General features: G+C 41.5%; 1 protein-coding gene across 2 annotated transcripts; it reads right to left on the reverse strand.

Annotated features, from left to right (window-relative positions):
• Nucleotides 1-14933: 14933 nt before the first annotated feature.
• On the reverse strand, nt 14934-46585 carry PLPPR3 (phospholipid phosphatase related 3). Of its 2 annotated transcripts, none has more exons than XM_073594051.1 (9): nt 46451-46585; nt 37789-37912; nt 24823-25008; nt 24612-24741; nt 24345-24540; nt 23809-23866; nt 21715-21888; nt 20378-20557; nt 14934-17030 (listed from the first exon to the last, which is right to left on the reverse strand). In XM_073594051.1, the coding sequence occupies exons 1-9, from the start codon at nt 46462-46464 to the stop codon at nt 15924-15926; spliced, it is 2169 nt and encodes a 722-aa protein (XP_073450152.1). In that variant the 5' UTR covers nt 46465-46585; the 3' UTR covers nt 14934-15923. The 2 variants fall into 2 exon arrangements, with proteins under 2 accessions (XP_073450152.1, XP_073450153.1); XM_073594052.1 differs by lacking the exon at nt 46451-46585 and adding an exon at nt 45638-46034 and having other exon boundaries at nt 14935-17030.
• Between the last annotated feature and the right edge of the window lie 25504 nt (nt 46586-72089).

Genomic DNA, 72089 nt, shown 5'->3' on the forward strand with positions numbered 1-72089 from the left:
GCTATACATTTTTTGTCGGATGTGAACTCAACGTCTGATTTTCGGATGGTCAGTACAAAAATCGTCACACAAAAGTCGAAAGTACAAACACGCATGCTCGGAATCAAGGAACGGCTGGGAAGAGTTTGGTCTTGTGAACTACTGTTCATAATCTAGAGTTAACATTCGTGACGCGGCAGTTGATGAAGTGTGGAAATGCAGAGCACATTCTCATCTTCTTTAATGGGATAATAATGAAGCTGCTTTGCTGGTGATACTGATGTAGTTATGCCAAACGTATTTTAACCACTTGCTTACTGGGCACTTAAACCCCCCTCCTGTCCAGACCAATTTTCAGCTTTCAGTGCTGATGCACTTTGAATGACAATTGTGCGGTCATACAACACTGTACCCAAATCAAATTTTTATATTTTTTTTCCCACAAATATAGCTTTCTTTTGGTGGTATTTGATCACCTCTGCGGTTTTTATTTTTTGTTAAAAAATTTTAAAAAGACCTAATTTTTTTAAAAAAATTTTTTAGATTTTTTTATATTTTGTTATTTTGCAAACAGGTAATTTTTCTCCTTCATTGATGTACGCTGATGAGGCGGCACTGATGGGCACCGATAGGTGGCAGTGATGGGCACTAATGGGTGGCAGTAATGGGCACTGATCAGCACTGGTTGGTTACACTGATAGGCAGCACTGCTAGGTGGCACTGATTGGCACCACTGGTGGGCATTGATAGGTGGCATTTGTGGGCATTAATAGTTGGCACTGGCAGGTGGCAATAGCAGGGGGTACTGGTGGGCACAGATGAGGCAGAATTGCCTCTTCCTCTTCGGGACTGATGTACCTTGCACATAAGACGGTGATCGGCTTTTTTTTCTCTTCACACTGTCAGCGTGCCCTGCAGAGCACGCGTGGGAAGCGTGCAAATAGGAAGCCGTCATATGACGGCCTCCCGGAAGTTCAGGTCCATGCTGTGGCCGTCATTCGGCTATAGCGCGGACGCCAAGTGGTTAAAAGGCATTTGTTTTGTACGATCTGAAAATCGCGAATCAACGCTCATCAAATTTCTACTAACACGAAATTAGCAGAAGGGGCCCAAAGGGTGGCGCTTGAGAAATGAACTTCCTCTTTATACTCTCATAGTACGTCACTACGTTCGTGTTTGTCAAATGACAATTTGCGGATAGTTAGTATGCTAGACAAAATCCCACACACGTGCTTTTGACAAAAATCAGACGCTCGGTCGTCCAACAATCGAACCGTGTGTACGAGGCCTTAGATGGTACTAACACTATGACTAACTTCTGTTTAGCGTGAAATGCATTAGAAAGATCGGTATTCCTGTTTTCCCTGTACTAATTTGAGATACCACAATATTCACAATTTTACATTGAACTATTGTAATCCATTTTTCGTTCTGTGGAAAATTTTGAGTTGACAGGCAGCTGATGATTTATAAAGGTGGAATGTGAGCCAACCTAAAGGAGCACTACTACATTCAGTACTGGACAAGAGGTCCATAAAATCGCTTCATTGTTTTGTTAAAAAATGCATATTTTCGCTGTTCCAACTTCTGTAAAGTAAAATCTACTACTGCACTTTGCAAAGGTCTACGAAAAATCCTATAATAACACCCTGTTTCCTGATACTTAGACCTGGCCCATATAGATGGGAACAAGGACAAGGCTCTTTTAAAGCCTCGTACACATGATCGGATTTTCCGCAAACAAAGCCTCAGACTTTTGTCCGAAGGACGTTGGCAAAAAACTTGTTTTGTCTTGTATACAAACAGCACACAATTGTCGGCCAACAAACACGGACGTAGTGACGTACTAGATGTACTACGAGACGATAAAGAGGAAGTTCAATTGTCATGCGCCACCCTTTGGGCTCCTTCTGCTAATTTCATTTTAGTAGAAGTTTGGTGGGTGTTGATTCGCACTTATTTTTCATGCTTTTCAGTTTGTTTCTGAACAGGCGTTCGTCAACCAGCCATGTTTCGGAATCGGAGGAGATAACGTGTTATTTATTATTGGCCTTGGAGTTATTGCTTTGACCCAAGTCCAGTCCAGGAACAGGAGCAGGAGGATTTCTTGGACCAAAAATTGGTTGCTTTATTAATCGTGACCAATTATGTCATATGACTTTGCTGCAGGAGCTCCAGGAGAATAATCCGGATGACTTTCGGAATTATCTCCAGATGACGGACCCCTGCTTTTACCAACTTTTACCAACTACCAATAATGATTTGATTTGGTATATTTTCAGCTCAGCGAAGCTGGCCCCCCTACAATCAGCACAAATAAAAACTCAAGTGTGTTTCTTTAGTGCTACGTTTGTGCTGTTTTGTGCCATAAAAATTTACATTTGTGCTGCTTTTATTTTTAAGATATTAGCAAATGTTTTTTCCAGACTATGACATCACCTACCCCACCTACAACGCCCAAATGACACAAAACTTGTCTCGGTTAGTGCTACGTTTGTGCTGTTTTGTGCTGCTGAAAATTCCGTTCTATCTTTTATCGTTTTTGCGTTATTATTGATTTATTAAAGGTCACCAAAGGTCACTCAGCCCCCCTACAACGTCCAAATGATACAAAACTGGTCTTGTTGGTTAGTGCTACATTTGTGCTGTTTTGTGCTGCTAACATTTCCGTTCTATCTTTTATCATTTTTGCGTTATTAATGATTTATTAAAGGTCACCAAAGGTCACTCAGCCCCCCTACAATGCCCAAATGACACGAAACTGGTCTCGTTGGTTAGTGCTACTTTTGTGCTGGTTTGTGCTGCTAAAATTTTTATTTGTGCTGTTATGGTTTTTAAATTATAAGAGTTTTTTTTTTCAAACCCCACTCACTTTGCCCACCCTACAATCAGCACAAATAAAAACTCAAGTGTGTTTCTTTAGTGCTACATTTGTGCTGTTTTGTGCTGCTAACATTTCCGTTCTATCTCTTATCGTTTTTGCGTTATAAATGATTTATTAAAGGTCACCAAAGGTCACTCAGCCCCCTTACAATGCACAAATGACACAAAACTGGTCTAGTTGGTTTGTGCTGCGTTTGTGCTAGTTTGTGCCGCAAAAATATACTTTTGTGCCGCTTTAGTTTCGGAGATATTGTGCGTTATATATTGCCAAAGCACACTGACTTTACACCTCTTTATTAAATCTTACATACAGAACTTACAGAACCTATACTCAGCTTGGGTTTCCTTAATGTAATGCTCCTCCCACTGTAACGGGCACTGCACTTCATACTGTAGCCTGGAAAAGGCATGACCATTGTAAAACAGATGTTCCATCCTTAGCCAATAACTGCCAGACCAACCCCATACTCCATCCCACCCGTACCATTAAATACCATTAATGGAGACCACACCATGAATGGAGTAAAAAATTGGCTGTAGGAGCCTCTTTATTAACAAATAAACTTAAATGAACATAAACCGTAAAAAACATTTATTAAACCAAAAACCCATCAGTCACTAATCGCGTTGGTCTTTGCAGGAACTCCAAACTATCGTATGTTCAAGAATGCACTGCGGTACCTTTTACTATACTAGGCCTCCAGCCGACATACTGGCTCAGAGATAACCCACTAACCGCAGTGCACCCATTAACCTATTCCAGCTAAACCACATTACCTGGAATACACCAGAGGGACCTATACCACCGATGGGTCCCGAATCCTTCATTATCCGAGGTTTCTTCATTCGCCAGCAAAGACCAACCTCTGCCACAGCGCATAAGTGGAAGACCTTACCCTTGTGTGCCCCTCCACACCCTCAAAGCTCTCTGAATACCATCCTGCAACCCCAGGGCCCACAGATCAATTACCACCACATTGAGGTGTACCCCGTCACCCCAAAGGTATCCCCAAGTATCCGTTTCCAGTTCCAAATGCCAGAAACCAGGCCCCCATTACTATAAATCTGCCTACCTCGCTGTTGACCTTCCTGCGGGCCTTATTGAGCGGCTCCACCGACCTAGCCAAATGCCAAGTCGTCTGAGCAATGATGTCGGACCACACGACGAGCATATCTGGGAAGGGAAGGCCATACGGTGCCGCAGGAAATCAAACTTGACATCACAAATGATGTCCAACATGGACCTCAGTCCTAAATCATTGCCGCCGACGCGTAGCACCAGAACGTTCGGCGTCTATTCAGTAGTGCAAAGCGATGCACTTCTGGCACCATTCTGCTCCACAGCATGCCTGGTACCCCCAACCAGCGGACACAAGCTTCCTGCCTAGAAATGCCTAGTTGCCTACCATTGGGCCTAACGTCTGCTCGCCTGGACCCCCAAAACACATAGGTGTGGCCCAGTATCCAGACAAGGCCCATCACACCACCTGAAAGAGAAGAAACAACACCACAAATAACACCAAACAAGCACGCAAACACAGGCTTACCAACACAGAACACTCACAAAATGACCTACCCCCCCCCCAATCAGACAACAGATAAGGATGAACATATAGCTGGAACCTTTTCGATTCCCACCTACCAATATGCTTGGCTGCTTCGTCATCCAACCCACACCCGGGCCGCCCCAATTCGGAATGAGTGCAAGATGAATTCTTTCTCCTCCAAACCAAATGCCCTTAAACATTTACAGAAAATGGATATGAATTGAAATCTGGACAAGGGAGACCCATCTGCATGTAACAAAAAGGACCCAGCCAATTTCGGGCACATTGTGAGAAACTCTCTGACAGCACCCACCGGACATAAGGGCAAAGCTGGCACAGCAAAAATCTGAACCCTTCTGCCCCTGCCAGCCTGATCCGTTTTGGACCATCGCAAAAGCAGGGATACCCTGTCCTCCCCACAGATGACCTCCTGATCCAACATACCCCCATGGACCCTCTTGGAAGGGCTGACTAGTTTGCTAATCCGAAAAGCTACAAAAAAAGCCAGAGAGAAGGCCGTTTTAAACAAAGAGACCTCGTAGGCTGAGGAACACAGGGAAACCAACTGGGCTAAAACATTTTGCAGAATATCAAAAGAAACAGGGTGCCTGGAATCCCTGCGCTTCTGAGACCTACGATACCCCTTTAGAGCCTGTCAGACCCAAAAATCTTTTGTGAAATCATGACAGCCCTGCAATTTGAAGAAAAAAGCTAATCCTGCCAATTTGCACTCCACGACTGACACCAACACCCCCTCCTCAAGGTTCCGTGAGACAAAGTAAAGGACCAGCAACCATACATTCGGGCCCTCTTGCTCCACCACAGCCTGCTGCAGCAAAGACAACCACTCTTGCCATAATTTATTATAGGCTGCCCACGTCATGTCACGCACTGACCGTCTGATCCATCCGGGGATGACCCCAAGGCAATCGTCCACAGCCATTCGGGACATGGGACCCTGCGTTGCTCCACTGTCGGTGCCAACTCCTAGGAAACCTGCCCCACTGAAAGCGAGACAATGCGTCAGCTAAGCCGTTCTCAACTCCTGGGAGGTGAACAGCATAAAGAAAAACATTTAACTGTAGACAACGTAACACTAGGTGCTGAAGCAGTCGGACCACGGGTGGCGATGAGGTTGTGACATGGTTGATGACCTGTACCACCCCAAGATTGTCACCATGAAAACGCACTTTAAGGTCCTTCTTAGGCACGACCCCCAGGGGTGAGATCACCAAATCCGCTAAAGGCTGCGAGGGGAAAGGGCCACCCATGCGGCCCAATGCAAGTTCCTTCTGCCATTTCTCAGAAACCACTGCAGGATGTTGCAAGGCCGAACGCAAGTCCCGGGACACTGGTGGAACAGAGGCCAGGGAACAAGGTATGCGAAAGCCTTCGGAGAAACCCACCCCTAACAACCAAGCAGCCTCCCGATCCAGATATCTATCGAGGAAAGGCTGCATCTATTCCACCCTCACTAACGTCATCCCTTTTGTTAGCAGACTCGCAGGCACGGCCCTTCCCCTGTTTGAAGCAGCGGGACAAGGGATGCAAACCTCCGCAGCCAGAGCACTCGTGCTGGTAATGGCAAGCCCCCCCAAACTTTCAGGAGCCCTCATTATACTGCCAGCAGACACCCCTTTCCTTTGCGGCCGGTTGTCCAGGGGTAGATGTGCCACCGGCCCCCCCTGGAAAAAACTGATTAGGGGCCCGCTCCGAGGTCATGAGTCACATCTGCAAACTAATGTCCTTGTGGTCCCACCTCAAGGAGGGGCGGATAGATCTCTGCTGCCAGAACTGCTCGTCATACCTCAACCATGCGGATTCCCCGTAGACCCTGTAGGCCTCCCTGATGACGTCAAGATAACAGAAGAGCGCCGAACAGTGTTCCGGATTCTTCTCCCCAATTACACTTGCCATAATGGCAAAAGCCTGCAGCCAATTAGGGAAAGTCCATGGGATAAGCCTGTACAGCTGTTTTTCTTCATCCTCCTTTTTGCTATCCTCTGGCTTGACCCTATCCAGATAAAAGTTTTCCAGGGGTAGCAGAGAGAATATCCCCACATACTCACCCTTCCAAATTTTTTTCGCGGAATTCCGGCTTCAGGTGCGCACCCAAAGGCCCCTCAAAACAAACGTAAACCTCACATTTCGCAGAGTCGGCCAATCTGACTGAATCCTGTTTGGTAACGGCCTCCCGCGACGACTCAGCCTTGTCCCTCAACGCCAACTTGTGCCCTGCCGCAGACTGCCCTGGCTCCACGATTGCCACTGTGGCGGGCACCACCGCCGCAGGGGGATCAACCCTGGACACAGAAGCCTGCCTCATTGCCTCTGACCCACCCACCGGCAGGATCCACGCCGACGACGGCACTCGTTTCTGGTTCAAATAGCTGGACCAGCTCCCTCAAACCCAAAAGGAACCCCTGCAACCCCTCATCTGACCTAGATGTGGCGTGACCACGGCCCGCACTAGAAGGTGCAGAAAGCGTGGGCAAATCAGACCGCAGAGCTGCCAACTCCGTGCGGGAGAGGGCCCTCCCCCTAGACACACATTATCATCAACAGCAGAAAACACAGACATGTTAGAAGAAGTAGTAGACTTATCAGGCTGCCTAGGAAGGATTCCACCAGCCGCAGGTCCCGACTCCATTGATTCAGGGCGTCCATGCGACTCCTCCCCCTCTGAAGCGGACAACTTGCCCTCCGATCTCTCATTATCTCGACGTCTCCTCTCTCTGCCAGCACCCTGAATGGCCCTGAATGACGAGGATCCATGCGGCTGCTGGCCCCGCCTACTTGCACGGCTCCATCCACCGATTTATGGGTCACCTTACTGGAGTGCCCAGGGCCCTGGGCGCTCACCGCTGGTCTCACACCGCTGCTCCTCCGCACCTCCTACATCACCTGGTGCTGGCTGGTCCTGGGAGAGCCACTGCCATGGAGGTAAAAGACCTGGGGGCCGTAGCAGCACGATTCCCCTGCTGAGGCTCTGCCCCTGCTGACTCATCACCAGGGGAGGAGCCCGCCTGTTCCTGATCCTGATGCCGGGCAGGCCAGGGAGGGACACAGACACCCCCGGAAGCCCTGCCCCCTGACGAAGGGGATTCCTTCCAGGAGCACCACCGCTTTGCAGGTAGTCTTGAAGGGGCCCGCATGGGACTCCCAATGTGGCACAGAGCTCTGGGGGAGGAGACCAGAAAGAAGCGCCCCAGGGGCCGAGACCTCCGAGCTCGTACGGACTCCTGCCCCCCTGTCCCTGACCCAGAGACTCGATCTCGCAGGACAAATGAGAGCTGCTCCTGCAGCCACTCCGCTCCTCTGGATGCCGCCCCAGCCCTGAGCTGGGAAAGCAGCCTGTCCATGTCTGGCATCTCGTCCAGCAACCGCAGGGGATATAAGTTGCTACCCGCGCTGTGAGATCCTCTGGACGCGGGGTTTCAGCAACTATAACGCACAATATCTCAGAAACCAAAGCGGCACAAAAGTTTATTTTTGCAGCACAAACCAGCAGATACGTGGCACAAACGAATGGCGTGTTTGTTTTTAAAATTCAGCAACATGGGGTGCAAAGTGGGCAGGGTTTCAACAAATATAACGCACAATATCTCCGAAACCAAATCGGCACAAACGCTCATTTTTGCGGCACAAATCGGCACAAACGTGGCACAAACAAATATATTTTTATTCAGGTTTTACAAACATGGAGTGCCAACTTCACACAGCTAGTGCCAGCTCATCTGCCACCAGCCGGTTCTGCTGCCACATCCACCTGCTGACTGCTGCCACCATGCAGTCTACTGGACTGATCACAGGCACTCATACCTCGCTGTGCTCCCATAGCTGCTTTCTAACCAGGAGCTCGCTAACCAGGTACGTGACAGGAGGGGGGGTGATGTTATCGTCTGGAAAAAAACAAATTGCTATCCTCTTAAAAATAAAAGCAGCACAAATTTTTATTTTTATGACACAAAAAAAGCACAAAGGTAGCACTAACAAATAGTATGTTTGTTTTTAAGATTTAATAACATGGGGTGCAAAGTGGGTGGGGTGTTATCAAATATAAACAAGCTGTTATAACTAAAAAACAGCACAAATACAAATTTTAGCAGCACAAATGAGGCACTAACCAACCAGCCCAATTTTGTGTCTTTTGGGTGTTGTAGGGGGGCTCAGTGACCTTTGTGACCTTTAGGAAAATTATTAATAACGCAAAAACAATAAAAGATAGAATGAAAATTTAAACAGCACAAATGTAGCACACTTGAGTTTTCATTTGTGCTGATTGTAGGGGCGGGGCAAAATGGGTGGGGTTTAAAAAAAACAGTCAAACTTAAAAACCATAACAGCACAAATAAAAATTTTAGCAGCACAAACCAGCACAAACGTAGCACTAACCAACGAGACCAGTTTCGTGTCATTTGGGCGTTGTAGGGGGGCTGACTGACCTTTGGTGACCTTTAATAAATCATTAATAACGCAAAAATGATAAAAGATAGAATGGAATTTTTAGCAGCACAAAACAGCACAAACGTAGCACTAACCAACGAGACCAGTTTTGTGTCATTTGGGCGTTGTAGGGGGGCTAGGTGATGTCATAGTCTGAAAAAAACAATTGCTAATATCTTAAAAATAAAAGCAGCACAAATGTAAATTTTTACGGCACAAAACAGCACAAACGTAGCACTAAAGCAGCACACTTGAGTTTTTATTTGTGTTGATTGTAGGGGGGCCAGCTTCGCTGAGCTTATATTTTCTATATTTATGGATGCATAGAATGCACTTTTTGGTTGAGTTCTATTGGCAGATAGCATGTCTAATTTTATTTGTTTTCTTTTTTTAATACACAATAAAAAAATTGTGGAGAATAATACTTGGCTATGTGTTTTACTTCAAATGACAGTTTGAGAGTAGGCAGTCACATTTAAAAAAATATGTAAAATTAACAAGGGACACCAACATAGTTGTATCTTTGATGTTAATTCTCCATTATGAACGCTAGTTTACAAGACCGACTGCTTCTGGCTCATCCTTGCTTCCGAGCATGCGTGTTTGTACTTTGTACTTTTGTCTGACGGACTTGTGTACACATGCTCGGAAAATCCGACAACAGACTGTTGTCCGCGGAAAATCCGACAACAATTGTCCGATGGAGCGTACAAACGGTTGTATTTTTCACCAACAGCCTGTCATCACACATTTTACCGCTTAAAATATTTGTACATTTTATATTATTTAACTTAGGGTTTTCTTCTTCCAGATGCCTTATCTCAGGCAAAGATAGTATCTGGCACAGGACTTTCATTATATCTCCAGTTGACCTGTGCAGTGTCTGTTTGGGTTAACATAGTACAAACAGCCAGATGCAGGGAAGGGAGTGCAGTGGATTGAAGGTGTATAGGGAGGTGGATTCTTTATAATGATTGACTGCTAAGCGTTGCTGACTAAAAAAAGGCAAAACAAAGATGCTTGTCCATCTCCGGATTCTAAGTGCTCGTTATCATAGATAACAAACCACGTCTTGCTGATTTTGCTCATCTCCTGGCACTTGTACATGTATTCCTGCATGGATGACAGCGTTGAATTTAATTTTTGGATGAAAAGGGCTATCATTAACACAGTACAGGTAAGCACGATAGCAAACCTCACATGGAATCATTTCTGCTATGCTGTACTGTGACTGTGAGCTTTGAGGCCCATTAGAATTCTCTGTGTGAATGACAGTGCCATTGCATTGACATTAACTAGAGGAAACAGAGAAAAAAAAAGACTTTTAGAAATTGTGGTACATGGGTACAAGTGCAGGGGGATGGGGTAAATATGCAAAGTGGAACTCTGTGCATGTCCTTAGGGCTTGTTCACACCATACGTGCACGAAAACTGATGGGAAAACTGCACAGATTTCACTTGCAGAGAAATAAGTTTACATCAATTTAACATCGGTTTTCATGAGCGCTTCAGTGAGTTTTTATGCACAATGACATCAGTTTTCATGCGCCTCAGTTATGTGCCCTGTTCACACCACAGTGTTGATGTCATGTCAGTTTTTTTTCACACAGAAAACTGCATACATGTTGCAGATTCCTGCGCAGAAAAAATCTGCACGTGATAGCAGTGTTGTAGTGTGAAAATAGCACAAAGAGTACATTTGTTTTTTTTGTTTTTCTTTGTGCCCATGTAGAAAGCGTGCAGAAAAACTGATATCTCTGCACATGATGTGAACGAGGCCTAAAAGTATAGTACTATGTACAACATAATGTACTAATGTTTTCTATCTCTTTTTGAAAACCAATAAAAACTATTGAAAGAGAAAAGTATAGTACTAATGAAGACTAAGGTGTATATGGATAAAAAGTTCTAAAATTAATTTCTTGTGGTTCATAGAAACCAATTAGCTTCCAACTGTCATTTCTACAGCAAAGTATTAAAATGGAACTGAACCCATTGATTTAACTGTTTCCCAAAACAGCTACAGTCAGGTCCATAAATATTGGGACATCGACACAATTCTAATCTTTTTGGCTCTATACACCACCACAATGGATTTGAAATGAAACGAACATGTGCTTTAACTGCAGACTTTCAGCTTTAATTTGAGGGTATCTACATCCAAATCAGGTGAACGGTGTAGGAATTACAACAGTTTGTATATGTGCCTCCCACTTTTTAAGGGACCAAAAGTAATGGGGCAGATTAACAATCATCCATCCAACTTTCACTTTTTAATACTTGGTTGCAAATCCTTTGCAGTCAATTACAGCCTGAAGTCTGGAATGCATAGACATCACCAGATGCTGGGTTTCATCCCTGGTGATGCTCTGCCAGGCCTCTACTGCAACTGTCTTCAGTTCCTGCTTGTTCTTGGGGCATTTTCCCTTCAGTTTTGTCTTCAGCAAGTGAAATGCATGCTCAATCGGATTCAGGTCAGGTGATTGACTTGGCCATTGCATAACATTCCACTTCTTTCCCTTAAACTCTTTGGTTGCTTTCGCAGTATGCTTTGGGTCATTGTCCATCTGCACTTCAGAATTCATCCTGCTGCTTTTGTCAGCAGTCACATCATCAATAAATACAAGAGAACCAGTTCCATTGGCAGCCATACATGCCCACACCATGAAACTACCACCACCATGCTTCACTGATGAGGTGGGGTATGCTTTGGATCATGAGCAGTTCCTTTCCTTCTCCATACTCTTCTCTTCCCATCACTCTGGTACAAGTTGATCTTGGTCTCATCTGTCCATAGGATGTTGTTCCAGAACTGTGAAGGCTTTTTTAGATGTTGTTTGGCCAACTCTAATCTGGCCTTCCTGTTTTTGAGGCTCACCAATGGTTTACATCTTGTGGTGAACCCTCTGTATTCACTCTGGTGAAGTCTTCTCTTAATTGTTGACTTTGACACACACATACCTACCTCCTGGAGAGTGTTCTTGATCTGGCCAACTGTTGTGAAGGGTGTTTTCTTCACCAGGAAAAGAATTCTTCGGTCATCCACCACAGTTGTTTTACGTGGTCTTCCACTAGACTCTGAACTCTGGACCTTTTATCTGTTCCTTGTAAATGGGATAATGAGGGAATAACACACACCTGGCCATGGAACAGCTGAGCAGCCAATTGTCCCATTACTTTTGGTCTCTTAAAAAGTGGGAGGCACATATACAAACTGTTGTAATTCCTACACCGTTCACCTGATTTGGATGTAAATACCCTCAAATTAAAGCTGAAAGTCTGCAGTTAAAGCACATCTTGTTCGTTTCATTTCAAATTCATTGTGGTGGTGTATAGAGCCAAAAATATTAGAATTGTGTACATTCAAGCCATGCTGTGTAATAATTGATCACATGTGCAACCCATAGCACCTGCAGATCACACAGAGGCTAAGATGGCAGCTTCCTTGGCTGTAAAGTATAGGAAGGTTTGCTTTCACTTTATACATCAATAACTGATTACTGCAAACAGCAAGGAATGAACTTGTTACCATATTTTTCATACATTAGCCTATGAGGATTGTGCTTCCGAGGACTAGTGAGGTGGTTATATACATCTCAGGACTGGCGGGATGATTATTTATCTTTAAATTACTTTTTTATTTTTGCATAGTATTTACTATTTTGTATAGACATATAATTTAGCAACCTGTAAACACTGCATAGTTATTCCTTTAAATAACTGCAATTAGATTAAGCAAAAACTGAAGTACATTTGGATCTGGATCCACTAGGGGGCACTGAACACATAAATGTGTGATTTCACACGACAGTTTGCAAAAGTAATGTTCTTAAAACTGATCCCTTTGATTTACAGACATTATATTACAGTAGATTTAATTGGTATCTTGTACTAATTATACATCTGAAAGGGAAATGGAACAATCTAGTTACAGAAATCTTCCAGTACTCTGTGGATCGCTGTGGATGCTTTGTTATATTTAAACGCCCTACACTGCCAATTAAAAGTATAAGTAAACCCAAAGAACAAACTCTTTTTTTTCCCCCTTTTGGTCTTTTAAATATATCATTGAAATTGTTGTGTTCTTTCTGTTAGATAAATGCAAAAAATATACCTTTTGAGCATGACAAAATCTTGTGAGTTGATAACTTCTTAGCTGCACAGTTAACAGTAATGCCCCGTACACATGGGCGGAATGTCGGGGCAGCATTGGCCAGTTCAATAGAAACCAGCCCGTGTGTACTGCGGCTGGTCCCCCATGTCAGAACACAATAGCACAGTAGGGAAGATCTCAGTACTAACATCTGATTGTTAGTACAGTGGCTCCAACCTGAGCTGTCAGTGTTTTTTTCGTTCAGCCTGCTGGGTTAAACAAAAAAAAAAAAAAAAAACAGCTGTGTGTACTAGGCTTTATGCAGGCCATAGACAGTATGTTTTGTTCTTGTTTTCTTTTTCGTTTATCCAGATTACTGGCTCAACAGATTCTTCCATCCTCCAAATCTTCTTCCCCTCAGACATTGTATTCTGAGAGTGGGACTGTGGCTGTCACTGTCAGAATACACTGATCATACAATCAACTTCTGTCATGCAGGCCCGGACTGGCCATAGGGCAGACCGGGCATTTGCCCGGTGGGCTGGGACCTCCAGCTCCATAGCCTGTTGATGATCAGGCCGCACAGCGGGAGGTAAGCGGCGCCCGCGGCCTGGACAGGGTTAACACAGGCCACGGCCGCCGCTCACCCACCGCTATGCGGCCGTGCCTGTGTCATCTCTGGGCTCCGGTGCAACTACAATAGCAGCTGATTGGTTGAGCGGCTAAGCTGTGTGTCTCTCTCACACACAGCTCAGCCAACGTTGACAGTTTCACTGCTCCTCCTCTTCCCGCCCCTCTACTCTATCTGCTCCGCCCATACCCCCTGTGTCTGCCCCGCCCACACCCCCTGCGTCTGCCCCGCCCACACATCCCTGGTGGTGAATTAAGGAAGATTTAAAAGCTTCAGGCAGCCCACTCCGGAGCCTCATCCTGGGGTGAGTAAGCTCACCCTCTCTCCTGCCTTCCAATGTGTATATAAAACTAATTTAAGGGGTGTTCTGTGGACTCTGATACAAGAGGGGGACTTTGGTGAGCAGAGACCCCCTTAATCCAGTGTTCCCCTTTACATTAGAGTCCACAGAGCTCCCCCTTACAGTAAGTGGGGGCTCAGTGCGGACTCTGATGTAAGACACCTCTGTGCGGACTCTGATGTAAGGGGGCTCTGTGCGGACTCTGATGTAAGGGGGCTCTGTGCGGACTCTGTTGTAAGGGGGCTCTGTGCGGACTCTGATGTAAGGGGGCTCTGTGCGGACTCTGATGTAAGGGGGCTCTGTGCGGACTCTGATGTAAGGGGGCTCTGTGCGGACTCTGATGTAAAGGGGCTCAGTGCGGACTCTGATGTAAGGGGGCTCAGTGCGGAATCTGATGTAAGGGGGCTGAGTGCGGACTCTGATGTAAGGGGGGTCTGTGCAGACTCTGATGTAAGGGGGGTCTGTGCGGACTCTGATGTAAGGGACCTCTGTGCGGACTCTGATGTAAGGGGGGTAATCATTACAGTGCAGTCCCCTTCATATTTATATCAGTGTTCCTGCACATTACAGCGTGGAGGACCGATACACCCCCCCCCCCCCCCCGGTCCATAGAAAAATTGGCTGCTCAGTCTAAAATGCCCGGGCCTATTTTTTGTCCCAGTCCGGGCCTGCTGTCATGCATGGATGGCTACACACTGACTGAAATTCAGCTGGTGCAGAAGGGGATTTTGATCAGAATACAGAAAGCAAAAAAAAACCTTACAGATGTTCTTATACTTCTCTACACTACTTACATGATGCTTTTAGTGTTGTGTGTGTCTCTATTACAGAGATATATTTCAGAATTAACCAGGGAAATTGACAGCAGTAGTTTTACCTAGCATAAATAACAACTGGTTACAAGAGCTTTCATTATGTAATAAGTTCACCTCCATTGGAATGATATGTACTGCTATTTGGACCATGATTTACAAAAAACCGGAGAAAACCAAATTTTTTTCAATGACTTGAGCCTGTAAACAACACAAAATTGAGACAGTTTAATTGGACAAAAGGCTGGTGGAAACTGAATACAAATTCTTCAAACAGTGGTTTAGGATGCACCCCTGTCATGCCGTATGGAGTGCAGCCTGTGGGTCAGGTCCCAATTTGAATCCAATATTACAAGTTTTTTTATATGATCAAATATGGACTTCTACTGGAATATGTAGGACACACATTTTTGTTGCCAGAAAAATGTTAGTGGTGTAATAACAGCTTTTCCTCCAACATGAAAAAGACTGAGCACCTTTGAGAACCACAGTATATATTCTCCTTCAGAGGGGAGGCCTGTGTAAAACACACTTTCCACACCAAATGTTTTTTTAGGTCTTCTGAGTTTATATAATTATGGATTACTGCAGTTCTCAACTACTGAATAAAGTAACCTTACTCATACCACCTTATACCTTACATTTATCACTCTCCTTATCCACAAATCGTTACAAAATTTACATTTGTTTTAACCATGACTTTTGTTGGAAATATTTTGTTTACAAAACTGCAATCTTTTTATCTCTGAATTAAAATCATGCAGTGCATTATTTCTTCCTGAGCAAGTTTGAGCAGAGGGAAACTAATTTTGGGCTGAGCCGCAGAGACCTGTGGATTCCCATTTGGTCAAGGAAAGAAAATTTTGTCATGTATACTTATAAATGTTACAAAAATCATCTTTACGGAACTGTCTTTCATAAGCAAAACAGGAGCATTCATGATTAGTTGCTTTGTTCTGTACAAATTAGGAAGGCAACTTAAGTCATCACTGTATGAAAACGTATGTCATACTTATGTTCTTACACAGAGTTCAAAATGTCATTTCAGTAGTTTCCATGGAGATTTGACATCACTTTCTGTACAAGAGAAATTCTTCCATGCTAATTGGGCAGTGATTTGCTTCTGTTTTGTGTAGTGTCATTTCCCCATGTCCAACATGCCAACATATTTACATTTTTCCTCTTCTATATTTCAGTCCTTAAATCGCTGATTCTGAATCTTCTTGTAAAATGGCTCTTCCCCTTCTTCACTACCCTCCCTTTCGCTTGTATGGGGTTTCCTTCTCAGACTAGCTTCCCGGCTAGCAAGGCCAATAGCTTCAGCTATTAGAGGTGTTGGCACACCTCCAGCAACATTGACAGTTGGTCCACAACGTGGTTCAGAGTCAGGCTCTATGTCACTAATGGAGGAACCAGGAGACACACCAGCACCTTTTGGTGGCCTGTAGCCACGAAAATCTTTGCTCATGTCATAACTTCCTGGTTCTTGGGCATCCCCAACTTTTTGTCCTGCCTTCCACTCCCATGGGCCATTGCCTGAGGAGAGATGAACAACAGGGTGATGAGGTGCATGAGCGTCAATAGTGACAATGCTGGAACTATCTCTTTCTGAGGGTGAGCGATACTGTGAAGAGTCAGAACTGCTGGTTGTTGAAGAGGAAGATGTTTCAGAATGTTTTGGAGTACCCGCGCCTAGCACTGTTGCCTGCTGCTGTTGCTGTTGCTTTGACATGGCAATCACTTGCATTAATCTAGGAGGATTTGAAGTTGCTCTTGGTGCCCCACCTTTTTCAGCCATCATCATCCACTTGGCTCTAATTGCTGAACTGCTTTTTGGGGAACCAAGTTGATTTTCTTCAGGGATGTGAAGAAGTGGTGGAGCTGCAGGGCGTGGCTGAATAAGTACCCGAGGAGCTCCTGGCCGAGCCTGAACCGTGGGATAAAGTGATGGAGGAACTCTGTCAGGGTCTGGCTCATCAAGTAAAATACCTGAAGTTTCAGAGGCTGCTCTTCGATGGGCTTGTGCCAATGCTACCTCCTCCCCAAGTGTCAGACTACGCCCTTCTATAGGCTTTGGCTTCCATTCAGGACCTGCTGTCCTCTGACGAGAGCCTTCAGTGGGCATGTGCATAGTCATGTGCCGACGGCCAGTTTCGTCCATGGATGGGGTACTCACCCGGGGCAAAGTGTTGCTAAAAGTCACCATGTTCTCCTTTCCCATGGGACTTCTAGGGGCTAATAAGTCAACATCAACGCTGGCACGTTTTAGGCTGCCGAGAGAATTTTTCTCACGCTGAACCTATAAAGAAACATCATCAGTCAATGAAATCACTAAAAACAAAGCAATTCTTTTTCAATAGATGTATTTATAGAATAGATGCTGCCCTTAATCTCCTGACATATGCTACAATCTGATTGTAGTCTCTACCAACAACTGTGTAGAACAGGGGCCTGCTTGATTTCATACAAATTAATTGGATACTTTAGGTAAGTCCTCATATTACATCGTTTTAGTAAAGAGAGTGCACAAAGATTGTATGGTCAGACTGTAATATGTATGGTAAGTTTAAGGATGAGTATGCTTAAAATGTATGCTGGCTTAAGCTCATTTGAAAAAGGAAGCCATAAGAAAGTTGCATCACAAGACAATTTTAGTGAATTCATTATTTTATTTTTTTCAAGTACTTAATATGATAAATATCGTGCGTTTTGTGGACCACCTGTGTCATTGGTAGAATACACATGCACCCCCCCTTCCCATCCAAAAAGAAATGGGTCTAATGATTTCTTAATATTTGCCCTGCAAAGTGGTCTAAGTTACACTATATGACACTCCAAGGATTTGAGACAAAAAACAGATCACAAGCCATGAAGCAAGAGAGTAAGTCAAAACATTGTTGGGGCAGACTTTGTTCAGGTTACAAAAAGATGACCTGCATGGGCGGCTGGCAGGCAGAAAGAAGAACAGGAATTGGTAGATGGGCTAGAGTAGTTATTAGAAGGAGCAATCGGGGTTCCTGGAGCACCTATTGAAGCTGAGTTTGTACTTGCCATTTACCATGTCTGCATTTAAAAAACCTACTTTGATCCAATATGCTCACCCTTCTATATCAAAGGCCAGTTATACATTGCTATGAGCACTGAGACCCTGGGGTTCCTGGCTGGGGTGCTCCTGGGGTCTTTTTCTACTTTCCACTTTTCTTCGCCCCTCTGTCTCCTCTCCTCTTATCTAGTTAGGCTCTTCCGTAGGGATGGTCTCTACTTACGCATTCCTTTGTTTCTTGTATAGTGAACTCAATATATAAGCATCTCATCCATCAGCGCCTACTTCCCTGGTATAGGTGCACGGATTCTATTTGCTTTTATCTACATTGCTCTCTGTTATGGTATAAATAATGTGCTCTTTGACATGCTAGATGTGTTGTAATTTTGCTATAATTTATCTGCTTGATGTACGACTGCTACTGACTAAGTCACCATTATTATTTTTCTGTCTGTATATCTGATCGCAGTTACACATTGTATTTCTTAAAACTTTAAAATAAAAATTTATTGGAAGAGAAAAACCCTACTTTAAACAACAGATTGCATTGCGCACTTGGTACCAATGCGCATAACCAGGGTATAAAAAGTTGGCATGAGAGGCAGTCATGGTTATGGAGGACTGGTGGCTGGTCACAGTTTGTGAAAGAGAATGACAGTAGAAGACTTCTTGGTAAAATAAGTCTTTTACCAAAGGACAATAATGAACAAAGAAACGTCATGCCCAAACTAATTAATGGTTTAGGAGAAATATATAATTAATAGAATTTATTTTCATTATTTTAATATATGCTAATATTTCATATTCTCTCACCAGATGAGTTAGTCATCTGGATTATAGTAATGAAATCTCTGTCAGTAGAATTTCTAGGATTCTTTATAAGTACTGTAAATGTACACTTGATTGCTCTAGCCAAGCTTACAGTATCATTCATTGCACTTAAAGGAAATGTATAGTGTTTTTTTTTTATAATTTTCATAATGTATTAACTTCAGGAAATAAAAAATGCATTTACAATAAATAGTTTTGATTATTTATAGTCTAGTAAATACGCTGTATACAGCAACATCTCAGATTGATTTCAAATGCAAGTGAAAAGGGCTACCTCCTGGCATACCTGCCCTCATTTTATTCATTGTTATACGTACAATATATGGAAGCTTTCATAGATTAGAGTGAAGACTACACAGAAGCGCCTTGATGAGGCAGTGTGGCTTCCACATATATATAGTTGCAAATGTGCAACTAAAACCACTGTTTTTAATGCAAATTAATAATGTAATATCTTTTTCTTTTTTTTCTTTTTTTTTGCTGGCTACCTGGTAAGTTTGGTGGGAAAAGTTTGTTCTGTGCAAAGCCCTTCCACGTGCACCTTACTTTAAAAGCTAGTCATAAATTGATTGGAGTGGTTGCCTTTTTGTATTTAAAATGCACCTGAAAACACACTACATTTGCCCTTTGACAAGCTCAAAGCCCATAGTCACAGACCATAATGCTGCAGAGAGAGCTCCATAATTTGAGAAAGATCCAGTTATATGACCTAGCTCTCCTCCTCCTGACACATTTTCCCCCATTGTTATTACTGGTGTTCTGCCTGTGTCAGAGTCATAAAGCCAGTGCTGTCCTTTATAAATAAGGCAGCGAAGTCCTAAGGCTAGGTTCACATTAGAGATGACAGGAGACTGTGACCAGCTCTCAATGGAGCCGGTTCACATATCTGGCAGCTGCGGAGCAAATTGCACAAGAATCCTGTGCATTTTTGGCTCTGTTTCAGGTCCGAATTCAGGCAAAAATTCAGACCTGTTTTGTCCCTGAAACGGAGAACAGGGACACAATGGACCCCTGCTGTCAGCCACATTATTTTTTAGTGTGAACCCAGCCTAAGAGATGAAAGCAAACTGTTGTGCTTTCATTTTAGAAAACCCATTATGCTCAGTGACACCAGTGTGATGGGTGTACCCTGCATACATTTTCAAACCATTAGGGCCTGTTCACACATGAGGTATGGTAAGGTGGTGAGCTGGCCTCACATTCAATTTGAATGTCAACCCAATACACCTCTGCAACACATCTGCACTTCCACAACCCATTGCAGTGCACCCCACGGCACGCACAAAAAAAACGCAGCCACGAACCTTCTTCTAGATTTTCACTTGGAATAAATAAATAGATATCAGATTGTGATCCTTAGGTGTCAGTAGAAATAGAATGTGGCCTGAATGAGCTAGGGAAATAGTAAGACCTTTCCAAAATCCTAACAGCACACGAGTCATTTATAACCTGATAAGAACAAGTGCATGCTGGAGCAGTCAGTTATAAAGTATGCACTGTACTACACCTTTAGCATGTTACATCAGGTTTTACATTGTCATAGTGGCCATTGTGCAGGAAATTGTTTTTTTTTTTTTTCTGATAACTGTGCCAGGAATTTTTTTGTGGGTTTAGGGTATTGGTTTGGTGAGTTTTTAGGCTACTTTTATATAATACAATAAGTCCAGTCAGTGAGTATGCCTAGAATATGTATTGTATACATATTTAACTTAACATTATGTTTTAGGCTTAATTTTTTTAGAACAAACCATGAATATTTGTATCTCACTAACCTGGCGCTGGGTAGCCTGGCCACCTGGACGGGGAGATAGTTCATCATTGCTTGAGGATTTGTTCTGGTGATATACAGATTCATGTCCACGTTGTGTCAAAGCACGTAAACCGTCTTTACTTGGGGGAACTGGCAAAGAGTCCTCAGAAGATGCCCGAAAATTACCCACAGCATGATAAGCCTAACATTGATTGATATCAAGCAAGGCAATTAGTTCCATAAAGCATGAATAGTTAACGCATATTGAAAGCTCATTATATGACATCTGCACAGTGATGTAATAATACATTTTTACATAGTTGGTAGGGTTGAATAAAGACACCAGTCCATCCAGTTTAACCTTTGTTGGTGTGTTTATGTCAAAACCTTTTCCCATATCCCAGTATGTTGTGTTTGTTAAGATGCCCTAATGCCATGTACACACGACCAGACTGGTCCGACAGAACTAATCCGTCGGACAATCCGACCGTGTGTGGGCTTCATCGGACCTTCAGCGGACTTTAGATTTGGAACATGTTTCACATTTTTCCGACGGACGGACACTTAAATTATCAACCCTTCTGATTGTGGAAGGAAGTTCCACATCCTTACTGCTCTGACAGTAACATTTTCCCTTGATAGCGTGCATGCGCTTGAAATGCGTCAGAGGGGCCTACATGCTGATGTCATCGCCGCCGTGTCCTCATGCTAGGAGTGGCAGCCATTTCTGTAGATTTGAACAATCTGTTTTTTCTTGCTGCAGCATTGCATTTGCTTTTATTGAAATTTTAAATGAAATACTACACTATATTAGTACTCTTTGGGCTCTCGGTGATGAGATTTTTTTATACAGTTTAAAGAGCTTTCTGGATCCCTCCATACAATTGACAAGAAAGGTTGGGAGAATCCCCCACTCCATAGGAGCAGTTAAAGGCATATCTTTTGCCTTATTTCTGGTGAGTGCATATATTGGTGGAGGCTCACTGATGGTGATTCAGTGTTCACAATACTGGGTGGAGTGTAATGGCAGTTTAAGGCTGTATTTTCACTTGTTTCTGGTGAGTTCATAGATGTACTAACCACTGGATGATCCTTACAGCACATGGTGGATACCCAAGTCACTTTGCGGACAGTTTTTGCGACATTATTATCATACTTTGGACTTTTACACATATCTTTTTTATACTATTTGATATCAATATTGAGTACTGGATACCATTGGCATCTTTTGTTACTTTAGGAAGTTGTTTGATAACTCTTTTGTGCTAGCTGCTGTAGTCCACATAGCACTCACTTTCTATTTTTTGCATTTATAAAAATATTACAGTATTTAAAAAAAAAACACAAATGATCACTCACCAAATAAGCAGCAATGCCTGCTCCAATAAGGAATCCTGCATACACATCTACTGGATGACTGCGGTACTGTGTGATCTGGGTTAGTCCACACACTCCAGCGGCAATGGTAAATGAGAAAACTAGCAATGGCTTCAGAAGTTTTGTACTATCTGTTATGATGGAGTTAAAATACATCTGAAAAATAAAACAGTGTTATAAGTCTTTATTGTGACCAAGTAGGTTACCATTAGCTGTCTTGATTGCCATCACTCTAGCATATAGACACACACCCGGCCCCTAATCTACATGCAGGGCGCCGGACACATGGATTTCTATGGGTTTTTTTTTTTTGAAGCACGTGATTAGAGCCTAAGGCTCTAATTGGCTTCAAAAAAGTGTGGTGGGATCGGTTTGACCGATCAACCAAACGAATGAACGGGGGGGGGGGGGGTCGGGTGGTTTCTTTGCGCCCCCCCCAAAAAAAAAGTTAGAGCGCCAGCCACCACTGATACTATAATATACACTGTATACTATGAATTACATAGTTAGGTTGAAAAAAGTCCATCCAGTTCAAACAAAAAAAACATACAATCCCATATACACAATCCTTTACCCACAGTTGATCCAGAGGAAGGCAAAAACCCCAGCAAGCATGCTCCAATTTGCTACAGGAGGGGAAAAAATTGCTTCCTGATCCCCTGAGAGGCAATCTGATTTTACCTGGATCAACTTTATAAATGCCAGTACCCAGTTATATTATGTATGATAAGGAAAGAATCCAAGCCTTTTTTAAAGCAATCTACTGAGCTGGCCAGAACCACCTCTGGAGTCTATCCCACATTTTTATAGCTGCTTTCACACCAAGGCGTCCGCGGTAAAGCGCTGCTACTGTCGTTTTAGCGGCGATATTCGGCCGCTAGCGGGCACTTTTAACCCCCGCTAGTGGCTGAAAAAGGGTTAAAACTGCCCGCAAAGCACCGCTGCATCGGCGCTTTGCCGGCGGTTCAGCGGCACTGCCCCATTGATTTCAATGGGCAGAGGTGCTGTGGGAGCTGTGTTTACGCCACTCCTACAATATGCAGGCACTATTTTTAGCGCTGTAGCGCCTGTAAAGCAGTCTTATTGTGAAGAAACATTTCCATATTTCCGCACCTTTTCTAATTTAAAAATTGGGATAACAGCCTAGGCAGCTGCTATAAAAACAGAAAGTGAGCCAATACTTATCAGTGCAGTGCCAGTAACTTGCAAAACAGCCCCGTTGCTATAGATGATTTTATATCGTTTTCCTTGTAGAATGTTCATGCAGGTTTGCTCTACTCTAAACAGGCCAGTGTTATCAATTAGGCCAAGTTGTGATGCTATAAAGTTTTCAAGGAAGCCTGTAATAAAGGGTTATGTAGGCTGCCATCATGGACCACTCCTTGCTTATATTCAGATATTTGCATGGGCAAAGTGGCAGTTTCTCTTTTACCAGTTTCTCTTTTAATCAGCTGTCATTGTGTCTAGCAGAGAGAGAGAGAGGCATTTTGACAGCAGTGGCCTATAGGCTGCAGCTGTTAACACGATATATAGACTGCAAAGGTGACTGATATAAAGACTGAGTTATATCTGAGCCAAAAAGTTTAAATTGCATTTTTTTTTAAATTGTAAAATTTACAGCTTAAAAAAAGGATACACAGATATTTATAGGTTTAGAATTATAGTCAATTTAACTGATGCGTGCAGACAGCTGAAGTAGCATCCAAGCATCAATGACCTTGTCTTAAAAAAGGTTAATGCTGACTTTGTCCTTTTTTGTTTGCATATAACATCCTTTTAGACCCTGCTGTGTACAGACCTATCCTTCAAACAGATAACGTGGAAGAAGCCTTGTTTGAAGGAAATCCTTTGCATCCTTGACCTCAGTTTCTTATTTTCCTGTTTTCTAAATAAGACATTTACTTTTTTTTTTTGTCTTTTTGCATTCCATTTATAGAATTTCTACTTGTCTATACCCAATGAAGAAGGTATGAGAATAATGACATGTTTCACTTCTCTTGTGCAATACTGTGTCCTGTGGCAACACTACCTATTGGAATGACACTAATGAGCACTTTCAGGCCAGCGGATACTCACAGATACGTAGACAGCTGCAAAAGCCGAAAGTGTGGCATGTTGAGAAGGGAACGTCTTCCTGGAAACATAATTTTATGATATGCATAGGTAAAAATAGTGTACAGATGCATATTGCAGGAATAGAACGCAACTTATAGCAGATACATAACAAAAGTGCTTTTTAATAAAGAATGTTCTTCATAAAGACATCCCTGTCTTTGGTCTGCTGATGGAGAATTCAATGTGTCATCATTCTTTTACAATACTCCTTTGACATGCTATATTTACCTCGCACATTATTTTCTGGAAACTTGCTGTAGGTGTGCATATTCACGGTGACATAAATTGCCCCATTTTTGCTGTTTTGCAACTGCAGTTCACTGTTGCTAGGAAGCAAACAGGGTTGCTTAGCTACCTTTCCTTTGATGCACCTGCCCTCGCTATGTGAACGCTTTCTTGAGTCTGTGCTTTACATGGTCTTGGTGTATCTTACCAGTTATCTAATATGCAGTTAAATTTACTATTTAGATTTTTTTTTTTTTTACAGTTGTGCTTACCTGGCAGACAAAATAGCATGCTGGTCATTTCCAGTGCATATGTCCTGTGTGATATAGGGGTTTGTAGCACATGAAGTGCCAAGCCTTGTGTAGTTAGGCTTACAGACTGTCAGGAAGAATGGAGCATGATATCCAGTAGCTAGCTGAATGACATCAGTGACCAATGCAGTTGCACACAGGCCAAAAACATGAACACCTAAAGAGAAGAGACCAGTGTAAAACAAGTGAAATGAAATCAGGGAGAAAATCATTTGAAATCCCGCTTACCTACAAATCGAACTGTCCTGCGCAAAAAAGAATTGAAATTGCAGCCCCCTGCATTGATACTTCCTTCGGAGCTACCACGACCCTTCAGTTTGGACTGGATACAGTAAAGGATTCCCTCTCCAAGCATGATCTGAAGGAGCACAGAAGAGTAATATATTAGCATAATGAACTTCTGCCTTCAAAGCAGTATCAGGAAAAAAGAGGTACTCACAGAGGCTGCAGGGGCAGCAAAGGCAAGACTGAGCAGCATGAGTAGTGGGATGAGCTCTTCATTGCTCTCAACATATGGCATGGAGAGTGATCGATCGTGACACTGAAATCCACCCTGCGCGGGCCGGAAAACGTCGGTTAGCTCCAGAAAGTACAGAGATACTATGGAGGAGGCCACAATGGGAAGCTTAAGGAAAAGAAAGAGAGTAAGGTAGAAGACAGCAACATACATTTGGGTCAATTTTCCGATTTGTATTGCATATGTATATGAATTAAAAACAATTAAAAAAAAAAATATATATATATATATATTCACAGCCTGCTACCTACTGCGCATGCACAAAGTGCGCTGCACTTTCTAATTGGCTTGGTGGCCTGAATGAAACTCCACTTTAAAGCTTAAAGAGGAGCTCCAGTGATATTTCCTAAAGAGGAGGGGAAGGGGGAGCTCTGCTTTAAAGTGCTTGTAAAGGCTCAAGGATTTGTACCTTCATACATGCTATGCATGAAGGTATAAAAAAAATTTCTGTGCAGCATCCCCTGCCCCCTTAATACTATATATTGTCTCCTGCTGCTGTCAATCACAGCCAGGGAGCCAATGAGGAGAGAGAGAGAGCGAGGCCATGCTGTGGCTCTGTGTGTAAATGGACACGCAGAGCAGTGGCTTGAGAGCACGCCTGCTCGGGTGCCCCCACAGCAAGCTGCTTACTCTGGGGGCACTCAGCAGGAGAGAGCGGTCTGGAGCGCCGCCGGGGGACCCAAGTAAAGGAGGATCCGGGCTGCTCTGTGCAAAACCACCGCACAGAGCAGGTAAGTATAACAGGTTTGTTATTTTTATTTTTAAAAACAACAAGCCTCTACTATCACTTTAACCATTTGCCGACTGCTGCACGCCGATATATGTCAGCACAATGGCAGCAGTGGACCTGTACTTCCCCTTTAATTGGCGGGGCTAGTGGGTACGCGCCCACCAAGTACAGCGTGCCTGCGGGTCCCGCGGACTCTGTCCGCCGGTGTCCCGTGATCGTGGCACAGAGAGGCAGAATGGGGAGATGCCTATGTAAACAAGGCATTTCCCTGTTCAGCCTAGTGACATTACAGGGATCTACTGCTCCCTATCATAGGGAGCAGTGATCGCTGTCATGTTAGTGGTAGCCCCTCCTCCCCAGTTAGAATCACTCCCTTGGACACACTTAACCCCTTGATCGCCCCCTAGTGTTTAACCTCTTCCCTGCCAGTGTCATTTACACAGTAATCATTTTTATAGCACTGATCGCTGTATAAATGTCAATGGTCACAAAATAGTGTCAGAAGTGTCCAATGTGTCCGCCATAATGTCTCAGTCACGATAACAATCGCAGATCGCCGCCATCACTAATTTAAAAGAATTATTAATAAAAATGCCATAAATCTATCCCCTATTTTGTAGGCACTATAACTTTTGCGCAAACCAGTCAATATACACTTATTGTGATTTTTTTTACCAAAAATATGTAGAAGAATACATATGGGTTTAGGCTGAGGAAAATTTTTTTTTAATATATTTTTTGGGGATATTTATTATAGTAAAAAGTAAAGAATATTGCTTTTTTTTTCAAAATTGTCGCTATTTTTTGTTTTATAGCACAAAAAATAAAAACCGCAGAGGTGATCAATGAGACCAAAAGAAAGCTCTATTTGTGGTAAAAAAAGGATGTCAATTTTGTTTTGGTGTAATGTCGCACGGCCGTGCAATTGTCAGTTAAAGCGACGCAGTGCCGAATCGCAAAAAGTGCTCTGGTCAGGAAGGGGGTAAAATCTCTGGGGCTGAAGCGGTTAATGTGTTGTAGAAACTGACAGTGGGGCACAGCTCACCCTGAGTGCTGAGATTACATCACTGAAACTTTGGTTTCTACAGTTAAACTTTTACTTCACTTTACTAGAAATATCCCACAGGTGCTTCCTGTCTACTGGATGTTTTTGTTGATCTGCAAGTGCACCCTACTTGTGTGTGTGTGTGTGTGTGTGTATATATATATATATATATATATATATAGTGCCTTGAAAAAGTATTCACACCCCTTTTCCACATATTGTCATGTTGCAACCAAAAACATAAATACTGTATATTTTATTGGGATTTTATGTGATAGACCAACACAAAGTGGCACATCATTGTGAAGTGGAAGGAAAGTGATAAATGGTTTTCAACATTTTTTACAAATAAATATCTGAAAAGTGTGGAGTGCATTTGTATTCAGCCCCCCTGAGTCAATACTTTGTAGAACCACCTTTCACTGCAATTACAGCTGCAAGTCTTTTTTGGGGGTGTCTCTACCAGCTTTGCACATCTAGAGAGTGACATTTTTGTCCATTCTTCTTTGCAAAATAGCTCAAGCTCTGTCAGATTGGATGGAGAGCATCTGTGAACAGCTATTTTCAAGATTTGCGACAGATTCTCAATTGGATTTAGGACTGGACTTTGACTGGGCCATTGTAACACATAAATATGCTTTGATCTAAACCATTCCATTGTAGCTCTGGCTGTATGTTTAGGGTCGTTGTCCTGCTGGAAGGTGACCCTCTGCCCAAATCTCAAGTCTTTTGCAGATTCTAACAGGTTTTCTTCTAAAATTGTCCTGTATTTGGCTCCATCTATCTTCCCATCAATTCTGACCAGCTTCCCTGTCCCTGCTGAAGAAAAGCATCCCCACAACATGATGCTGCCACCACCATGTTTCACGGTGGGGATAATGTTTTCAGGGTGATGTGCAGTGTTAGTTTTCCACCACACAGAGCATTTTGCTTTTAGGCCAAAAAGTAAAATTTTGGTATCATCTGACCAAAGCATCTTCTTCCCTTCCATGTTTGCTGTGTCCCCCACATGGCTTCTCGCAAACTGCAAACTGGACTTTTTATGGCTTTCTTTAAACAATGGCTTTCTTCTTGCCACTTTTTCATAAAGGCCAGATTTGTGGAGTGCATGACTAATAGTTCTTCTGTGGACAGATTCTCCCACCTGAGCTGTGGATCTCTGCAGCTCCTCCAGAGGTTACCATGAGCCTCTTGGCTGCTTCTCTGAATAATGCTCTCCTTGCCCGGCCTGTCAGTTTAGGTGTGCCGCCATGTCTTGGTAGGTTTGCAGTTGTGCCATACTCTTTCCATTTTCGGATGATGGATTGAATAGTGCTTTGTGATATGTTCAAAGCTTGGGATATTTTTTTATAACCTAACCCTGCTTTAAACTTCTCCACAACTTTATCCCTGACCTGTCTGGTGTGTTCCTTGGCCTTTACAATGCTGTTTGTTCACTAAGGTTCTCTAACAAACCTCTGAGGGGTTCACAGAACAGCTGTATTTATACTGAGATTAACCACTTCAATACCAGGCACTTTCGCCCCCACCTGCCCAAGCCAATTTTCAGCTTTCAGCGCTGGCTGTCGCACTTTGAATGACAATTGCACAGTCATGCTACACTGTACCCAAACAATGTTTTTATCATTTTGTTCCCACAAATAGAGCTTTCTTTTGGTGGTATATGATCACTACTGGGGATCAGCAACCAGCAGTGCTGCGCAACAAATTAAAAAAAGACCGAAAATTTTGGAAAAAAAAAAATTTGGTTTCTGTTATAAAATTTTGTAAATAAGTATGTTTTCTCCTTCACTGATGGGCACTGATGAGGCTGCACTGACGGGCACTGATGAGGCTGCACTGACGGGCACTGATAAGGCGGCACTAATGGGCACTAATAAAGTGGCACCAATGAGGTGGCACTGATGGGCACTGAGTGGCACTGATAGGCGGCACTGATGGGCACCGATAGATGGCACTGGTATGTAGCACTGATGGGCATTTATAGATGGCACTGATAGGCGGCACTGATGGGCACTGAAAGGCTGCACTGATGGGTACTTATGGGTGGCACTGATGAGCACTGATAGGTGGCACTGATGGACACCGATAGATGGCACTGATAGGGAGACATCTGGCAAGCATTGGTAATAGGCACTGACTGGCACCATTTGTGGGCACTGATTGGCATATTTTGGGCACTGACTGTCATCCCTGGTGGCCATGGGTAACATACCTGGTCAACCATCCGTGGTGTCCATCCCTGGTGGTCCTGGTGGTATCCCTGGTGGTCCAGTGTGGGCATTCGCGGGAGGGGGCTGATAATCAATCAGCACAGATCCCCCTGTCAGGAGAGCCGCCAATCGGCTCTCCTCTACTCGCATCTACTCGCCCTGTTTACACTGTGCTCAGCCGTGATTGGACATGGCTGATCACGTCAGAGGCTCTTTACCGAGATTGGTGTAGCGCTTTGTGTCAGACTGACCCACGGGCGCATGCCGGCAGGATAACTGAAAAAATGCCCGGTCGTCATTTTGCTATAGGCCAGGCGAGAAGTGGTTAAAATACAGACTCTATTTACTAATTAGGTGACTTCTGAAGGCAATTGGTTCAACTAGATTTTAGTTAGGGGTATCGGAGTAAAGGGGGCTGAATACAAATGCACGCCACACTTTTCAGATATTTATTTGTAAAAAAAATTGAAAACCATTTATCATTTTCCTTTCACTTCACAATTATGTGCCACTTTGTGTTGGTCTATCACATAAAATCCCAATAAAATACGTTTACGTTTTTGGTTATACCATGACAAAATGTGAAAAAAGGGGTATATATATATATATATATATATATATATATATATATATATATATATATATATATATATATATATACAGTATATATTCATGTAAAAATGTAATTTGTTTCCAGTAAAGCATATCAAACAATGCATTATTTCAGGAAATGTATTGATTGCATGTTTAGAGATATGAGCCCGGAAAAAGATAAAAATAACCACCACTGTAATCATGCTTTGGTATACATAGATATATAAAGATATCTGAAAATACAATAATAACAACATTAATTATTAAAGCATCAAACAATTAATAACAAGCTTAATGTGCATCTACAGGCATAAGTGGTTAAAATTAGGGGGATACCACTAATTTCCAAAGATTGCTGTTAAAAGTTGATGAAATGAAATGCCTTTCTACAGCACTAATAGCACAACATTCTGTGAACAGAGGGGACAAAAGATTGATCTTTGCTACATGTGCACAGTATAATGTGTTTAGAAAATAAAAAGGCTGCATACCAACACAAAAAACTAATGTATGATGTTATATCTTTTCTTTATGGCCTTGGGATCTGGATGTTAAATCATCAACACAGTGGTTCAAATATCAAAAATTCTATTTTCAGAATGGCCACTTCAGGGTCTAGATATCAATAGCATTGAAGTACACTGGCATGACCTGCAGTGGGTTGTTTAACCACCTCAATACAGGGCACTTTCACCCCCTTCCTGCCCAAGCCATTTTTCAGTTTTCAGCGCTGTCGCATTTTGAATGACAATTGCGCGGTCATGTTACGCTGCACCCTAATGACATTTTTATCATTTTTTCCCCACAAATAGAGCTTTCTTTTGGTGGTATTTGATCACCTCTGCAGTTTTTATTTATTGCGCTATAAACAAAAGAAGAGTGACAATTTTGAAAAAACACAATATTTTTTACTTTTTGCTATAATAAATATCCAATTTTTTTTTTTAACAAATTTTTTCCTCAGTTTAGGCCGATACGTATTCTTCTACATATTTTTGGTAAAAAAATGGCGATAAGCGTATATTGATTGGTTTGCGCAAAAGTTATAGCGTCTACAAAATAGGGGATAGATTTATAGCATTTTTATTTATTTATTTATTTTTTACTAGTAATGGCGGCGATCTGCGATTTTTATTGTGACTGCGATATTGCGGCAGACATATCGGACACTTTTGACACATTTTTGGGGCCATTCACATTTATACAGCGATCCATGCTATAAAATTGCATTGATTACTGTGTAAATGTGACTGGCAGGGAAGGGGTTAACCACTAGGGGGCGATCGAGGGGTTAATGTATGACTTAGGGAGGTGATTCTAACTGTGGGGGGAGGGGACTGACTGGGGGAAGTGACCGATCGGTGTCCCTATGTACAAGGGACACGCCATCGGTCTCCTCTCCTGTCTGACAGGACGTGGATCTGTGTTTACATGCACAGATCCACGGTCCTGCTCTGTTACCAGGCAATCGCGGGTGCCCGGCGGACATCGCGGCCGCCGGGCACGCGCACCGGGTCCTGAGCGACGCAGCGGGCACGCGCCCCCTAGTGGCTCAGGAGGGCGATCACGTCATATGACGTCCGCCCAGAACAAGAGAAGCCTCGTCCCGCCGTCATATGACGGTGGGCAGTGGCTTAGTGGTTAAAGCAAACTATGCCAAAATATACATGAACCAAAACAATTTTCTGGGATAGACCAATATACCTCCTCACAGAGGTGTGATCAGCAGCTGCAGAAAACATTTGCTTGAGGTTATTGCACAGCACTAGTTTTTAAATATAAGGGTTTATATATAGTGCCTTGCAAAAGTATTCACACCCCTTGAAATTTTACAACCAAAAATTTTATTGCATTTTATTGGGATTTTATGTCATAGACCAACATAAAGTGGCACACAATTGTAAAGTGGAAGGAAAATGATAAATGCTTTTCCAAACTTTTTGCAAATAAATATCTGAAAAGTGGGGCGTGTATTTGTATTCAGCCCCCTTTACTCTGATGCCCCTAACTAAAATCTAGTGGAACCAATTGCCTTCAGAAGTCCCCTAATTCGTAAATAGAGTCCACCTATGTGTAATTTAATCTCAGTATGTTCTATGAAGCCCTCAGAGGTTTGTTAGAAAACCTTGGTAAACAAACAGCATAATTAAGGCCAAGGAACACACCAGACAGGTCAGGAATAAAGTTGTGGAGAAGTTTAAAGTAGGGTTAGGTTATAAAAATATCCCAAGCTTTGAACATCTCACGGAGCACTGTTCAATCCATCATCCAAAAGTGGAAAGAGTATGGCACAACTGCAAACCTACCAAGACATGGCAGTCAACCTAAACTGACAGGCCGGGCAAGGAGAGCATTAATCAGAGAAGCAGCCAGGAGGCCCATGGTTACTCTGGAGGAGCTGCAAAGATCCACAGCTCAGGTGGGAGAATCTGTCCACAGGACAACTATTAGTGGTGCACTCCACAAATCTGGCCTTTATGGAAGAGTGGCAAGAAGAAAGACATTGTTGAAAGAAAGCCATAAGAAGTCCAGTTTGCAGTTTGCGAGAAGCCATGTGGGGGACACAGCAAACATGTGGAAGAACTGGACTTCTTATGGCTTTCTTTCAACAATAAAAGCAAAATGCTATGTGTGGCAGAAAATGAGCACTGCACATCACCCTGAACATACCATCCCCATGTGAAACATGGTGGTGGCAGCATCATGTCATGGGGATGCTTTTCTTCAGCAGGGACAGGGAAGCTGATCAGAGTTGATGGGAAGATGAATGGAGCCAAATACAGGGGAAGCTTAGAAGAAACCCTGTTAGAGTCTGCAAAAGACTTGAGACTGGGGTGGAGGTTCACCTTCCAGCAGGACAACAAACCTAAACATACAGCCAGAGCTCCAATGGAATGGTTTAGATAGTATATTTATGTGTTAGAATGGCCCAGTCAAAGTCCAGACCTAAATCCAATTAAGAATCTGTGGCAAGACATTAAAATTGCTGTTCACAGACTCTGCTCTCCATCCAATCTGACAGAGCTTGGGCTATTTTACAAAGAAACATGGGCAAAAATGTCACTCTCTAGATGTGCAAAGCTGGTGGAGACATACCCAAAAAGACTTGCAGCTGTAATTGCAGTGAAAGGTGGTTCTACAAAGTATTGACTCAGGGGGGCTGAATACAAATGCACACCACACTTTTCACATATTTATTTGTAAAAAATTTGGAAAACCATTTATCATTTTCCTTCAACTTCACAATTGTGTGCCACTTTGTGTTGCTCTATCACATAAAATCCCAATAAAATATATTTATGTTTTTGGTTGTAACATGACAAAATGTGGAACATTTCAAGGGGTGTGAATACTTTTTCAAGGCACTGTACATCAATAGCTTTGATTGCTTACACTAATTATAGTAAATCCTCACCTTAAACAACCCATTCAGTTTAAAAAAGAAATGAAAGGCAATACATTTGTGTATAGGTATAAAAAAACATTAGAGGGGTGTGTCAGGAAAGTCTGATTATTGGAGGAGAATAGGCTGAGTTCCCAGCATAGCTAGAGAACTGATCACGGTGTGTTCTCCTGCCTAGTGTGGTCACTTTTTAATAGGAAAACAGAGGGACTGGCAGAAACATCTGGAATTTCACACAAAAGAAGCAATTCAAAGAGACCAGGATACTTTTTCATACAAGTACATGGTACAGTAGGCACATACCAGGAATATGAAATGTTGGGTTTACATATTCTTTAATATTAGATGAAAAAAAAGTCAGGTTATTGAACGCCGTGTGCTCTTTCCTTGACATGTTTCATAGTAATAACTTTGTCTGAGGGTGGTAAATGTTGATTTCATAGGGACTGAAAAAAGGAGCGGGATTCATATATAGAAGATACAGCTGTTGTTTGAGAATTGTCTTTTCAGCAGAGTACGATCCTATCGACCTTATTGAACTGCATATTTTATGCTGATTCCCTTAATCATCAGCACTGTATTGAGTTACAGTTTATTATTATTATTATTATACAGGATTTATATAGCGCCAACAGTTTACGCAGTGCTTTACAATATAAAAGGGAGACAATACAGTTATAATACAATAAAATACAAGAGGATTAAGAGGACCCTGCTCAGAAGAGCTTACAATCTAATAAGTTTATATCAACAAGTTGTTGATTTATGAGCGCTGTTTGATTGTATTACATTTATGTTTGTTTAGATCTTATCTTGAACATTTGTTAGCAGCAGACTACAGACTGGATTTTTTTGTTGATTTTATTAATTAGCCTGATTTTAATTTTATCTAATTCACTGTGCCCTTAAGTGCTTGGTGTGTAGCCCCCTTTTGGACGTTTCATTCAAGGTTATTAGATTACAAATTTATTATTATTAGCTTATTGAACACAAGATAGCATTTTAAGTGTCATTCTTGCAATAATCCAGAAAACTACTGTTTACAAACTTTGACACACTACTAGTTTTTTTTGCTCAACCCAGCAGGATTGAATGAAAAAAAAAAAAAAACCTGACAGCTCAGGTGGAGTTGCTGTACTAGCTATCCAATTTTAGTACAGCGATCTCCCCTGCTGTGCTGTACAGGGGAATGCCCCCCGCTAGAACACTGCTGTCAGTGCTCTCAGCCATTGGCTGAGAGCGCTAATCGGGAGCCAATTGGCAGACCTCTTTCAGTCGTGCCCCTTCAACAGAAGTTGACCGAACGGCCGACTTCTGTCGAATGGCTTCAGTACACACGGGCCAAATGTCGGCTGGTTTCTTTGGAACTAACCAATGCCACCCTACATTCAGCCTGTGTGTACTAAGCTTAAGGGTTTTGTTGTTGCTAAGATGGAAGTTGTGGATGGGATATGCTATAGTGAGAAGCCCATCAGTTAAAAAAAAAAAAAAAAAATATATATCTGGGTCACTGATGCAGAAGTATAAAAGCCAGGACAGGTGTAATGTAATCTGGATACAACAGAAGCAAATTCTCCAGGGTACCAGATTTATATTTTTAAAGCATATTTTCCTCATTAGAGCCCAATAGAACCATTATGGATTAATAGAAATATGCAGTCAGAATTTGTAAAAAGTAAATAAAATGTAATTTATGTTGTGTTTTATTGTGCTGGTGCTTTATTATTATATGCAGCTGTTCTGCAACATGCTATAGACCCAGGCCACTGCTCTTATACAGTTACCAGCAGCCTTACAGGCATTAGAATATGCACCCCAAAGCTCAAAAACAGAGCAACAGAGGCAGTGTCTAGGGGTGTGCACATGTCATGGCTGCGATGCCATGCTTTGCAGCCATTGCAGAAATTATGGAAGCACATGTGAATGAGTCCTTAATATCTGTTTTCTTTATTTTTAAGAATTTTATTTGGTTTTTATTTTTTTATTTCTATTTTATTTATTTACATTTTTAGCTGCCCTGTTGGGGGTCTTTGGTGATTTATCAGGGGTCTAAACAGAGAAATGGACAGAGGACATAAATCAGTCCCTTTCCCTGCAGCCTCAGCTGCACAGATGAATGAATAGGAAGCACTCACAGGCTTCCTGTTAATTTACAGACTGAAGCATAATAAACATAGTTTACTATGCTTCAGCGGTGATTGGACAGAGGAGCAATCAGTACTGATCACTCACTGTGTTCATCCAGAAAAGGACATATCTACTGTCCCCATCTCCTACTCTCCATACTGAAACATCCCCCTGTGTGTCCGCAGCAGCTGCCATCGAGAGGAGAGCAGCCGGAAGCGATGCAGGGGGGGGCGCACAGCAAGTTGAAGGGGGAGCAGATACTAGAACTGATCCCCCTGCAGTGCAGGTGGATTGTGAGAGAGGAGGAAAGAGGAGGAGAATCCAGCAGTTATGCAGGGGAAGGAACAAAAGGATTGGCGTCTGCAGTAAGGCAGTACAGCTGGTCCTCCTGCTCGGCAGGTGCATGGGCCCCCATTTTTGAACTGATAGGGCCCAGGCCGCTGTACAGGAGGGCCAGCTGTATTGCCTTATCAGGGCCCTGGCACACTGGGGGATAAGGGTGTGCCCAGTCAAATCCGGCACACCCACTGCTTACAGGTCATCTGCACAGTGCTCTAATCAGCTATGCCCATTCTCCCTGACTAGTAAAGCACTAACCCATTAAAAAATATTTTAAAAATCACATATTCTTTCCTTTTTATGCAGACTTACTGCATACTTTTTTTTTTAATATGCAGGTTTAATTGGGTTTAATATATATATATATATATATATATATATATATATATATATATATATATATATATATATATATATATATATGTGCCTGTCTGTAGAGAAAATGTGCTTGAAAATGCAGCACTGTGACTTTATTCTTAAAACATGCAAAACAAATGTGCCTGCTTATTATGTGGGCCAATGTCTTGGAGCCATTTCTAAAAACACAAAGCAATCAGATTCATTATTTGCACTGGAATAGTTTCCTTTGTCTCCATAGTAATTATGCTTGAATCACACACTCTTCTGATGCTTGCTTTGTTGGATTTTAAGGATTATGTAAAAGTCGTGATATGAAGTAGATGTTAGACATTAGTCATATGAGGTGCAGCAAAAACATTTGTATGACTGAAGTAAGAACCATAGGGATTAGGAAAAAATGTAACAAAGTAACTGTGAAAACTAAACTCTTCACATTGTAAACATTTGTATCCAGTTTGTTACAGATTCTTCTCTCAAGACCATTAGACCACAGAACCGCGATCTGCCTATGTAAACAAGGCAGATCACCTAAGCAGAAACATGGATCTCTGTCTTCCCACAGTAAATGCATCCTCCACACAGTAACCAAGCACTCCCTAGGAACACATTTAACTCTTTGATCGCCCCTGATGTTAACCCCTTACCTGCCAGTGTCATTAGTACAGTGACATGCATTTATTTTAGCACTGATCACTACATTAGTGTTACTGGTCCCCAAAAAGGGTCAAAAGTGTCAGTTAGTTGTCCGATTTATCCGCCGCAATATCGCAGTCCCACTATATGTCGCTAATCGGTGCCATTACTAGAAAAAAATAAATAAAAATTCCATAAATCTATCCCATCGTTTGTAGACACTAACTTTTGCGCAAACCAATCAATATACGCTTATTGGGATTTTTTTTTACCAAAAATATGTAGCAGAATACATATTGGCCTAAATTGATGAAGAGATTAGATTTTTAAATTTTTTTACTGGATATGTTTTATAGCAGAGAGTAAAAAATATTGTTTTTTTTTTTCAAAATTGTCTGCCTTTTTTTGTTTGTAGCGCAAAAAAATAAAAATCGCAGAGGTGATCAAATACCACAAAAATAAAGCACTATTTGTGGGAAAAAAAGGACATCAATGTTATTTGGGTACATCATCGCACAACTGCGCAATTGTCAGTTAAATGAATGCAGTGCCGTATCGCAAAAAATGGCCTGGTCATTCCGGAGCTGATTCGGTTAATGGTAATTAGATACGAGACAAGAGACACGGTGATATTTTAAAAATGTTTTGGAAGTGATTATACTGTTATGCCGCATACACACGAGCGGAATTTCTGACAGAAAGAGTCTGATGGGAGCTTTTCATCGTATATTCCGATCGTGTGTATGCCCCATCGGACTTTTTATGTCAAAAATTCAGACGGACTTAGGTAGAGAACATGTTCTATATTTTTCCGATGGAAAAAACGATCGTCTGTATGCTTTTCTGACGCACCAAAAACGACGCATGCTCTGAAGCAAGTACGAGACGAAAGCTATTGGCTACTGGCTATTGAACTTCCGTTTTCTAGTCCCGTCGTACGTTTTGTACGTCACCATGTTCTGGACGGTCAGAATTTGCTGTGACCGTGTGTATGCAAGACAGCTTGAGCGGAACTCCGTTGGAGAAACCTTAAGAGTTTATTCCGATGGCAAAACCGGTCGTATGTACAGGGCATGATTCATATATTCCAACCATTGATGTAAACAGATGTGTGGCTCGGAGACTATAAACAGGAGATCGTCTATATATAGACAATAAAATGCAGTATCTTTTCAATGGGGACTATCAGGTCCAAAAATGTGGGACCTCTCCCACCGTCTGAAATCCGTCCTAAAAACCTTCAGAGTTTATTCCAACGGCAAAACTGGTCGTGTGTACAGGGCATTATAGGTAGAAGTGGTATAATGTACATTATTAGCTTTTGCCTTATTCTCAACTACACATACAGGTACTTACAGCCCTAGGAGTTGTAATATTTAATGTTAATTTACACTACTGTGTCCTGTTTATTACATCTGTCAGTTCTATACAGTAAAAGACTCACCTCCACAAAATAGAAGCATGGTAAGAGAGTCATGCTGTCCTTTGGAGGCCGAGGTTTGGTCTTCTCTTTAGTGGATATCATGGCACCCAGTGGGTGACTATTGAGATGTGGGACCAGTGGATTCCTAAAGACATAAAGTACAAATATAATTGTTAGATTGCTTATATTTTTATGTAATTATTACTTCAGCTATTACACCTGTATACCCCCTTAAAGACCAAAGGTATTTTCCCTAATCATCTTTCAGGAAGCACTACTAAACAAAACTTTTAAAAGGAGGCTCCTCCCCCACAGAACTGTATTGTAGGTGCACTCTTTCAGGCTTGTCCTGATAGTGTGGTTCTCTTACCTTGTTCAGGAGTCCCAAGAGGGTAACCAGAGCTATTTTGGCAAATGTGGAGAATTTTCATCTCATGATGCAAGATGAATAATTGTAAAGCTTCGGTTCTGGAATTTTTGCAGGATGGAGCTGAGAGGAGAATAGCCATTAGCATGCTAAAGGTGCAGATAGCAGCTTTGAGTGTTTTTTTTTTAAATCTTTTGCTAAGGAACCTTTGGGTACCAAATTTTTTACACACTAGCTAGATGGTGCCTCTTAGAGGATTTCCTAAGCGGGACCTCTCTGTGGTTCTACAGGTTTTGACCAAGGAACTTTTCGATTCTGGAAGCTTAAAGGTCCTCATACTCAGGACTATTCTTCTGGTGGCATTGACTTTGGCTCCCCAGATGGAGTTGCAAACTTTGTATTTAAGGGAGCTTTTTCTGCCAGTCTTCCTAGACTGAACTGTATTAAAGACAGATCCAGAGTTTTTGCTTATCATCGCTCTTCTACCATCTTTTTCAGGGCATTTTTCTTACTACAGTCTGTCTAATGCCCCATACACATGATCGTAAAGTCCGTGTGTATGCTCCATCGGACTTTTGCTGGCGGAATTTCCACCAGCAAAAGATTGAGAGCAGATCCTCTATTTTTCAGACGGAAAAAGTTCCTATCGGAAATTCCGATCATCTGTAGCAAATCCGACGCGCAAAATTGCTACGCATGCTCGGAAACAATTTGACGCATGCTTGGAAGCATTGAACTTCATTTTCTCGGCTCGTCGTAGTGTTGTACGTCACCACGTTCTTGGCGGTCGAAAGTTCAGAGAACTTTTGTGTGACCGTGTGTATGCAAGGCAAGCCTGAGCGGAATTCCGTCGGAAAAACCATCCAAGGTTTTTCTGACGGAAATTCCGATCGTGTGTATGGGGCATTAATCGAGTTTGCAATAAAGAAAAAAAAATCACGTGTTACATCACCTGGAGGTAACTGGAAATTTTAGGAAAACATATTCTCTCTATGTGTTGCTCACTGGTGTCAAAAAGATCCAAAGCTCTTCAAAGAATTCTATACCAGATGGTTAAGGACAGCTATTAGAGAATCATATAACCGTATGAATCTGGATCCCCAAGTGAGGGTTCATAAACATTCCCCTAGAGCTTTGGCATCTACCTGGGCTTTAAGGGCTGGTGCCACCCCAGAACAGATTTTGCAAGGCAGCAATGTGAAGCTTTACAGCCTTCTGCTGCCACTACAGGTTGGACCTCTTGTCAGCTAGTGACCAGTCTTTTGGCAGGAAGGTCTTGCAGGCTGTGATCCCCCTAAATGGTAAGTTCTTGTTTAATCTTTTGGATGCTGTCCTGGAAGATGATTTTGGAAAAGTCAAGTTAGGTTTACAAGTAACTTGGTTTCCAGTAAGTCTTTCAGGACAGCAGCTACTACCTACCCTATTCAAATGTAGTGTTGTTCTTGTGTTTTTCAGCTTTACTGGAGGTACTGTTCTACAACTGAGGATCTGTAGGAAGGAGCTTCCCTTGAAAAGATTGATGTAGCAGTGTTTCCTGGAATATTGGAGAGGAGATATCGATTGTATTGATTCTTGAGTAAAACTTGGGCAGAAGTTGTGTGAATATTGTGTAAACACATTTATAAGTAGAAAAAAGGTACTAATTGTATTCTATAATTTAGTTTAGAATAACATTTAAGCTTCTGCTGAAAACACAGTGAAGTTATTTACAAATGTCGTTTTTTTTTTGTTTTTTTTTTTTAATGGTTTAACACGTCACCACAAAAAAACATTGATAAAATTAGTACAATTCATCAGAAAAGCTATAGCTAAGGGACGAAAGGGAGGAAGATGTAAATTAGGAGTGATTATAGTTAAATTTGAACTCCAGGTACCTTCAAAGTCAATGCCCACCCTGATCTCCAGACCATACTAGACCTACTAAACGACTGGCGTACAATGCATTCCTAAGACCCAGTATTTTCAGTTGGTCTTGCTAGATTTCTGGATAGACAATTCACCATTATGGAGAATAGAACCGGTGACATCTTCAATAGTGAGGCATTTATAATCATCAAAGTTTACACAGTGATTTTGCCTTATAATCTGTAATCCAAATTGTTTGTTATTTTTACTTGTTTTTTCTTATTTTGTTTTTGTTTTGTTTTTTTATCTTCTCCTCCATACTCTGTGTTTATGTGTTTGATGTAAAACTGCATGACATGCTGCAAATGGAAATTTATCCTATTTTGCTATTGTACTCTGTATGGTCTTTAAAACCTACAATAAAATCTTTATGTTAAAAAAAAAAGTTTGAACTCCAGGAAAGATAAAAATCCGCTTTTGCAGTGGGGCTGTGCTGCATGAGTTAACTGCTAATGTCTGTCTAAAGCAGTGGTTCTCAACTCCTGTCTTTAGGACCCACTAACAGGCCATATTTCAAGTATTACCTTGGAGAGATGCAGACTAGAATACTGCAATCACTGAGCAGCAAATTATATCACCTGCAATGTATTTCAGTTATCTTGCAAACCTGGCCTGTGTTAGTGGGTCCTGAGGACTGGAGTTGAGAACCACTGGTCTAAAGGATGTAGAAAAGCAGTTTTACTAACCCGATCCTCCGCTCCTGCAGGCTTCTCTGTGCTGCTATTCAGCAGCCTCTTTTCTACCATGCTCCCGCAGCTTAGGGTCACCAAGACCGATACAGGGTCCATAGCCCTGCATTGGACGTGAGAACGTTGAGGGACAGGCCAACCCTCTCATTCATAGGGTAATGCACCGCCTGCGGAGTGGAGCTTTTACTTAGTCCCCCTAGACAAAACAAACAGTTAACCATTGCAGTGCAGGCACAGCCCCAATACAAGGAAGCGTTTTTGTGATTCCTGGTGTTTGACTTTAAATGAAGGGTTAAATAGGTACACTTTAAAATTTAAGAAAACCTGATTTTTTCACTTGACAGGTTGCTCTAACCCACAAAAATTGTTTACAGACTTTGTTTTACCACAGAATCCATTTTAAGCACCCCTGCAGCACAAACCAGGACTTGGCTGTTAAAATGACAGCCAATATTGGCAATTTCCAACAGCTTCAGAGCAGATGGGAAGACCAGGGTGAACCAGGTACATCAAAGGTACTTTATTGCTGTTTTTGTGGAAGGTCCATAATTGGTTAAGGATCTTTCTACAAAGTTTAAATTCCTTTTAGTCTATTTTGAAACAGATTTTTTGACGGATTTTAGTCTACAAGACCGAAAGCATCTCTTTTCTTGTTATGTGCTACCTCAGCAGTTTGCTGAATGGAAACTTGTGCTGACAGAAATATGTGGTTACAGTTGCTAACCTTCAAAATTGATAGCGGCCCTACTGCTCATTTGATGCCTTCCATACTTTTTAGGCCACTGATCCAGAACAAAAATGCAGCAAGGGAAGTCAGAACTTCTGATTGTCTTACTTGCTCTAGGTCAGTAACTTAGTAAGCACCAACGATATTGAGTTAGCAAGACAGCCAGGTATCTAGCATTTTCAGAAGAAGAGATCGGCAATAGCAGCTTACATATTTCTCTATTTCCAGGTTTCCTTTAAGATGATCACAGAAAAAAAAGGATTGTTCTGGGTTTGGTTTGTCTGCCTCTCCAATACATTACATACATATCTATATATATACCCAACCCCATACATACAGTACATACCCCCACCTCTCCATACATACCTACATACATACTTCACCCCATACATATTTACCCCGCCTTTCATTACATTATATACATACATACCTCACCACTCTATACATTACATACATAACCCACCCACCTCTCCATACATTGCCTTCTCTGGGGAATAACTGATTAGTTGGTTTAGATTTTTTCAGGCTGAGATAAGCAGATACCATAGATGCCTCCCTCTCCCTCACTACCATGGGCACAAACATGCAAGCCTAGATGATCCAGTAATTAATGTTTATAAAGGTCTTTTGTCTAATCATGTTTGCATGGCCGATACAATCTGATTCACAGTGAGATGAGGTAAGTAAAAGTTGCTGTATAAGATGAGTTGACAGTGGTGCCTATATATGCACATGGTAATGCTTGGTCCCATATACTAGGTCTGCTTCATATGTCTGCTCTCTTGTCATCAAAACAGAAGTAATGGTGCTTAAGAATAGCACATAATGAGAACCTTTGTCCAAATCTGTCAATTTTGCTTTGGTTAACCTTTCCATCTTCTGAAGATTCAGTTCATTGTACTCATTCCTAAATTATCTCCCTCTTGCCTATTTTTAATCTGCCCATCAGAATTTGTAGGCTGGTACTGGACTCTTTCTTGAGGGTTTGGCAAGTAACTGAAACACGACCAGTCCAAAATAAGGATCGCTGAATCCTGGAATGGCCAGTCGGGATACTGGCTCTTCAGCAAACGTGAATTTCTCGTGGGTAAGGTGTGCCTTTTTAAAAGAGTCATCAAACTTTGTGGTAAAAATCCAAACTTTTTTTATTATTAACACTTTACTGAAAGTATTGTACTGTCTTTCAGTGTAAATAAACGTTTGGTGTCTCATGACCCTTTGAAAAAGGCATTCCTCACCCACCACACAAGTCAGAAATTAGTGAGCATTCACCAAATCCCATGCTTCTTGCTGATTGGAGAGCTCTGGGTCTGACTCAGCAGGGAGTGTGTCTGACCTCTAAAGAGGGACCACTGCTTCCACCAAGAGAGCAAGGGTTCTTCTCCACAGCATGCTGGCAGGAGACAGACTTTTTAAATCTGTGGCTACTTTTAGACTTTGCACACCTTTTGTTTTAATGCACATCTGAGGTGTTCAGCTGATTTAAACTAAAGGTTCAGTTGGGCTTTAAAGGAAATCTGTCACAGGAGTCAGTGACTCAAATAGTATTAAAGCCATCAGGGCCAACATTTCAACCATGGAACTTCTGTGTTCAGAAAGAGAAATCAACAGCAGTAGCCCCCATTTTCCTTTAATTCACAACCGTTCCCCTGGATGTAGAATGCAATTGGATTTTGTTGGAATTTGGATTTTATTGGAATTTCATCACACGAAGCAGTGTTTAATGTTGTTTTTACCATGTATTACTGTTGTTACTCTGTACAAGTCAATGTGAATGCATGGTAAATGCATCCCAATTGGCAACCATTCTTTCCAGAAAGCATGTTAAAATTGGACTCAGAGTTTGCTGGTAATGTAGTCGTATTTTACATCATTTAAATTATGCATAAAGCATCAGAGAATTTTTTTACCAATATAATTATAAGTTAATCATAGTTAGAGAAGTGTAGGGCTGCATAGTAACCAGTTTTTTAAGACCGAGTATGAGTACCGATACAATTTCTCAAGTACTCGCTGATACCAATTACCGATGCTTAATTTTAGTGTCATGTGACAGCTTTTTTTAGGGGTTGTTCATACCATGCATGCATTAAAATTGATGGAAAAACAGCACAGAGTTCACTTGCAGAGACATGAGTTTCACATCAGTTTTCATGTGTGTTTCACTGAGTTTTTACAGCCTGATTTGAAAAAGAGTCCTGTGCGATTTCAGTCCGGTTTAGGTGCCATTTCTAATCTCATACACTACAATTAGCATTGGAATCACCTGAATGGCTGAACGAAATCGCACTGGACCAGGCTGGGCTTTGAAGTTGCACTGCAAACCAGCCCGCACATATGTGAACCGAGTCTGAAGTTATTGGTTCCAGTTTCGGAGCAACTCTAATTCTGGGTATTTTGTACATAGTTACATTGGACCAGCTTGTACCAATGTAACTGTGCATATACCATATCTGTGGGATTCCTCTAGAAGCTGGAAATCACTGAAGTTGACACAGCTACTCCAGTGATCTCCCACTTGCTGCTGAGTCTTGTGCTGAGCGGCTGCCCTGCTGCATTGTAAACACAGGAGGTTGGCCAGTCAGAGATCTCTTTGCATTTTCTCAATAAATGCAAAGCATTCACTGATTGGATGAGGTGGAGAGCATGATATCATCGCCCCTCCCCCCACATCATCAAATCAGAGAATACTTTGCTTTTGTTGGGAGAAAATGCAAAGCATTCTCTGAATGGTGCCCATGCCAAGCTACAGACCTCCTGTGTTTAGTAAACATCAGGGCAGCTAGTGGAGATCACTGAAGTAGTGGTGCCTAGTAAAGTGATTTCCGGTTTCCACAGGGATCCTGCAAGTATGGTATAAGCATAGTTACATTGGTCCAATGTAGTTAGGTATAAAATATCCATACCTGGAATTCATCTTCAAACTATAAATGTGTCTGGCAAGTCGTTAATGGTATTGGTCACTGGAGAAGCCATGAACTCAACAGTTGGTCTCCATGCTTTAGGTGCACCATGCTCTCGCTAGATTTCAAAGTAACTTCTATATCACTTCCCCAAACTGATATAGTAATTACTGTATAACTGCAATAGAGTATGTTTAAAGTGATTGTTGTAGAATTCTATTAGTGAATCTAGTCATTTTTTTCCCATTTATTTTGACAGTATGTAATATTTTATAAGACATATTTGGTTCTAAAATTCTTCTCAGTTCCTGCTTCCTAAGGCATGTATAATCTTAATTAAGCTCATACCGGCAAACGCAAACCTTCTCTAGGGCCAGTTTGGTAGGATGCCAGTGAATGTATCAGTATGTATTTGGGTTGGGGGAGGAAACAATCAGAATAAACCTACTCAAACACAGGGAAAGCATACCAACTCCATGCAGATAGCGTTCCTAGCTGGACAGGTAAAACCTCATTTTCTGTAGTCCGTGGAATGATAGCTATAGTACAATGCAATTGAGCAAATATTGTCCTACATGCTTGAAGAGTACATGATTGACACCCTGACCACTGCCTTGACCCTTTAATACGCTAGTATACAGCCAAACATTAAAAATGTTTAAAATTAAATAAAAAATCAGCTAAAAATTATGAAAATGGGTAGAAAATTGCAACAAGAATGACAACACTTTAGATATCAGATACTTAGAAACATAAGGACGCATGTGGTTTTACACGTGATATTAATACTGTTTAGTAGTTACAAAGCCAGCCCTGCACTCAAGCAAGTAAGAATGTGCAAAAATATTGTAAAATCAACTGGTATCTTTTTTATTTTTATTTAAATGCCATAAATACTGCAGCCATAATATTTGTCAGCGTGGTATAACTTGTCAAAAGATGTAATTACTGCCAGGGATACATTTCAGCACACTTAATGATATGGACTGATTGCAGCTGCATATTACTAAGGAATATAGCATTTCACGGTAATCAATAGAGCCTCACCATAAATTGCAAATGGAGAAATGACATAAGGATAACGCAATCAGTGTTATAGCTGAGAATTATAATAGATGAAGATGCTTTTACATGAACACATAGCCAACTGCTGTATGCATATTCTAATTCAATGAGTATTCCGGTAAATCATTAGCCCAGCCCTGAATATATACTCCATGCAATCAAACCAGCAAGATCCACAAGCAACATCTTGAGAGCTAGCTAAAAATATATTTACCTGTCAAGGGAGGGAGATGCAGGGTAGAGAAGGAAACATCAAACCGACTTTAAGGGGGAGACCAGGAACAAAGAGAGGTAGAGCAGGATGCTGAGCTACAGTAGTAAGGAGCCCAAAGGATGCCTGTGAATGAATACAGAGCACATGGGGGAGGGTCTGCAAATCTCTGTATCCCGCTGTAACAAAAGAGCAATTCTGGACACCTTACAGAAGGACTCTCCTACAAAGGTACCCTAGTCACCTTTGTATTCCTCCCATTAACAATAGGATAGATGCCCTACTGGAAGACTCTAACTCTGGTGTGGTTGGTACCCAGGACAAGACAAGGGAGAAGAGGAAGGAGGGATGCTGTCCAGGAGTGATGGAGGGAAGGAACCCAGAGAAGGGACAGACAGAGGAGGAGACAAATAAAGAGGCAGAGTCTGCACTTCACACAAAAGCCATCAGGGTGATAAAGTGTGTGCTGCATGTGCACTCTAGCGTGTCTGCCTGCATTTTATCTAATAATCAGGACACATTTATTTGAGGTGTGTCCCTGCCTGCTTGTCATTTATTAGGGATACTGAAGAGATGGATGTGAGGAAATCAGTATTTCAAGATATTGAAGCATTTTGATTCTCAAGAATAAGACTGCATGTGCTTATATACATGAGGGTGCATCCCATGAATGCAGTGGTAGTAATACACATATGACAGATTGGCAATATTACCGTATTATAAAAGACACAGGTTAATGCATCTCTTTTTTGATTGAAGCAGAACTAAAGTCTAAAATGAAAATGCAATGCCTCTTTTGCCACAAATTAAACTTACCTGCCCACTCGCATTCTTCTTTAAAATGTACAGTGAGCTGTGCATGCACAGTACCTGTGTGCCGAGATGACTGAACTCCTGCGCATGCACGGGAGAGACATCATCCTGCACTGACCAATCAAGATGGCTGAAGACCAGCACCGGAAAAAAGCTGGGGATAAAATGCAAGCACCGACAAGGGACCTTGTGGGCGTCTGACTGTTGAAGCAGCAGTAAGTATTGCAGACTTTAGTTACACTTGAATACATTCCTAATTTTTTTTTTTTTTACATGCAAACCTGAATTTGACCTGGTATAAACCTCTTGCTGTTACTGTACAGCAGAGCTCAGACTGGGGGAGGGAGAAGCAGCACAAATAACCAATTAGTTGTGCTGCAGTATAGGTAGCATGCGGATAGAATGAGAGGGCAATCTGCTGCTCTCACTTCACTGTTCAGTCACAGGTGGGGGACAAGGACGTTACCTTATTGCAGAAGAGAAAAATCAGGCCTCCCTTTGCCAGACCTGGCAGGGTCCAACTCTTGAGGACTGTGTTTTCTTACAAATTTGTTTGAGTTGTAACTCCGGATGTGTGCCTTTATTTGCATTTCTGTGTTCACCTGTTTATAAAAGTTCCTAAAATAAATATTGTGAAAAAAAATCAGGTCTCCTGCCGTGCCAAATGGGGTTATAGTTTGAGTAAACCTAGGCTCACACTGGAGTGATTTGGCATGCGGTTTCACATGTCAAATCGCATGCCAAATCGTCAGCTACTGCCGTCAATGGCACTGTCCGAATCAGTGCGGTGCTGACTTAGCGGCGCGGCACCGATTCCCTGTACTACTTTTTGTGACTTCAGGGGCAGATTTGTATAGACATCTATGCAGGAACCCGCACAGATGTCTGTCAAATCACCCCTAAAGTCGGACTGCATTGCCAGGTTGAAATTGGGCGAGTTCAGCTAAACTCGTCCAATTTATAGCCCGCAGCAATGTGAACCTGGGCTTAATCTCAGGACTCAAAAATGCAAACCTTTGGCAGGTAAAACTGCTCTCTGATAGGTATTTATAGGTATTTCATCTCTGTATTTAGCTGTTTTGCCACAGATCAGCTTTAACACTATGGTGTTCACTTACCAAAGGCAAAAAAGCTGTTCACTTTGCACTTTGCAGGGATTTTAACTTAGCTTAGCGATTGTGGTGAAAAAATCACTTTGCAAAGAGTCCCAAATCACCAGCAAAAAATAAATATATGAAAAATAAATAAAAAAAACAGCATTTTTGCTTTCACGTGATTGGATGCTAGAAGTCAGCAGCGCTTTTCACTAAGCTAAGAGAACATTCCCTTTGCAAAATGAACAGCCTATTTACCTTTAGTAAATCAACCCCCATATATATCAATGTTTCTACATGTATCATGTTTTTGTCTGATGTTGAGCTGGATTTACTAGAGCACAAAAGCCTATAGCAACCAAACAGGTGTTTGCTTTTATTTTCTTACACGTGCTGTAAGAATATGGATATTTTATTGGTTGCTATCACTCATATCTTCCATTTCCAGTTTCACTGGACAACTCAGACCTTCCATTTCCATTTTTTTTTGGAAATCCGCCCAACTGGGTGCGGAAAAATGCAGAGGAAGCCCAGCATGCAGCCCTATACATTGCTTGAGCCACTGCCTGTGCATATGTAGTCTATCCGTACACGTGATCAGTTGCTACCATCGTTACCATGGAGAATTCACAGAACTTCACGGGAACAAAAGAAAAATGGAGGAGGATGGGTTTGTGTTTGTGGAGGACATGAGGGGCTCTTGGAACTCAATGACAGGCTTTTATAATGTTGCCATTTATTAGGCTGTAGAAAAGGGTAAGCACAACGGCATATATATGCTGGTAGATGTGTTCTGCTCAAGAAAATCATTCGGTACAGACTGTGTGTGCCAGTTACCTAGCAACAAGAAGATGTGGCTGCTGCCTCTTGAGTACCTGCCTTCCTGCCCCCACACACCTCCCTGGGGCATCCTCATTGATTGCAGGTTACAGTTTGCATTCTCAGGGATTTTACACGCTATGGTGTAAATAAAGGGTTAACTTCGCAAGCAGTTGTTAACTATTCATGTGTTATATATAAAGAAAGGTTATATACCTAGGGGAGGCGGTAGGTCAAACTGTGAGATTCATTTTTATTCTCTTATATTGGCCATGCACGTTAATATTTCATTTTAATTTGGATATAATCGAGCTGCTTGATTAGATTTTTAGATTTTTTTTTGATCACCAATTCATGTGTTTCTGATTTTTTTTTTAAATTTTAGATCTAAAATATGGGAAAACATCAACTGATGGAATTTCTATTTTAATACCAATTCATTGACTTTGGATTCAAGCAGTAATTAGATAGAATGGTCATTTAATGATACGTCAAAAAAAGGAAGTGATCAAATAGGCATGCTCAAAGGATTGGATCAAAAAATACACTATATGCTTTTAAATCTCAAAATGACCGAAAATATTTTCACCTTCTTTTTAATTTTAACCTGACCATAAAGAGATCAAAAAGGAATTTTATACTCTCAAGTTTTGCTTAGATTCGATCAAAATATAAACGTTTTGTCACTTTGAACAAGCAGATTAAAGTATAGGTGGACACCATTATTTTGGTATATTGAAATACACCGATCAGCCATAACATTATGACCACTGACAGGTAAATGGAATAGCTCATTACAATTGCATCTGAAAATTGGTAGGATATCTTAGGCAGCAAGTGAGCATGTTGTCCATGAAGATGATGTGGTGCTACCATTCATGTGGATGGTACTTTGGTGTCCATGACTCAATGGGTCAGGACTGTTTTAGCAAAAGTGGGCCATACTCAGTATTAGCTGGGTGGTCATAATGTTATGGCTGATCGGTGTATGTGAGAAGATGCAAAGCCTTATGATTTGCCCTTAGTTGCCCTTGTTGCAGAAAAATGCACTTTTATTAACATTTGGTGCTTAACTAAATTACCCATAAAAACAGGTAACAGGTCAATACCAAGCGTGCATTCACACATGTGTTCGCAAAGCCCGGAGACTGACAGATTGACGAAACCGGAAGTGACGTGGGAACCGCGGCCCCGCTGTTTTAAATACAAGCTGATACTATTGCTGCATCTTGTAAGTGTACTTTAAATAAATAAACACCTTTGTTTAAGCTTACTGCACTATGGGGATCCCCTTTGTTGTCTGAGTCCATTGCAGGACATGCACACAATCTTTTAAAAGGCCAGACGCCCATCTATTTGTGACCATTCCAAGAGTGACAAAAACAGGAAAACTAGAAGCACCATAACAGAACAGGATTTAAGGCAGTCCCTGCCCAAAGGGGAAGTCGCATTAGACCTCATAGCGGGTCCATCCTTTGAGGTGAGAGCATTGGGGAATAGTGGCGGGAATCATGGCTCTCAAAAAAAAAACCTTAAAAAATATCTTACCACTGGATGTGCACATAAATATCTTCCACAAAGACTTTAACTTCATAGTAACGAGACTTTTAAGTATCATTTTTTTTGCCCCGTGGAAATGTACATAGGTCAGGTCCATAAATATTGGGACATCTATACAATTCTGATCTTTTTGGCTCTATACACCACCACAATGGATTTGAAATGAAACGAACAAGATGTGCTTTAACTGCAGACTTTCAGCTTTAATTTGAGGGTATTTACATTCAAATCAGGTGAACATTGTAGGAATTACAACAGTTTGTATATGTGCCTCCCACTTTTTAAGGGACCAAAAGTAATAGGACAATTGACTGCTCAGCTGTTCCATGGCCAGGTGTGTGTTATTCCCTCATTATCCCATTTACAAGGAGCAGATAAAAGGTCCAGAGTTCATTTCGAGTGTGCTGTTTGCATTTGGAATCTGTTGCTGTCAGCTCTCAATATGAGATCCAAAGAGCTGTCACTATCAGTGAAGCAAGCCATCATTAGGCTGAAAAAACATTAGGTGTGCCAAATTAACTGTTTGGAACATCCTTAAAAAGAAAGAATGCACCGGTGAGCTCAGCAACACCAAAAGACCCGGAAGACCACGGAAAACAACTGTGGTGGTTGACCAAAGAATTCTTTCCCTGGTGAAGAAAACACCCTTCACAACAGTTGGCCAGATCAAGAACACTCTCCAGGAGGTAGGTGTATGTGTGTCAAAGTCAACAATAAAGAGAAGTCTTCACCAGAGTGAATACAGAGGGTTCACCACAAGATGTAAACCATTGGTGAGCCTCAAAAACAGGAAGGCCAGATTAGAGTTTACCAAACAACATCTAAAAAAGCCTTCACAGTTCTGGAACAACATCCTATGGACAGATGAGACCAAGATCAACTTGTACCAGAGTGATGGGATGAGAAGAGTATGGAGAAGGAAAGGAACTGCTCATGATCCAAAGCATGCCACCTCATCAGTGAAGCATGGTGGTGGTAGTGTCATGGTGTGGGCATGTATGGCTGCCAATGGAACTGGTTCTCTTGTATTTATTGATGATGTGACTGCTGACAAAAGCAGCAGGATGAATTCTGAAGTGTTTCGGCAATATTATCTTTTTTATCTTTTTTATCTTCTATTCAGCAAAATGCTTCAGAACTCACTGGACGGCACTTCACAGTGCAGATGGACAAAAAACGAAGCATACTACGAAAGCAACCAAAGACTTTTTTTAAGGGAAAGAAGTGGAATGTTATGCAATGGCCAAGTCAATCAACTGACCTGAATACGATTGAGCATACATTTCACTTGCTGAAGACAAAACTGAAGGGAAAATGCCCCAAGTGTTCTGTCCACCAGATGTCTTGCTGATTATTTTTACCTTATTTGTACCTGTGCTGTTAAATTTACATGCAAAATGTGTAATTTACTTAAGACAATCATATGTGGTGTGCAGGCTCCATCTAGTGTTCCTTTTTGGTATTGCTGCAGTTCTGTTTATTGTTTTATTGTATGTGTAATGAAGGAAGTTGTCAGCAAGCAGGGAATTCTTGGTAGAATCTTAACAGGAATTGAACCAGCCACCATTCTTTTCAACACATTGCAGGAAGCAAGACATGTCTTTCTCAATCTATCGTCATCACCCCTTAGAGAACTTAAAAAGTACATTTTTATTATCTCATCTTGTACTGTATATCGTTGTTTCTGCAATGTATTCTGTATTTAATGTGATATTGTACTTATTGAAGTCTATTTCTGTTATTTTGTAGTTTTACCTGGCTTGTTCTAATAAAACTGAGATCAAAGAAATATGATATCTGAAGTTATTAGGATAAGAAGGTTTAGCTATCTGTCCCAGAGACAGAACAGTGAAATTTTTAAGCTGACCTCTGAAGGGAAGATAAACCGACTTCAGAAGTCTGTACAGCCCGGGGCTACGCAGTATCCATACAGTCAGAAGCCTTAAAGACAAAGGCCTGCGGCAGGCGAAGCAAGCAGCCACGCTACACAGACGCGCTCTGTCAAGCAGCATCGACACTAGAACGGTCTCATACAGCAAGACAGCTTCTTCCCCGCAACCATGTCTCACAGTGGGATATCTTTTTACAAAACACGTTCACGAGCAATCTCAATCTCTAAGTCATCTGTCGCAAATGCAGCAGCTATCGCCCGTTCAAAAGCCGAAGCAGCAAAAGCCAGGGCCGCATTTGCAGACCAAGAGTTGCAGATGAAAAAAGAAATGGCCCGTCTTGATGTAGAAAAGGTGAGACGGGAGCAAGAGAGAGAGAAGGAAAGAGTACGCTTGGACCATGAAAGAGTAGGCATGGAACAAGAGAGAGAGATGGAAAGAATAAGCCTGGAAGAAGAGCTAGCCCAGCAGGAAGCATCTCTGAAATTGCAGCAAGCTATCTTAGAAGCTAACACGGAGAAGCTGGCAGTAGGAAGAGACGCTGCCGCCGCCATTGCAGAAGCAGAAGTTTTAGAAGCAGCCGTCTACGATGAACCAAGACTAGGCAGCAGCATACCTGGTCTAGAAGAGGACCAACAAGATTCTTCGCAATGCACGTCAGATTATGTCTACCAGCACTGTGACCCAAGCAGCATCCCACAACAAGAACTTAAACATGATGTCAGTGAGTCACATCAAATAAAGCAGCAACAAGATGACCTGGGACCCCAGTGCTACAAGCAAGAAATATCTGACAGCGTTCCAGACTTTCCAGTTCCAACCAAACCTTCTACTTCACAAGGTACCCAGCCTTCATACAAACATCAAACACCAGTCTTCACTCCAAAGGTGTATGCAACGAGCCGGTACAAACTGCCAACCTTATGCAAGTTTGAACCCAGGGCGCCTAAAGAAGAGACTTTTACCAGGTATGCCTTTACACCGCACCACAATACACCAGCAGCCTACCCCAATGCCAATCAGGCTACTGTAGACTTTGCCAAGTTTCTGGCCAAAAGAGAGTTAGTTACCCAAGGACTTGTCAAATTCAGTGATCGCCTCCAACACTACAGGGCGTGGCGATCCTCTTTCCAGAGTGCCATTCAAGGTCTAGATCTATTCTGCAGGGACCAGATAGACCTCCTTATAAAGTGGCTTGGCAATGATTCTGTTGAACATGCCAAAAGGATCAGAGACATTAACATAAACCACCCTGAGATAGGCCTTGCAAACATCTGGAACAGACTGGATAGATGTTATGGCTCAACAGAGGCTATAGAGAGTACACTGTTTAAAACAATAGAAGACTTCCCAAAAATACCTAGCAGAGGTTACCAAAGACTCAGAGAATTCAGTGACCTGTGTATGGAGTTACAAGTTGCTAAAGCAGAAGGAGACTTACCTGGCCTTTCTTATCTTGACTCTGCTAGAGACATTAACTCCTTAGCACAAAAACTTCCTTATAAGTTACACAAAAGGTGGATTACTCATGGCTGTAACTACAAACGAAAACACAATATGCCTTTTCCACCCTTTAGTGAGTTTGTGGACTTTCTAGACAGACAGGCAGGAATGAAAGATGACCCCAGCTTCATTTTTCCAGTGTCTTATACCACTTCTTCTGGCCCTAAACAACTCAGAGCTCCAGTAGCAGTGCACAAAACTAACATTTCTTCCCATAAATTTGCAGTCTCAGCCAGAGGATCAAGACAGCGACCCTACTAAGTTCTGCCCTCTACATAAGATGCCACATCCTCTTCTGAAATGCAGAGCCTTCAGGACAAAGACCATCCAGGATCGCAAAGCTTTCCTCAAAGAGAACAACATCTGTTACAAGTGCTGCTCTTCGTCCACACATTTCGCCAAGGATTGTAAGGTCAGTGTCAAATGTACAGAATGTGACAGCACAGAGCACAACACAGCTCTACACCCAAAGCCTACTCCAAGAACTTTCCCACCTGTTCATAGGGACAAGGAGCAAGGCAGGGAGACCAAAGACTCTAGCACAGACGCCATAGCAATCAATTCACAGTGTACTGAAGTTTCCAAAGGAAGTACAGGTGGCAGATCTTGCTCTAAAATCTGTCTCGTGAGAGTTTACCCAAAAGGACGCAGGGACAAAGCTGTCAAGCTCTACGTCATCTTGGATGATCAGAGTAATAAGTCACTAGCCAGATCTATGTTTTTTGACATTCTAAACATCAAAGGCCCCAGCAGTCCTTACTCCCTTTGGACTTGTGCAGGTACAGTGGAAACGGCAGGGAGAAGAGCTGACGGCCTACAAATTGAATCTATGGATGGTAAGACATGCCTACCCTTACCGACCATAATAGAGTGCAACCAGATGCCAGACAACAGATCAGAGATTCCCACACCAGACACAGCAGCTCACCAGACTCACTTGAATCACATAGCACATCTCATAACAGAACTAGATGATCAGGCTCAGATAATCTTACTCCTAGGAAGGGATATCTTGCAAGTCCACAAAGTAAGAAAACTGATCAACGGTCCTAAAAATGCCCCATATGCCCAAAAATTGGATCTCGGGCGGGTCATTATAGGTGATGTTTGCCTGAGAGGTGCACACAAACCGGCATCTGTTAATAAACTGCTCACTAGTACCCTCGAGAATGGTCGTCCTTCTCTTTTCCAACCCTGTCAGAATCACGTCCTCATAAAGGAGCTACCACACAACAACCCTGTACCTCTTCCCTTCCTAAGTCCCCTCTGTGACAGCAATACCTATGACAACGACCAAAGCGACTTAGGAAACACAGTGTTCCAGAGAACAAAGGAAGATAACCTGGTAGCAATATCCATTGAGAATAGGCTCTTATTAGAAGTTATGGAAAGGAGTATGGAGAAAGACGGAACTAATAGCTGGGTTGCACCTCTTCCCTTTAGGCCACAAAGACGACATTTGCCTAACAACAGAGAACTAGCATATAAACGTCTCACTTCCTTAAGACACAATCTTCAAAGGAAACCAGAGATAAAAGAACATTTCCTTTCCTTCATGGAGAAAATAGTCCAGAATGGTCATGCTGAGATAGCCCCAAACCTCAAAGACTCAGAGGAATGCTGGTACTTACCCATATTTGGGGTCTATCACCCTAAGAAGCCAGGGCAGATTAGAGTGGTGTTCGATTCTAGCGCCAAGCATGAGGGTGTCTCTCTAAACGATGTCCTTCTCTCTGGCCCTGACCTTAACAACAGACTATTAGGAGTACTTCTCCGCTTTCACAAGGATTCAGTCACATTCATGGCAGACATACAACAAATGTTCTATTGCTTTCTTGTTAAAGAAGAACACCAAAACTTTCTGAGGTTTCTCTGGTTCAGGGACAACAACCCCTCTGGAGACATCACAGAACACCGCATGAGGGTGCACATATTTGGCAACAGTCCTTCCCCTGCAGTTGCTATATATGGCTTCAGACACTCTGCTAGAGTGGGAGAGTCAGAGTATGGGTCAGATGTCAGACAGTTTATGGACAAAATAACTCAGGCAATGCTTGCTTGTTCCAACTTAAGACTCCACAAGATTGCTTCTAACAGTAGAGGAGTTTTAGAAGCCTTTCCTGTCCAAGATCATTCTAACGAGTTAAAGGACTTAGATCTAGGCATAGACTCACTTCCCATGCAACGCAGTCTTGGTTTGCTTTGGGACTTAAGATCTCACATGTTTACTTTCTAAGTAAACACATAAGAAAAACCCTTTACCCGTAGAGGTGTCTTGTCTACCATAAACAGCCTGTATGATCCCTTAGGCTTTGGAGCACCTGTCAACATCCAGGGTAAAGCACTACTGAGAGACTTAACCTGTGAGTCACTAGATTGGGGCCACCCTCTCCCCACCGTCAAGAAGAACCTATGGCTAGAGTGGAAGGACTCACTAGCAGCTCTATCCAACCTTAAAATTCCACGACCATATGCTCCTCTGTCATATGCTGACGTTCAGATGCAAAGACTTTGTGTGTTTTCGGATGCTTCTGTTAAAGCAATTGCTGCTGTAGCTTACCTGAAAACCATAGACACTAAAGGACAATGCCACATAGGGTTTGTAATTGGGAAAGCAAAACTTGCACCACTTTCCGAACACACCATACCCAGGGTGGAACTTTGTGCTGCAGTAAAAGAACTTCAAATTCCTTCTAATTTGGAAGTTCTTAGAGTAGAAAGATACTTGAGTGAACAAGACTGCACGTGGATCTTCAACCCACCTCACTCTTCTCAAATGGGAGGTGTTTGGGAGAGGATGATAGGCATAGCCCGCACAATTCTTGACTCTATCTTCCTACAAGTAGGAACTGCAAGGCTTACTCACGAATGTTTAGTGACATTTATTGCAGAGGTTACAGCTATCATTAACGCCAGACGTTTGACATCCATTTCAAGTGACTCTGAGGATCCAGTGGTCCTCACACCTGCCATGTTACGCAAAAGACTAGTCTTGCCGGTGCTCCAGCTGGAGAGTTTTGTGAGAAGGACCTTTACAAACGTCAATGGAGACAAGTACTAGCCCTTGCCAATACCTTCTGGAACCGCTGGAGGGAACAATATATATCTACTCTACAAGTAAGGAGAAAGTGGCACACTGAAAAGCCTAATCTTAAACCTGGTGATGTTGTGCTCATGAAAGATTGCCAGGCACTAAGGAATATGTGGCCTTTAGGTTTGATCACCAAAGTACTGCCAAGCAAGGATAATGGTGTCCGTAAGGTCGCGGGGATACCCACGATCGCCTCATGGAGAGGACGAAGTGACAAGTGTCACTGATCTCTGCTCCCTGTCATCGTGAGCAGTGATCAGTGTAGTGACACTGCTAGCCCATCCCCCCTACAGTTAGTAATCACTTCCTAGTACTGACTTAACCCCTCCCTCTAGTGGTTAACCCCTTCACTGCCAGTGTCATTTACACAGGAATCAGTGCATTTTTATAGCACTGATTGCTGTATAAATGACAATAGTCCTAAAAATGTGTCAAAAATGTCCTACATGTCCGCCATAATGTCGCAGTCACAATAAAAATCGCTGATCGCCGCCATTACTAGTAAAAAAAAAAATAATTAATAAAAATGCCATAAAACTATCCCCCATTTTGTAAACGCTATAACTTTTGCGCAAATCAATCAATAAACGCTTATTGTGATTTTTTTTTTACCAAAAATATGTAGAAGAATATGATCGGCCTAAACTGATGAAAAAAAATTTTTTATATATATTTTTGGGGGATATTTATTATAGCAAAATGTAAAAAATAATGCGTTTTTTTTCAAAATTGTCGCTCTTATTTTTGTTTATAGCGCAAAAAATAAAAATCGCAGAGGCGATCAAATACCACAAAAAGAAAGCTCTATTTGTGGGGAAAAAAGGACGTCAATTTTGTTTGGGAGACACAGCACACGACCGCGCAATTGTCAGTTAAAGCGACGCAGTGCCGAATCGCAAAAAACGATCTGGTCAGGAAGGGGGTAAAATCTTCCGGGGCTGAATCGGTTAAGAAAGCTTGCAATAGTTTATTTTTAAGGTGATTATTCATATTTATAAGTTTGGAAGGTGCAAAAGGTTTATTATAGTTAATTTATCCATAAGTGTGGGAACACATTACTGTTAGCAGCCACCTGCACAAAATATTTTTTTTCTGGTAAATGGTAGCACAGATATTATTATAATTTCACAGTATCAAGTCTCAGATTACACTCAACTGTCTATTCTGTGCAGTTTGTGACATCAGATCCTTGGCCACTGCCTGCTGTAGCTAAGAAATGCTGTTTAAGTTTTGTACTTTAAATAACTTTGGAGAAAAGAGTCTGCAGACAAACAGGTACAACTTATGTGGGAGGATTTGTTCCATTTCCGTGTATCACCTGAGGCTAGTCATTTTACTGAGTTGTTTACAACAACTTTAATGTGCTGTGCCCATTCGGCCATGCTGTACCATGTTTTGGTATTTATTGAAGTGCAAAGAAATATTCAACCAACATTTGGAAACCAGTGTGCTATTCTTCCCCTGTTGTCAAAGCCCATCATTAAAAATGCAATCCATGCTCTGTGCAAAAATTGCAATCAAAGAGATATTGTCTGAAATAGCATCCAAGGCTAAAACTGGATAGGATCAGCTATTAAAGAGTCCTCCAAAAACTAAAAAACAAGAAATGTTGCTGTCCATTTGATTCTAAATGTTGAATATAGGACATAAATGATAAATACATTTCACATAGATGCAAATTCATTATTTTCCTACATGGCATTTTCTAACTGAATGCCTGAATGTATTTCGAATTTGTATTTAGTCCCAGAACTGTAATTTTATTTCCACTTTTTATGCTCTTCTCCATAATAACTCACAAAGCGTCAATTAATGTCAGCAACAACGAGTACAAAAGGGAAATGTATTTGGTCTTCTTAGTTAAACAGATATAAAAAAATTTATTGCTTTTATCACTTAATTCCAAAGTGGGTGTTTTGCAGTCCTGTGTGGTTCAGGCCTGAGTCATTTAAATAGTCAGCTTCTCCCACTGCTTTGAAGGTCTTCGCTAACACAGCACTTGCAGCAGGGAAGGCCAGTACCTCGAGTGTACATTGGGCCAACTCCAGCCAGTGCTACATCCTAGAAGCTCAGTCACCCATGGTATTCTTTCTTGTAAGTGTTTTACTTATAGCATTGTAGTCCCTGCCTGTGTTTACTTGAACAGAGCAGTGATGGCCTAAAAAGGTAAATAAATGGAGGAAGATTTTGGGGGAGGGAGGATTTTTACTATAAGGTGGAATGTGGAGGGGGGAGATTTGTGCTAGGAGGTTACTCCTGACCAGTGAATTCTGCACACTACACCCACCTGACTCAAGCATTTTATAGAATATGTACTCCTGACCCCTGACCCCCGACCCCTGAACTTGTTTTATGTATTCCTGACTCCTGCACGTTGTGTGTTATGTGTAATGATGAGGCATTGTCAGGACCATTTTTAAGGCAGGGCAAAAGGGACAGCTGCCCTGGGTCCCATCATTGTTATGGGGCCCAAAGCAGCTGCCTTATACTTGCCAACTGTCCCAGTTTAAATTCCCTTATCCTTTGAAGTTTTAGTCCTGTACTGTGTCCCGATATCTCAGTGTAAAGTTCTGTTGCTGCTGCCCAACTCTGCCCTTTTGCCATGTACAGATGACTCACCTGCAGACCCTGTGTTTACATGTAAATAACCTACATTGATATGTAAATAGCGACCGCAACAATATGTAAATAGTCGCGGACCACGGTATTGATATGTAAATAGAGGCGGCATTCATATGTATATCGTGTCTCCCTAAGGTCATATCTACCATCACTTCTGCTGAATGCTGCCCACTGGGGAGGGAAAGGAGTCCTGCCTACAACTATAGTCATTAAGCCTAACATCAGCCTGTTCAGCAAAAATAAGCAAATTGAAGGTGGAACCCTTCTTCAAAGTATCATGGTGCCACAGCACACTGAATTTTGGTGCATGTGAATACGCACATCTCAGCTGATGCATGAGGGTATCATTAACAATTAATGGCACTGCTGTGTATCTGCTAAATGGCAGCATGTTTCTGTGGTGTAAGGAAAGAAATTTTGCATGTGTTCCCGACACACAAACACACAAATGTGAACACAGGCTAAATATCTCAGTTACATTGGTGGTCAGTGTAAATATTTTTATTACATCGGAGCTTGCTTTACAATTCTTTCATTCACACTACTGACCAGTGTGAATGTCCCCCTTACATCAGTGGTCAGTGTAAATCCCTCTTTACATTGATGGTTACTGTGAATGCTCCTATTACAATTTTTTTTTTTTTGTAAATCCCCATTACATTGGTGGCCAGTGTAGAAACTCCATTTTATATTGGTAATTGTTAAAAAAAATCCAAACTTGCATTTTTGGTCAGTTTTGAATCCTTCCTTACATTGGTGGTCCATGTAGAAGCCCCCTTTAAATTGGTGGTGAGTGTAAATCCCCCTTACATTGGTGGCCAGTGTATAAATCCCCCTTTATTGGCTGTGGATGTAAAATCCCCCATTACATTGGTTGTCAGTGTAAATTCTTCATGACATTGGTGATCAGTGTACATTTCCCTTTACACTGGTGGTAAGTACAGAATTGTCCTTATACTGGTGGTCAGTGTAAATCCCCCTTTACGCTGGTGGTCGGTGTAGAAGTGTCACCTTACATTGGTGGTCAGTACAAATCTCCTCGACAATGGCTGTCAGTGCAAATTCCCCCATACATGGAGGTCATTGTATATTCCCCCTTACACTGGTAGTTGATATAAATGCTCTAATTACATTGATGTCAGTGTAGAAATCCCTCTTTCCTATTGGTGGGTGGTGTAAAATCCCCTGTTACATGGTGGTCAATGCAAAATCCCCCTCACATTGATGGTCAGTGTAAATCCCCCTCTCACATTGGTGGTCATTGTAAATTCCCCATTACATTGGTAGAATCCTCCGCTATAAACTTCCCAAAGATCTCCAGATTTGCTCTACAAGATTTAGAATTTGCCACAGTGTTTTGCCTCCTAACTAATCCCATCAACCCCCAGCATTGCCACTGATCCCAGGAGTCCTAGGATTCCTAGGAGTTTTATGTTTATTGATGGGTCCCCTCACCTCCCCAGTCCATGGTGTGCAGGCAGTGAGGAGATGATGTGCTGTAACATTGTAACATGTGACAAAAAATCAGTGAGCATTAATGCCGTACACTAACCTCTTGCAACCAATCATTGAGCAGTAATAATATGCAGTAACCTCTAGGAACCATTTAGTGAGTGGTATAGATGTCCAGTAACCTCTAGCAATCAATCAGTGAGCAGTATTGATGTACAGTAATCTCTAGCAACCAATCAACAACCAGGAGTCATGTGCTGTAACCTCTAGAAAATAAACAGTGAGCCATAATGTGTGCTGTAACCTCTAGTAGCCAGTCAGTGAGCCGTAATGATACACTGTAACCTCTGGCAACCAATCGCAATCGATGCCTGATCTGATTCAGTAAACTGATTTTGAGTCTTGCTGCTATTTATTGCATGTTTCAAAGCATGTGGAGAGTGAAATTGCATGGAAGAGGGGGCCCAGGGTTGCCAACCGTCAGTAAATTTACTGACAGTTTGTAAAAATCGGTGATTTTTTAAAAATAACTACCAGTAAATATCAGGGACTGATAATTTCATGCTGTGTTCACTTTTTAAGTGTAAATCAAGCAAATTACTTTTATAGGTATTGTCAGTGTTTCCATATCATGTTTATACTGTTCAAGTATTCACTGTGTTCGTTTTCAATAGGAGTTCTATAATTTTTTAGGTTGCCAGTAAAAAAAGGTGCTCTGCCAGTAAATTTTCCATGTTTTGTCAGTAAAAAATGCTGCGGGAGGTTGGCAACCCTGAGGGGGCCCAAGAAAATGTTTGCCCGGGGTCCAGTCAATATTAAAGATGACCCTGGGCATTGTTCTAGTACAGGTATAGTCCCCCTCCACAGTTTACCCACCTCTTACTCATTTTTCTCTGCATAGGACTATCTGGCCATTCTCTTTATAAATATAAAAAATGATGGGACACGTTCTCCAATGCAAAATAGTATTTATATCAGATGCTCTTCAAGACATAACAATGAATACATGCTACTGTGCAGTTATGAGCATACCATGCTCTTCATCAGGCTTTGTGCAATGATCTGCTTACAACCACATACAGTATTTATTGGCGTATAACACGCACTTTTTTCCCCTTAAAATCAGGGGAAAATCGTGGGTGCGTGTCATACGCCAATCCCCACTGTCTGTGAGCCAAAGAAAAGCGAGCGCCGCCGAAAAAGGCCGAACGCCACCGAAAAAGACCGAGCCGAGTGCTCGGCTCCGCTCGCAGTCAAGCCGCCCCGCCTCCCTGCTGTTTCAGAGAGGATGAGAGGAGCGAGTGCTGCCGAAAAAGACCGAGCCGAGTGTACTGTGTACTCGGCTCGGCTCCGCTCGCAGTCCCGCCCAGCTCCTATGATGGACATAACACAGGTCCAATGGCAGGACTGCGAGCGGAGCCGAGCCGAGTACAGAGTACACTCGGCTCGGTCTTTTTCAGCAGCGCCCGCTCCTCTCATCCTATCTGAAATAGCATGGAGGCGGGACGGTGTGACAACCCGAGTACACAGGCTATCTCGGCGGCAAATTTAAACAATTAAATGTTGCAAACAGCACACGACACTGGGCAAGGCTGCACTGGGCAAGGCTGCACTGGGCAAGGCTGCACTGGGCAAGGCTGCACTGAGCAAGGCTGCACTGGGCAAGGCTGCATATGACAATGGGCAAGGCTGCAAATGGACACTGTTCATTCTGCAATGATGGACAAGGCTGCAGATGAACACTGATGAGGCTGCATTGATGGGTATTTAAATGTAAGTTTTGTCCTTAAACTTCCCTCCTAAAAGTTTTTTCCTTAAAATGCCCTCCTAAACTTGGGGTGCGTGTTATACATCGGCGCGTGTTATACGCCGATAAATATGGTACTTTTATACCAACACTACAGGGTGTAGCCTCACAGGTGTGTATCCCACTAATTCCATTACCAATACAGTTCAAAATTTTAACCTTTCCCAAACCTAGATCCTCCTGCAGACTTAATTTAAGCATTATTAGTATATACCCATTATTCATCTGATTATTCAACTCAAAAATTCAGTTCCTATATCAATTACAGAATAATTGGGTTAATCATCATGAAAGGATCAAAAAATGATACACAGTGTGTACATAGTATATAATACAGTGTAGTGTGGTATTGCAAAACAAAAAATACATCATGTCTGGAAGGCCACCAAGGAGAGGCAGACGCTCACAGGCCACTAAAAACGGGCAAGCAGCCTCTGTGTCTACAGTCAACAGTGGTGATGGTGGACATGGTGCATCATCTGCAGGTGCCCGCAGGGCACGCTTGCCCTTTTTTGCTGCTGCTGGCCATGTTATTGAGCCACAACATGCAGAAGAGTTGGTGGAGTGGATAACAAAGCCGTCCTCATCCTCTGTCACCCAGGCTCAGAGTAGTTTACCTTCCAACGCAGCTGCCAAAGTGACCTATTCCACCGGCTCCTTGTCCAAAGTCACTCCTTCCGTAGCCCCACCATCATGCACAGAGGAGTCCCCAGAATTATTTGACCACAGTTCAGGCACATGCTGCTGGAGGATGCACATTGATTTGAAGGCTCCGATGTTGGTTCCCAGGTTGAGGAAGGGAGTAACGAGAGCCTAGAGAGAGGGGGTGCCACAGAAGGACAAGAAATTGGCATTCATGTTCCCCCAGCTGCAGCATACTGTCAAGTTTGCTCCAGTGACGAGGAGGGAGGGGATGATGAGGTCACTGACTATACTTGGGTGCCTGAGAGAAGAGAGGAGGAGGAGGCACAACTCCAACAAGGCAGGATGTCCTGTAGGGGGCAGCTTAAGGGAAGCCACCCTATTGCAGGTGCAGGGTGCTGCTGACTCCCCGCTGAGTTTTAAAAGTTCCTTGGTGTGGGCCTTTTTTGACACGTGTGCAGCAGATCACACCGTTGCTGTTTGCAACCTATGTCTGAAGCAGATCAAGCGTGGCCAAAACAGCAGCCGCTTGGGCACTACATGCTTGACCAGACATATGATGACCTGCCATGCAGTCTGCTGGCAACAGCACTTGAAAGACCCCCTTAAAAAAAAAAGGCAGACTTGATTATTATGTGGATTAGTGAATTTTTACTTTCCTAACATTCCTAGGGACCCTGGTACAACTATAGGAGCGTCTGCAACTGTGAAAACCCTTAATATCCCAAAACATCTTGGGTTTAAGGGGGGGTGGTTCCACCAAATTATGTACCAATCTATCATGTAAGTTGGGGGCTCTTTTATATACTATCTTGGGTGTTTCTGGTAAATACCCTTTAAGATGGTTATCCTGTTTCAAAACGTTCCAATATTTGTGGATAATTTTCTCGACATCCTTGTTCTGCAGGTTGTAGTCCAGAACAATGCAAGCGTCCATGTCATTGTTGGAACTCGCACTAGTGGTATTATCCTTAAGTAGGTCACCCCTATTAATGTTCCTGATTTTATTAATCTCTTTTTCCAGGAAATCCTCCTGATATCCTTTTTGTTTTAACATATTGGTCAGCAATTTTGATTGTGATTCAAAATCAGCTTCTTGTGTACAATATTTCTTTATTCTCATGTACTGGCCACATGGAATATTATCCAACCAAGGTCTGAAATGGCAACTCATGGTTGAGATATAGGAATTGCGATCTGTCGCTTTGGAGTATGTCCTCATTACTATACCACAAGATATATTACGAATCTTCAGATCAAGATAATGTACCATATCTTTACTAATATTCCATGTTAGATTGACATTCTGGTCATTATCATTCATTGTTTGGAGTATTTAATCTAAATGTTTCTTGTTCCCGTTCCATATAATCAATAAATCATCAATGAAGCATCTGTATAGTATAATCCTATTGCATAGGATGCCCTCCACTTCCCATTTGGCCATATACACGTTAGCAACGCTTGGAGCGAATTTAGTGCCCATTGCAACGCCTTCTGTAAATAAAACGTATTCTGGTACTAAAAAAAGTTATGTTCCAGACAGAAACTAATGCATTTTAGGATGAATCTCCGTAACTTCTTACCTATTCCAACATTATTTTTTAGGGCCCACTTTACTGCCCTTATAGCTCCTTGGTGGTCTATAATGGTATAGAGAGATGCCACGTCGCCTGTTGTCATCACCAGATCTTCATTAGATGTACACTCATTTAATAACTGTAATGTGTGCTTAGTGTCTTTAAGATAAGCATGAGTATCCTTTACTAAAGGCTGAAGGTGAATGTCTATATATTCACCTAGCCGGGAGGTTAGGGAATCAATCCCGCTCACAATAGGTCTACCTGGGGGGTTGTTTTTATTCTTATGTATTTTTGGAATATAATATATAAATGGAATCTCACTAACGGTGGGGACCAAATACTCCTCATATTTACTTAAAAGATCATTTTCCATACCATAACGTACAACCGTTTCCAGTTCCTGTTTAAAATCTTTTGAAGGGTCTGATTTTAGTATTTGATAAGTGCTTCTATCTTGCAATTTCTGTCCATCTCGTTTTTGTACTGTTCCAAGGCTAATGCCACAATACCGCCTCCCTTATCCGCTGGGTGGATAACAATATCTTTTCTATCTTCCAAGCTATTAAGGCCCTTCCTTATGCCCTTCTGTTCATATATTTACTTAATTGGGAGCTGTTCCAAATCAGTAGTAACCAATTTCTTAAAGAGATCTATGTACTTATTATTCACTATGTGAGGGTTGAACACTGAATTATTCCTTAATTGGGTAAAATTGTTCCCCATTGCTGCTTTCTCCACAGGATCCTGGGCATAGTATTTTTTTATATTCAATTTACGAACAAACTTCTGAATCCCTATATATATCTCGAATTTATTGAGACCCTTTTTTGGGACAAATTTGATGCCATGATCCAAAGTTAATATTTCTTCCCTAGTCAGACAGATTATAGATGCCTTGTCCTTCATATTACCTTGTGGATTTTGGTTAATTGATTTTTATTTATATTTTATGGACATTTTTTTAAATTTTATTTTTACAGATTATTATCACGTTAATGCACATTGTCACTTTATCATATTCATTTGTAAATTTGCATGGTTTGTTCATGCACTGCACAATTATCAGTGTATAGCTATATAGTATAATAATTTTTAGCGCAGCGTGTATATACAGTGGGGATGGAAAGTATTCAGACCCCCTTAAATTTTTCACTCTTTGTTATATAGCAGCCATTTGCTAAAATCATTTAAGTTCATGTTTGTCCTCATTAATGTACACACAGCACCCCATATTGACAGAAAAACACAGAATTGTTGACATTTTTGCAGATTTATTAAAAAAGAAAAACTGAAATATCACATGGTCCTAAGTATTCAGACCCTTTGCTCACTATTTAGTAGAAGCACCCTTTTGATCTAATACAGTCATGAGTCTTTTTGGGAAAGATGCAACAAGTTTTTCACACTGGATTTGGGGATCCTCTGCCATTCCTCCTTGCAGATCCTCTTCAGTTCTGTCAGGTTGGATGGTAAACATTGGTGGACAGCCATTTTTGGGTCTCTCCAGAGATGCTCAATTGCGTTTAAGTCAGGGCTCTGGCTGTGCCATTCAAGAACAGTCACGGAGTTGTTAGATCTAGAGGATCTATTCTCTGTAACAGCCTTTAAGGATAATGGCATTGTGCATTGGTTTAGGACTGGGACACTGTATGGACAAAAAAAGCAATATTTGGTGGGATTTGTCCACTATGGAAAAATATTTGAAAGACAATATGGTTCCCAGGAAATTGAGATGGGACATACCCATCAATGACAGCTTATTGAGGGTAGACGATATCGAGGAATGGTATGCATTTTTTAATGATAAAGGTAGGGAAGTTATGGAGTTTTTGGTTAAAAGGAAACAGCGGAAAATGAGATTAATAGAAAGTCAAATAAAAGACATTCATGAAAAAATTGAACCTTTTAAAGATAGTAATGATTATATTAAACAAATGGGGGAATTACAGAAAAATATGCAGAGAAAGGATGTGGAAAATAAAAACATTAAGAAAAAGAAATATTTACGGGACTTTGAAGACTATCAGAGAAAAAAAGGTTTTTAGGTGCAAGCCACAGTGGGGGCCATGAATAATGGGGGCACCCAAGAACCAAACAGTAATGAAAGTAATGACAGCATAGACCGTGGTATGGGATCCAAAACACCACAGACCCAAAAAGTGTATAATCCACCACCGCCACATTTGGTATATCTCAATAGGGAATATACCATGAATTACCATCCTGAGAGGGACCAAGGTGGCCCACAAGGATATCCTTATAATGGCAAAAAACCTTACCATGGCCATTATGATAATAGGGGGCACGGCTAATACAAGAATAGGGGGTATTATCACTACGGCGGTAAACCACCCCATTATGGACACCCACAAAATCGTGGCAATTGAAATAAGGGCCAGCAAGGAAATAATTACCAATGGAGAGGTAACCAATCGGCAAATGCACCGCACTATAGGGGACAACAACACAACGGTCAGAACTCACAATCATATCAATATAATCAGCAACTATCGAACTACCAACACAGAACCCCACAAAAAAGGAGGTCCACAATATAGGGGTCTACCGCAAGGTAATCACCAACCCCAGGGACAACCCCCCCCCCATATAGGGGTCCAACTCAAGGTGACGGACATTATTATTCACCTAAACCTCAAAGAGTGAGATATGATAGAGCAACAACAGACCATTATGAGGTACCAGTTTATAACAGCTATCAACCCCTGTATGATGATATTGATTCAGTACAAGGGAACTCTTTTTTAGAGAGGGGTCGAACAGACCATTATCCTCCTCAGGATGGAATAAATACAGAAAAAGGGGAGGACGAGCAGGACTAAGGAAGCAAGAAAAGAAGGCGAGAAGATTAAGAGAAGGAGAAGGCATCTATAATCTGAGCGGTATCTGTCTGACTAGGGAAGAAATATTAACTTTGGATCAAGGCATCAAATTTGCCCCAAAAAAGGGTCTCAATAAATTTGAGACCTATATAGGGATTCAGAAGTTTGTTCGTAAATTGAATATAAAAAAATACTATGCCCAGAATCCTGTGGAGAAAGCAGCAATGGGGAACAATTTTACCCAATTGAGCATTAATTCAGTGTTCAACCCTCACATAGTGAATAAAAAGTACATAGATCTCTTTAAGAAATTGGTTACCACTGATTTGGAACAGCTCCCGATTAAGAAAATATATGAACAGAAGGACATAAGGAAGGGCCTTAAGAGCTTGGAAGATAGAAAAGATATTGTTATCCGCCCAGCGGATAAGGGAGGAGGTATTGTGGTATTATCCTTGGAACAGTACAAAAACGAGATGGACAGAATTTTGCAAGATAGAAGCACTTATCAAATACTAAAATCAGACCCTTCAAAAAATTTTAAACAGGAACTGGAAACGGTTGTACGTTATGGTATGGAAAATTATCTTTTAAATAAATATGAGAAGTATTTGGTCTCTACCGTTAGTAAGATTCCAGTTTTATATTATATTCCAAAAATACATAAGGATAAAAACAACCCCCCCAGGTAGACCTATTGTGACCTAATGTGAGTGCATACCATTCCTTGATATCGTCTACCCCCAATAAGCCGTCATGGGTACGTCCCATCTCAATTTCCTGGGAACCATATTGTCTTTCAAATATTTTTCCATAGTGGACAAATCCCACCAAATATTGCTTTTTTTGTCCATACAGTGTCTCAGTTTCCTAAACCAATACACAATGTCATTATCCTTATTGGCTGTTACCGAGAATAGATCCTCTAGATCTAATTCTCTGTTATCAAAAAATGCAAACGGATCCATGGGGCTACTAACAGGTATATGGGATAATAGTCAACAATTTACTGCAACGTCCTGTGAGCCTCCACTGACTATAAGACCAATTAGGCCTCTTTGGAACCAATAATCCTCTATTTGAATCAGCTGCTAGCGTTACACATGTCTCATAGCATGCAGGGGTAAATAGATATATATACAGTGGGGACGGAAAGTATTCAGACCCCCTTAAATGTTTCACTCTTTGTTATATTGCAGCCATTTTCTAAAATCATTTAAGTTCATTTTTTTTCCTCATTAATGTACACACAGCACCCCATATTGACAGAAAAACATAGAATTGTTGACATTTTTGCAGATTTATTAAAAAAGAAAAACTGAAATATCACATTGTCCTAAGTATTCAGACCCTTTGCTCAGTATTTAGTAGAAGCACCCTTTTGATCTAATACAGTCATGAGTCTTTTTGGGAAAGATGCAACAAGTTTTTCACACCTGGATTTGGGGATCCTCTGCCATTCCTCCTTGCAGATCCTCTCCAGTTCTGTCAGGTTGGATGGTAAACATTGGTGGACAGCCATTTTTAGGTCTCTCCAGAAATGCTCAATTGGGTTTAAGTCCAGGCTCTGGCGGGGCCATTCAAGAACAGTCACGGAGTTGTTGTGAAGCCACTCCTTCGTTATTTTAGCTGTGTGCTTAGGGTCATTGTCTTGTTGGAAGGTAAACCTTCGGCCCAGTCTGAGGTCCTGAGCACTCTAGAGAAGGTTTTCGTCCAGGATATCCCTGTACATGGCCGCATTCATCTTTCCCTCAATTGCAACCAGTCGTCCTGTCCCTGCAGCTGAAAAACACCCCCACAGCATGATGCTGCCACCACCATACCAAAAACAACCCCCAGGTAGACCTATTGTGAGCGGGATTGATTCCCTAACCTCCCGACTAGGTGAATATATGATGTGGGATCCTCCGTTCAAAGAGGGGCTTAAACCAGAGTGCTTGTGTCTCATTACCTCCAGGAAGAGAAGAGCCCCAGGTGCTGGCTAAATGCTGATGCAAGTAGAAGAGAACAAGAAGACCTGGACAGCCGCACACCGGAATGGATAAATCTTTTTATTCAAAATACAGGATCATGGGGTACACAAAACACAACTGTGGGGTGGTACAAGAATAGCTGACGCGTTTCGCACTTACACCAAGTGCTTACTTATAGCTAGCTAAAATGGGAATGAAAAGCTATATATATATATATATATATATATATATATATATATATATATATATATACTAAAAATATTAGAACATGTGACCATGCAATGGTGAGAAAATACAGAACAGCAGAGAAGCAGCCGTATGAGATCTCCGCACCTGCTGCGGGTTAGTAAATCTAAAATAGAAATCCCCATAGCAAGTAGGCATAGAAACAACAATTTGGAGATATAATAAAATAAAGTGAAAAAATGAATGAGATAAAAATAAAAATAAGTGTTAAAATAATGTGATATCTATAAATGTATAGAATATACATATAATGAATGAGCACATGTGAAAAAATGTGTGTGGTGATATGTGTTATAATATGAACAAATAAAACAATTTATAACCCGGTTATCCAGGGACAAATTTTTTTTTTCCCAAAATGTGAATGTGCGTAGTGACAAATGGGCAGTGATATATATGTTATCTGAATAAAGACTGATCATGTATGAGAAAGATGTGTAGACACAGGGCAATTAATTCTAAAAAATATATATGTATAATAAGATGAGGACTGAGGGTAAATGCATGTGAGTGAATATGTGCAAGACATGCACGCAAAATTAATATGTAAAAAATCAACAACAGGTGCCGTGATCTCAAGACAGCATGATTGTTAGATCTACATAGTCCATAATCATCAAGCCCATGATCTGAAAGAAAAACAAATGTCACAGACAAACATTAAAAAACAAGTACAACATAGGCGTGCGCACAGGGTGTGCCAGGTGTGCCTGGGCACACCCTAATAGCCTTGTGTGGTGCATATTCCCCCCTGTTTAGACCACTGATATTTCATCCCAAAAAAAAATGTGACAAAATAAAATACTTTAAAAAGAATAAAAATAAAACTACTGACACTGTCCACTGCCCTACTGACACCATCTGTACATATACACATGCATATGTATTTGAGCTTTGGGGTGCACACCTTAATGCAAGAGGCTGAGCACAACTATGAAGTACAAAAAATATATTTAGAATATATAAAGACATTTTTTAGTTATGTGGTAAAGACGTACCTGTAACCATATAAAAACATCATATACAAGATTAATATTATGTTTAACTAAATTAAATTGGGGTACTGGAATGGCGTATGAAGCAAAAACGCCAATCCAGACACCCCTTAGCAGAACTATATTGAAACGCTCTCCAAAAACTTAAAAATATATGTTTAATCATTCGTATTAAGCAGCTAGTTTTAGTTGTAAAACTATGGATATAAGTACAACCAAATATATGTGCGAGCTGCCAGTGAACAAAGGGGAACCTTTTGGAGAAAAAAATTCAAAAAATACGGCACTTCAAATAACAATTCAGCAAAGAGAAGAGAGGAGGAAAAGGAATGAGACGGGAGTTTTAAAAACAAAAAATGTTGTTAAATATTGGAAAACAATTTAAGTCCGTCCTTAGGTATAACCATGTTTGGATTAGAAGGATAAAGATCAATATTGATGTTCATTGAATAAAACTAAAGCCATAAATATGTAAAAAAAAAAAAAAAAAAGGTAAACCCAATCAAAACAAAAATAATTAGATATGAATAGCAATGTATAAATAAATAAACGTGTTCATGGCATATTGAAATCCCTAAATAAGAGCAGTATATATGTATATATATATATATATATATATATATATATATATATATATATATATATATATATATATATATATAAATGATGGAGTAATATATATTAAGATGTGTAGCTCTTAGTCAGGTATTTTTTAATCATAAAAATAGGAAACATCTCATTCATAATTCAAGCCTCATGGGATTCTGGTATTTAAAGAAAAAATCCAATATACTTCACGTTTACACAACAATTGAAATTTATCCCCTCCCCTAACAGGAGTCACAACCTTTTCAATGCCCTGAATAGAAAGACTGGATGTATTTTTGTGATGTTCAAAAATCCAATGTTTGGCTACATTTGTTAATTTGTCTTTCTCGATATCATGTAGATGGTCGTACAAACGGTCCCTAAGGCGACGTGTTGTACGACCCACATATTGAATTTTGCAACTTTCACATGTAATGACATATACCAGATATTGGGTATTGCAATTGATAAAAGAAGAGATGTTAAACTCTCTACCATTACTACATGACTGGATAGTTTTGCCTTTTTTGATATAGTTACAGTAATTACAGCTTCCTATACCACATTTAAAGTTTCTTGTGAAATTTAATCAATTGGACTTCGATTTGCTGGTAAGAAATAGACTGGGTGAAAGAGAACAACCCAACATGGGTGCTCTGCGGGAAACCATCTGTACTCCTCCAGAAAGAATTTTGTTATAAACTGGGTCATTAAATAAGATAGGAAGATATCTGTTAATGATGCCCTTGATTTGGGTGAACTCTGAACTATATGATGTTGAAAAAATTGGGATATTATCTGAAAATTTGGACAATCTTTGTTTCGTTCTTTTATTTGGTTTTTCCACTAGAAGTGAGTGTCTGGGGATGGCCTTAACAGTACTGAGTGTTTTATTAATAAGAAAATCAGGATAACCCGAGCTTTAAACCTATGTGCCA

Source organism: Aquarana catesbeiana, linkage group LG01 (genome assembly GCF_042186555.1).
Source record: "Aquarana catesbeiana isolate 2022-GZ linkage group LG01, ASM4218655v1, whole genome shotgun sequence".
Taxonomy (NCBI): Eukaryota; Metazoa; Chordata; class Amphibia; order Anura; family Ranidae; genus Aquarana; species Aquarana catesbeiana.

What these genes read in the sequence shown, in the direction of transcription:
- PLPPR3 (XM_073594051.1), bottom strand. An exon ending in TTGCAGCTGTCTACGTATCT is followed by an intron (nt 21,889 to 23,808) that starts GTGAGTATCCGC and finishes TTTATTTTTCAG; the next exon opens with ATGTATTTTAACTCCATCAT. An exon ending in CAGGCATTGCTGCTTATTTG is followed by an intron (nt 20,558 to 21,714) that starts GTGAGTGATCAT and finishes AATCAATGTTAG; the next exon opens with GCTTATCATGCTGTGGGTAA.